The 72,089-nt window shown below is 37.0% G+C and overlaps 2 protein-coding genes and 1 long non-coding RNA gene across 5 annotated transcripts; all 3 read left to right on the top strand.

Annotated features, from left to right (window-relative positions):
- Positions 1-12,422: 12,422 nt before the first annotated feature.
- LOC149790280 (peroxidasin homolog) lies at positions 12,423-17,186 on the top strand. The gene is made up of 4 exons (XM_089972060.1): positions 12,423-12,588; positions 14,278-14,371; positions 16,350-16,567; positions 16,957-17,186. The coding sequence occupies exons 1-4, from the start codon at positions 12,423-12,425 to the stop codon at positions 17,184-17,186; spliced, it is 708 nt and encodes a 235-aa protein (XP_089828186.1).
- Positions 17,187-21,042: 3,856 nt separating this feature from the next.
- Positions 21,043-32,772, top strand: LOC149790281 (peroxidasin homolog pxn-2-like). 3 transcript variants are annotated; one of them, XM_089973437.1, is made up of 9 exons: positions 21,043-21,149; positions 21,842-21,940; positions 22,798-22,902; positions 24,690-25,002; positions 25,660-25,854; positions 27,390-27,608; positions 29,665-29,828; positions 30,176-30,287; positions 32,059-32,772. In XM_089973437.1, the coding sequence occupies exons 1-9, from the start codon at positions 21,098-21,100 to the stop codon at positions 32,222-32,224; spliced, it is 1,425 nt and encodes a 474-aa protein (XP_089829563.1). In that variant the 5' UTR covers positions 21,043-21,097; the 3' UTR covers positions 32,225-32,772. The 3 variants fall into 3 exon arrangements, with proteins under 3 accessions (XP_089829563.1, XP_089829564.1, XP_089829565.1); XM_089973438.1 differs by lacking the exon at positions 30,176-30,287; XM_089973439.1 differs by lacking the exon at positions 24,690-25,002 and having other exon boundaries at positions 25,704-25,854.
- A 12,652-nt stretch (positions 32,773-45,424) lies between these two features.
- LOC149790282 (uncharacterized) lies at positions 45,425-46,464 on the top strand. Its single transcript, XR_016424041.1, has 2 exons — positions 45,425-45,518; positions 46,071-46,464. It is a non-coding gene; the product is annotated as an uncharacterized LOC149790282 (long non-coding RNA).
- The last annotated feature ends 25,625 nt before the right edge of the window (positions 46,465-72,089 follow it).

The raw sequence follows: 72,089 nt of genomic DNA on the forward strand, positions 1-72,089 counted from the left end.
CGTTTACTGGATCCTCGCCAGGATTTGGTTGATTATTATCGTTAAGTCTTATATCTAGCCTTGTACCAGGTCCGCAGTAATTATATCCTGGTAAATGTTTCTCTCCGGGATATTTTGCCCAGGGAGTTCCAGGTAGATTTGTTAAGGAGGTTGCGATATCTCCTCCGGTTCTACTTTTTTTTTTACAAATCTAAACTTAATTGTCTTACAAACTTCACATTCTCCCTTAATTGCATTCCTGTTGTTGCGTGTAACGACTTCGATTGGATTTATCGTAGCAGTTCGAGTGCGACACTTAACACAATATGAATCCATAATATTCTAATAACATGAATGTAATTGATTTTTCAGCCACAAAAAAACGCGAGCAAGTAAAGCACACCGAAGCATTACCAAATTCGATTAGAATGATAATCATTGGACCGTCGGGATCTGGAAAAACGCAATTGTTGCTAAATTTGATAATGAGATGGTTAAAATGGGATAAATTATATTTGGTTGCGCCGTCTGTTGATGATCAGCGATGTTATCAAGTACTAAAGGAATTTAGCGATAATACTGAAGATGGCACAATAGAATTTATAACGGATATCAATGAATCTCCATCAGTGGAAAGTTTAGATGGTGATGCTAATAATCTTGTTGTTTTCGACGATGTGATGCTAGACAAGCAAACTAACCCAGCTAGGATATTCTCGCGTGGCCGACACAAGAACACCGATGTAATTTACGTGACGCAGCGATATACGCAAATTCCGAAGGTAATTAGAGATAATTGTAATATTTTATCAGTTTTCAATGGCGTTGATACTCACACGCTAAGGAATATTCATCAAACTTGGTGCAATGGCGACATGGATATAAATAAGTTCAAAATTTTCTTTAGTCACGCTCAAGCGACACCGCACGGTTTTGTCACGATTAATCTTCATGATCCGCGTAGTAGGTATCGAGTCGGTCTTGATCAAATTTACTCATAAATTTGTAACCCAAATTCAATTACGGCAAATAAATTTTACAATACCCCCCCCAAAAAAGCTGCCATTTTTTTTGTGTCCAAAAATGCAAATTTGGGGGGAATTTTTCGGATTATTTCGCGTAGGAGGCTTTAGTTTTGAATTCTGAGGGTTCTACGGAAATTATTTGTCTAGAAGGGTTAATTTCGTCTGTGCCAGGGGGTCTGTAGAACTTCCCTGCTGCTTACCTGCACATTGTATGCTATTTCAAATAATATCAGTCTGTATTGAAATGTGATGGAGCGACATGAACAGCAATTTCGATACTTACGCTTCAGTAACAAAATCATATTTTTCGAATAAAATGAATTACTTCATTTCAGTTTTGTTTCATTGATAACAACACGCATCGAAAGTACTAGGCATTAAGTGCCATTCCTATTTCAAGAAAGACGTTCCATTTTAAATAAGGGACTTGATGTTTATTTAGTCGACACCGAATTTATCAGCAGAAACTGATATGCATGACCTATCGAAAGCAAAATCTTTCAATACATATAAAGGCCTCCACCGACCCATATATAACATAGACAAACAAGTTGCACCTTCATGTAGTCAAAAAAATGACAACATTAAGCCGCTCTGTGAGGATACATAGAACATCATATATTTTCATCAATTCTTTCGGAATAGGGGTGAATTGTTTAGATTAAAAAGAACAAATAACATGTAAAACAAGTAGGTATGGCGAGTACAAGCCACACAAAGCACGATGAAAATCGTTTTCCAAAAAAGATATCAACAGAGAAAAGAACGAAAACACGAGAAGAAGAAAAAGCATGGTTTCCTTACTTTTGACGTGGACAAAGGTAATAATACTGGCAGACTAGGGCAATAATACTGGTAGACAAAGGTAATAATACTGGCAGACTAGGGCAATACTACTGGTAGACACAGGTAATAATGCTGGCAGCCTAGGGCAATACTACTGGTAAACAAAGGAAATGATATTGGCTGAAAACAGATAGTAAAACAATGCGGGTCATTAATTTGCTTGAAAATTGTGTCGATAACTCAGTCTTCATCGTGTCAATCCCCCACTCATGAACTTGCGTCTGACACGAGACTCATCATATTTTGTTTCAGATGGAAAGGAGGGTCATGATGGAATCCCATGTATATATATATATATATATATATATATATATATATATATATATATATATATATATATATATATATATATATATATATATATATATATGTATGTATCAGTAGTAAATGGGGGCACCCTAGCGACAATGGGAATTAGCATTAGAAGACCCCTTGGGCAACTCTAGCGACAATGGAAAATTAACATGGAGAAAAATCGTGGGACAATCTGGCGACAAGGGAAATTAACATGGAGAAAAATCGTGGGTCACTCTAGCGACAAGGGGAATTTAACATGGAACTATAGTGTGGGTCTGTCTAGCGACAAGGGGAAATTAACATGGGAATATAGTTTGGGTTTGTCTAGGGACAAGGGGAATTGAATATGGGATTTTTTTTTTTAAATTTAAATTTAAATTTAAATTTGAAAAAAGGGGTAGGCAATGGAAAGGCTATCTCTTTTCGAGAAATATGGCTGGCCCTGAAAAGGGCCTTTGGGTTTATGTTAATATTAATATTAACATAGATGGCATCTGTCACATCTTCTTCTTCTTCTTCTTAAACTCCTTCTAACTGCCGGTCTATACACAAGTACCCTCTTGAGACATCCTTGTCTTTCTATGTAAACTCTCCTCATCCATTGACTAGTATCTGTCCTATCAACAACAGTCCACTTGGACCTGACATACATGAGCATGTCCGTCCTAAACATCATGGAAGACACAATGGTGGATGACTCAACTGTGGTCCACATCTTGAAGCGACGAGAATAGGTGAATCAATGCAGTGAACTGCGCTTATTTATAGGTACAGGAAGGATTGAAACGGATTGAATTCATTCACCAATCCGAACACGCGTTACAAAATTCAGTCAGCTCGCATCCAATCCGAAGAGAGCAGTCTGTGACGTCACGTGGTCTATATAGATTCGTTAGCGCTTGTGTGCAGTCAATCTATGCGACAGTGATTCAACATGACGGAAACTCAGAAAACGATCCATTGGGGTGGACCAGCAGGGGAGACTGCCCAAGGGAACCCGGACTTACTTTCAGAAGAGGTACATTGGGATTTTGTGGATTTTCTTACCTCGCAAGAATTTGTTCCGGAACCTTCGTCATTACCGCAAGTGGAGAATTTTAGACAGAGACAGAAAGAAGAATTGCATAAATTTATGTAACGACAAAAGGAAGCGGAACAAGCTTTTCTCCTAAGCAACAGCAACAGCAACAAGAAGAGGTAAGAAAAAAACAACAGCAACAACAGCAAGAAGAAGTAGCAGCAAAGAAACAAGAGGGTGAAAATCAAACGGCTACGGTACTGTTGGACATTTTAGCGGAGTTAAGAAGTCTGAAACAAATGTATCAGACTTCTTTATCACGACCGAAGAGAATACGACCTTCCCGAGCTAAACACGCCAACCCTGTGACTAAGCCTATCGTACCACCCTTAGTGATTTCAACCCAATCATCAGAAGTAGGCCTTGGCCGTGGCAAAGGCTTAAGGCAGTTAAAGTTGATTGGTTAAACTCACCCCTACACCAAAATAAAAAGGCCCTTTTCAGGGCCACCCACATTTCTCGAAAAGAAATACAATTTCAATTTGCCAATAACTCAAAAATAAACCCCACCCATTTTACCCTTATAGTACGTGTCTGTGTATGAGTGCGTGAGTGTAGCTTCTTATTTTAAAATCAAAACTCAAAGACACTTACCTTATATCATTCATGTATTCTTTTATCCATTTTTTACAATCCAATTCACAGCACAACACTTTAATTAAAAGTTCATTGACTTCTTCTTTCTCCTTGTTTAGTCTCTCTGTTTTTTGAATTTCTTCACCGTTTTTTCCTCATTTTCTTCCCTTCTTCTTTTCTTCTCCTGTTTCTTTGCTTCTTTTAAATATAATTGTCTTCTTTCTTCCTCTGAAGAATCCCTCTCTTCTTCTGAAGAATCCTTCTTTTCTTCTGACTCCTCTTGTTTCTTTTTTGGGCAATCTGGAGACCAATGTCCTTTTTCTTTACAATAATAACAGGTATCTTGACTTTTGTCTTTTTTAGCCCCTGTTTTTTTTTCTTTTTTGACGGTCTGGACACTCTGAAGACCAATGCCCTTTCTTCTGACAGATATAGCAAGTATCCTGACTCTTATCTCGAAAGGAAGGAGAGTAGTCTGTCGGCTGGTCTGAAGAGAATTTTCTAATGACCCCTCGCAAAGCTCTGACAAAACGTTCGATTTGGCTAGTCTCTTCCATCGTTGTGCTCGGTTTGAGAGTGAAATGAATAGTGAAAGGACAAGACACACCCTTTTTATATACACTGGTTTGCCATGACTATAAATTAGTCTATGGTGTTTGAACTTGAGTCATTTGACGTTTTGCACTCAAGATGAAACGATCCTATTCATTCGAGAAGAAAGAAGAAGAAGAAAGTAAGAGGCAAAAACGTGATCTATCGCCTCGTACCAGGGCTGAAATCTTGGCACAAATTCATGCCAGTGATTTTGAAGAGGACATGAGTGAACCAGAATCCGAACCCTCTAAACCAAGTTCACCACCCTTAGTCAACCCTGAAAAGTACTATTCCATTCGAGAGACGGAAAAGCGCTCCTCCAGAAAATTTAGAACCACGGCTTACACCTACACGGTGAAGTTTAAAGATTTCAAGGCCGACGTACCCTTGGAGAAAGCAGAAGGGTTTATCACCGAGATGTGGGATTCTTTGCTCACCGCACTCAAGCGACAACGTCAACCCAAAGAAGACGATCGCTTGACACTATCCATAGATCACGACGGTTTGAAATCCCCTGTTTGGATCGAGTTTAGCAGACCCGCAGAACTAACCCCTTCCAAAATCATGGACAAGATTCAACACGTACAACAATCTAATGACCAGTTTGACATCACCGATGGTAAAGCCACACTGAAAATGGCCCACGTCTCTCTTCCTCAAGGGACAGGACGCAAAAAGATGTTATTGGTGGACAACCTTCGCAACACCAAAACAAGTCTCGTCCGAATTCACAACCCTCAAGACCAGATGTGTTTAGCCCGTGCCATCGTGGTGGGACGAACCTATGCCAACAAGAACGACACGGTAGAATGGAAAAGAACCTGGAAAACTATTCAACGATCCGATCGAGCCAAACAACGAAATGAAGCAGAACTCCTGTTACAACAAGCCGGACTGTCCAAAGACACACCCTGTGGCATTCCTGAGATGCAAAAATTGCAAGATGCCCTAGCTCCACGCTACACATTGAAAGTGCACCCTCAAGAAATGCGTGGAACTCTGTTGTTTCGAGGCCAAGATTTTAAGGATGGAAAATACATTCATGTCTATTATCACGATGAACATTTCGATACCATTACCAGTATCACTGGATTCCTGGGATACAGTTATTATTGTGAGAAATGTGATTATGGTTATAACAATCGAGAGCAACACAAGTCTTGTGGATGGAAATGCTCAGGATGTTTGGCCTCTCCACCCTGTCTGAGCGAAGAACCAGTGCCTTGTTCAACTTGTCTGCGCACGTTTGTCAGCCCTACCTGTTACCAGCAACATTTGAAAACACAAGGTTCACAGAAGAAATGTGCTTGTCAACTCCTGAGATTGTGCCCTACGTGTGGACAAGGCATACGTACCAATAGTACCAAGGCACACGTATGTCGAGGAAAGAAAAAATGTCACATTTGTCACCACATCGTGGACTTGGAACACGAATGTTACGTGCAAAAATACCAACCCCCACCAGAGGAAGAGGACGGTCACAAGAAGAAAGGCAATTTCATCTTTTTCGATTTCGAATGCATGCAAGAGACCGGCATTCACATTCCTAATTTCTGCGTGGCTCATCGAGCGTGCGAGAAGTGCATTCAAGAACCTATCTTCAGTCATTGCCCTCACTGCAGCAAGATTCCTGGAGGACGTGAAAAAATCTTTCGAGGACCAAACACGTTAGCCGATTTTGCCCAATGGGTCTTAGACCCCATCGACAAGACATGGAGCAAAGAGGACATCGAACGTTACGGAGATTGTCATCGTCATGCCACGGTGATGGCTCACAATTTCTCCGGATACGATGGACAGTTTCTTCTCAGATACTATACGGAACAAGGCACCGAACGTCCTAAAGTCACTTTGAACGGAGCCAAAATCATTTTCATGCAAGTGGGACAAGTACAGTTTAAAGATTCGATGAGTTACTTGGCCATGCCTTTGAGTCGAATGCCTAAAACGTTTGGAATGACAGAAATGGCTAAAGGGTACTTTCCACACTTTTTCAATACGGAAGCCAATCAACATGCCGTTCTACCCCATTTACCTGAGGCTCACTATTACGACCCCGACAACATGCGTACCGAACAACGAGAAGTTTTCTACGCTTGGTACCAGGCTCATGCCTCTGACCCCTTCGACTTTCAGGAAGAAATGTTAAAGTATTGTCGTTCCGACGTGGACATTTTACGACGTTGCTGTGGAACATTTCATGGAACACGGAGGGGTCGATCCTTTGAAAGAAGCTTGCACCATTGCCAAAGCGTGTTCCTTAGTGTACCGCCAACGATTCATGCCTGAAAACACCGTGGCTGTCATCAGTCCTCAAACGACCCACTATGTCAAGCGTCAATACTCGGTCAAAGCCCTACGTTGGTTACATTACTTGTGCGACAAGGAAGACAAATGGATTCAGCATGCCCGCAACGAAGGAGGCGAAAAGACCATCGGAACATATTCAATAGATGGCTGGGACTTAGAAAACCCCAAGATCGTGTACGAGTTTAACGGTTGCTTATTTCACGGATGTCCCATCTGTTACCCTGACCGTGACACTATAAATCAGTTTTTGCAACGAACCATGGAAGACTTGTACCAGGACACTTGTCAGCGACGCCTAAAGTTAGAACAGCAAGGATACCAAGTGGTGGAAATGTGGGAACACGAGTACGATCACCGTTTGAAAACCGATCCCGAGTTTAAACGCCTCGTGGAAAGTTACCAGTTCATGGACCCGCTGAACCCGAGGGATAGTTTGTACGGAGGAAGGACCAATGCCACCTGTTTGCTGTACCAAGCCGACGAAGAGAAAGGAGAAGAAATGAAATACTTGGACGTGTGTTCGCTGTATCCCTACGTGTGCAAATATTGTCGCTTTCCTGTAGGGCACCCGCAATTGTTGACGGAACACATCGACCTGAAAAACATTCGACAATACGAAGGCTTGATCAAGTGTAAAGTTTTGCCTCCCACGAACCTATACCATCCCGTCTTACCTCACCATTGTCAAGGCAAACTGATGTTTCCATTGTGCCGTACTTGTGCCGAAACGTGCAACCAGGACCAACCTTGCCATCACAGCCAGGAAGAACGGGCCTTGACGGGAACCTGGGTCAGCGTGGAATTGTTCAAAGCTCTGGACATGGGATACCAACTGTTAGAAGTGTACGAAATTTGCCACTTTCCCAAGACACAACAGTACCACAAGGGTGACCCTACTCAGAAAGGCATTTTCGCCGACTACGTGGATGCCTTTTTGAAACTGAAACAAGAAGCCAGCGGCTATCCTTCCTGGTGTCACACTCCCGAAGACCAAATACAATTCAAAGAGAAATACTACGCACAAGAAGGCATCTCTTTAGACCACATCGAAAAAAACGAAGGCAGGCGACCGTTTGCCAAAGTGATGTTAAATTGCTTGTGGGGTAAAATGGCACAACGACCGTGTTTACCCAAGACGGAATATTTGACAGAATCTTCCCGCTACTTCCAGATGATTCACGACAAAACCAAATACATGAAACACGTGGACGTCGTTCGAGAGGATTTGATCTTGGTCAATTACGAAGAAGATCTGGACTTTGTACAAGACGACCCTTTTGGAAATGTCATCATTGCGGCTTACGTGACAGCTCATGCTCGCTTAAAATTGTACGAAGCTTTAGAACTGTTAGAAGAACGCGTCCTGTACTTTGACACGGACAGTTGCATTTACATCCATCACCCGATTCAACAGCACCCTGACATCGAAGGAGACCGTTTAGGAGCCTGGACAGACGAGCATCCCGACAACAAGATTCGTCAGTGGTGGTCCCAAAAATTACGGCTACGAATACCGGGACAAACAAGGAGAAGTGCACACGACGTGCAAAGTGAAAGGACTGACTCTGAATCATCGTACCAGTCGAGTGGTCAACTTTGTGGTATTGAAAGCAGCCTTGCAATCGGGAGAGGATGGAAACTTTAAAGTGACCACTTATCAAACGAACAAGATTGTACGTTTACCCACTCACCACATCGTCAGTCGGCCCCTGGAAAAAATCTATCAAATCGTGTACCAGAAGCGAGTGAGACTTCCCAATCACTTTACGTTGCCGTACGGTCACATCGATATTGGTCAGCATATAAAAAGGGACAACGTCCAAGACCAATAGTTCATTGTTCATTGAAGTAACTTACCATGTCGTTGACGAAGAAGAAACCAGATTGGTGAGGAGTCAAATGTTGGACATCACCGAGACCAGGGTTTTGAGGCTTGGACTCAAGAGGTGGCCCAGTATGCACGAGAGTTATTCAAGGAAAAAAGTTACTTTTCAACCTGTGTTAGTGACGGTGCCAGAAGAACCCGTCACCCAGGACAGGACTGTCGTGGACAGGCCTGAAAGACCCTTTCGGAAGGACACTTGTGTGACCTTACCCCCTACTATAGAACTGGTTAGAACTTTACCCAAAACATGTGGTTGTTGTACAGACACTTGTTTTTATTCCACGTTCATGTGCCTTTTATTCTTGTACTTGAGCCTTTGGCTTTTATGTATTTTTGTCTTTCGTATTCATGTCTGAAAAAAACATTCAATAAACGTGTTCTGAAAAAGTATATAAACTCTTGTCTTGTTTGTATTTTCGTGACACAAGTGACATTCCTCACACCATGGCTACCTCTACTGTCTCTGCTCCCTCTTCCTCTACTGTCAAAGTCATCGACGAACACTTAGATCGTGCCAGTTGGGAGGCTTTGTATCTTCGCCATCCCTTTAAAATGCTCATTGCTAGACCTAGCGGTTCTGGCAAAACTGAATTCGTCAAACGTTTGATCGAACATAAACATCATTTGATCGATCGGCCCCCTCAACGGATCGTGTGGTGTTACAAAGAGTGGCAATCGGCGTACAGCCTCTTGCGAGAAAGTCAAGGCGATTCCATCGTGTTTGTGGAAGGCATTCCTAAAGAAGACGACGGCATCGTCTCTGACTCCCGTCAAACCCATTTGGTCATTTTCGACGACATGTTAGGAGAAGACGAAGAAGAAATTAAACTGTGGTTCACGCGCAAAGGGCATCACCGTAATGCCAGTGTCGTTTACATAACCCAAAATTTGTTTCAACAAAGTAAAGCCCATCGCACCATCAGTCTCAATGCGCATTACGTGGTCTTGTTTAAAAGCCCTCGAGATAAATCGCAAGTGCAAGTCTTAGCCAAACAGTTAGGAACGCCTTGGCTGACTCAGGCGTACGACGATGCCACTCAAACGCCACACGCCTATTTACTCGTCGATTTGAAACCTACGACTCCCGAGGATTTGCGATTTCGTACCCACTTGTTTCACCACTGGTGCCAAGACGGAGGGCCTGTCCTGTACACGTCTCCGTCCTCGACTTCATTTCACTCCCCATCAAAAAATCTATAAAAACGTCAGACCCTTTTTCGTCTGTCTCACACAGTGCGAACATGACGTCCCTTCAGTCGCATCTTCCCGTCAAATTGATTCGTGCCTTGTATGGCATCAGTCGAGAGAAAAATCCACAAACACGAGCTCGTGTCTTAGAAGCTAGTCTCAAAGAAGTCTTACGATGGTTCACGGTGACGGCACGTCAATTACTCCAAGGAATCATTCAGATTCCTCATCAAACCAAACGCTTTTTTGATCGAAACAAAGTCGCTTTGGTCCAACTGGCCGATCCCCGCATCGACACTCAAACCAAAAAACAAATCATTTTGAAACCTGGAGGGAGCGGTACTCTAGGAGGGGTCATCATTCGCTCACTCTTAAGATGGGATCCTAATGCCCCCAAAGTTATACCCAAGACAAAAGTCCAACCAAGCCCCAAGAAGAAAAAGACCAGGTCCCCAAGGAGAACTTCTCCAGTGGCAGGACCCTCCTCTGACCAGACACCACCACCGCCCCGGAAAAAGAAAAGAAGCCCCCAGAAAAAGAAAAGTCCACAGAAAACTAGTCGCAAGAGAGGCACTTCGGCCAGGACGCAACCTTACACTCGCAAACCACGACCTGCCACGGCGGTGACTGCGTCTCCGGCAGCTTCACGTTTGTCCACTTCTCCGTTAATGACACCCAGAACTGAAGAGTACTTGGAGACGTTGATCACAACAAGAACTTCTCCGTTGATGACCCCCAAAAGAACTTCCCCAGTGGCAGGACCTTCCAATTTAGTGGCAGTGGCTGCTGCTCACAAAGTACCTTCTCCCAAAATCAAAGTTCAAGAAAGATCGGGCATGTTACAAAGTTTACTGGATTTGTCCAAGCAAGAACTGGCTCGATTTAGTCCGTTACGTACCCCTGCACTACGTGTCATGCCTGTCCTCAAACTAATACGACGTAAAGACAATCAGTGGCGACGCGTTCCAGTATAAAAAAGGCCTGTGACCAAGTCGGGTATCAGTGTTTTTTGGTGCTCCTGAAGACTCAAAGATGTCACCTTCCAGAAACCCCAAGGAAAGAAAAGGAAAGGACTGCCACCACGTTTAGCCAAACATGGGGACATGTTATCTGTCCTGTCCAAAGCTTCTCCACCCCTACGAAAAAAACTCATTCAACCAGCCTCCAAAGAGGTCATCGATACCGTGTGCGAATGTTGTTTGAACGTTTTGAAAGGCACGATCCCTTTGTCCAAACACCAGAAACAATGCTTAGGCAAACATCGTCACGTTCTTCGCCAAATGGTTCAAAAGAAAATTCCCATTCGTCAAAAAAAGAAGATGTTAGTGCAACGTGGAGGTATTTTACCTCTCTTGTTAGGCCCCATACTGAAAGGAGTCTTGGGAACCATGTTGGGAGGACTGGTGGGAGCAAGATAAAAAGGCCTCGGAAGTTCCAAGATCTCAGAATCGACCCCTGACAACCCCATGGAAGGACGAAAACTAGCTTTAGTGCCTTACAAACGATGGATGGAATACCATCGGTGGCAAGAACAACACACCCCGCATTTACCTCCCAATCCCCATTTGAGCGAGATGTCCCAGTTACAACACGAATTGCAGTCCTTGATGGATCGCCAAGATTTGTCCGAAACAGAAAAATCGCAAAAGTACGGTCAACTCTTGCAACGACTGCAACTCTTTCACCAGAAAGCTTTAGACGAAACAGCTCTACCCACTCTGAAAGATTTTAAGACCTTGATGAAAAGTCCAGCACCATCACCAGTACCAGTACCAGTACCACCAGTACCCGTGACCAAGACAGAAAAAGGAGAAGAAGAGGAAGGGTTTCAAACTCCACCAGAAAAAGTACGCAAGTTAACAACACCACCTACCTCCAGAATTGGATGGATTAAAAAGATGATGGCCACCCCTTCTTCCTCACAAGAGAAAAAGAAAGTGAAGACAGAAGTGAAGACAGAAGTGAATCAAGAACCGATATCCCCCGCTCAGACATCCTTCTCCTCTTCGACACCTATTGCTGGCCGCACACGCAAAGCATTGCAATCCAAGAAAATACCCCAAGAGAAAAAGAGTAGCATCCTCCAAGAGTGGGTGTCTTATTAACACACCAACCAACATAAAAAAATGGAAAAAGTCTTAGCCAGCATTTACTACGATCCCTCCCATCCTGCAGGTTACGCAGGAGTTCAAAAAAATTGTATCGTGCTGCCAAAACGCGACTGAAAAGTCTCCGTTTACCTCAAGTGCAACGATGGTTACAAGAACAAGCTACCTACACTTTACACAAACCCATTCGACGCAAGTTTGCCAGAACTCGCACCCGAGTGGAAGGCATCGATCATCAATGGCAAGCCGATTTAGCCGATGTCTCTCATTTAGCCAGCTACAATCGTGGCTACAAATATTTGTTTTGTGTCATCGACATCTTTTCCAAATTTGCCTGGGTCGTGCCCTTGACTTCCAAATCGAGCAGCGAGTTAGTGCGAGCCCTGCAACGGGTGTTGAAACAAAGCGGTCGTCACCCTCTTCGATGTCAAACGGACAAAGGGATTAGGAAGCAGCTCTACCCACTCTGAAAGATTTTAAGAATTTCTGAACCAAGCTTTCCAAAAAGAATTAAAGAAACGTGACATTCATTTTAGATGACGTCAGCAACCACGTTTCGTTTGGCTGTATCTGTGCTGACATGCACAGTACAGGCAACGTACTATTACGATTCCGTCTTTGCTAACTACGTCATGGCTGCTGTAAGGTTGGCTCTGATTGATATAGCTGAAGAAAATACAAATAACAAAGTCACCAACGCAGGTATAAATATGTTCAAAACTATAATTTGGGTTGAAATGTATATAGCTTTTGAGACTGAATTTGAGGTTTCTTTTCAGCCAATCAGAAAACGATCTCTAAAGTAAAACTTACTGTGATTGGTTTTGTTCAAAGTTCGTGATCCTAACTCAGACTCAACAGTTCAATCATCTTCAGACTTATATTTAGGTAATCCAAACTCAGGGATTAGGGGAGTTTGTAGGTGTGCACAATAATTTATACAGAGTGGAATTGCTTTCAAAAGGCCACATTTAAGAGAGAGAGAGAGAGAGAGAGAGTCAGAGACAGACAGACAGACTAACTCATTATGGTAATTCAAATAAGTATTTGAGTTCAGATTTTGTTACTTGGAAATTACAAAAATGGGCGAAGTATGCACACAATCTATTCAACTTGTACAAAGACTGTGCTGTTACAGAAAGTGGTCCCACTATGGAGTTAATCAATCAACCTCTGGGTGAGTCTGGCTTTGAAAGTCGATATTTTCTTGTTTCGATGGTACCTAATTCAACAGACGTTGCCTACTGAAAGATTATTAAACGCTCAAACAATATAAATGAAATATTTCTTTAATCACATAAAAACCACATATCACGAAACTGTACTAATTCACACTTGCATGCTATTTCTTGTCAGTAAACCTTTCAGAGGTGAAATTTAGTACTTGCAATACAAAACACGACCGAAACTCGCAATGCAATGTGTTATTCCGATCTCCAGTTACTAAACGAGGCGTACGTAAAAATAACCAGTTGATTCTCTACATTACGAAATCTAAGAAGGTCCTTATTACGGAACTAATCGTAACTGTCATCAAGTCGCGTGAGATTGTAAAGTATGACGTCTGCTCCAGTAATTGAATAATTGGATAATTACTAGTTAGACAAATACGCCTGCTACCCATATTCAATAAGCTATCACTAAAATCTAGCTAAGCATAAAATGGAGTCTTACATACAAAATAAATATGCCCTTGACTTCCTACAGTACTAACAAACAAATGGCAATAGGTGTTGGAAATCAGTCCTCGAATTCACGCAAAATTCAGACTAGAACCGAGCAGTTCATGTATAATTTGAGATCTCCAGATGTGCATCTTGACAGTAGATGTTATGAATTAATTTTAATCTAGATATTTTCTGATAGGTTGCTAATAAAACTTTATCATCTTCAATAAATCTAAAACGTACAGTGATACTCGTCTTAAGCAGGCACTCATGAGAAGTGAAAGAAAAGTTTCAGCATCTTTAGACAGGTCAATAAAGGTATAAGTCAACGCCGATTTTGTGCAAGGAACCTTAATAGTCCATGATTAAAGAAGGTTATTGCATAATATCGGTAACAAATTTCGAAATGTTAGACAGTAACAGCGACGACATTTCATCAACAACAAGAACACCATCACCTTCACCACCACCAATAATAATCACAACAATAGCAACAACAAGAACATTAATAATAATAATAATAATAATAATAATAATAATAATAATAATAATAACAATAAGAAGAAGAAGAAGAAGACGACGACGAAGAAGAAGAATTACAAACACATTCATAACGGTGATAATGATTATGGTAGTTGTAATAGTAGAGGAAGTGAAAATGTGTAGGATTCCTCGAATATGAGGAAACATTAATATACTTTTACTTTTTATTTTTTCTTTGCAGACGCTGACCAGCTACTACATTTATTTAACTCAGGACAATACAATGACAGTAATGCTTTCTTGGTTTCAAAGACATTGGAGATACTACAGACAATGTACTCTCTCTCTCTCTCTCTCTCAGATGCACACACATACCTGATTAAATCACAACGTTGCTACTGTTCTTGACGTTATTACCAGATCTATCTCTGAATGACGTTGTTTCCGGATCTATCCCCGATTGACGTTATTACCAGATCTATCCCCGATTGACTTTACGACCAGTTCTATACCGGATTGACGTTCTTACCAGATCTATCCCCGATTTACGTTATTTTCCAGATCTATCCCGGACTCACGTTATCACCAGATCTGTCCCCGATTGGTTTTGTTTATGCACACAATTTCGGGAGGGAGTTTGCCCAGAGGGGACAGGACGGATAGTAACTATTTAATTACTGCGGATAATGGATACTCTGCGATAAATTATTCTTCATCTCTAAGAAATGCCTTAACGGTCTAAAGTGATTTGTCGTTCTTTTCTCCTTTTATAGAGAACCCGGAACTGCCACGTCTGGTCCGTCCGTTCATGTGCTCATACCTGCACATGTTCGTTTGTGCAAACATAATGTACTGTAGAAAATTCTTGTAGACAGAGATATGGATAAATGTTATAAGGCCAGTAGGATCTGTATATTGTTGACCGTGTATGTATGTATGTATGTTTGTATGTGTGTATGTATATATGTATGCATGTATTCTCTATTCTACGTGTTGGTGTTGTTTAATTTATAATTTATGTACGTATGTATGTATGTATGTATGTATGTATGTATGTATACATGTATGTATGTATGTATGTATTCATGTATGTATGCATGAATGTATGTATGCATATATGTATGTACGCATGCATGTATGTATGTTTGTATGTGTGTATGTATGCATGCATGTGTGTGTATGTATGTGTGTATGAATGTATGTATGTATGTATGTATGTATGTATGTATGTATGTAAGTACATACGTACGTACCTATGTACGCATGTATGTATGTATATATGTATGGATATATGTATGTGTATGTACGTATGTGTGTATGCATATATGTATGTATGTATTCTACATTTTACGTGTTGGTGTTGTTTAATTTATAATTTATGTATGTATGTATGTATGTATGTATGTATGTATGTATGTATGTATGTATATATATATGTATGTATGTATGTATGCATGTATGTATGTACATATGTATGCATGCATGCATGTATGTATGTTTGTATGTGTGTATGCATGCATGTGTGTGTATGTATGTATGTATGTATTTATGTATGTATGTATGTATGTATGTATGTGTATGTATGTGTGTATGTATTTGTGTATGCATGTCTGTATGTTTTTATGTAAATATGTATTAATGTATGTATGTATGGATGTATTTTTGTATGTGTTTATGTATGTATGTATGTATGTGTGTATATATGTATGTATGTATGTGTGTATGTAGGCATGTATGTCTGTAGGTATGCAGGTAGGAATATAGGTAGGTAGGTATGTATGTAGATAGGATGGTCGGCAAGCATGCAGGCAGGCAGGCACGGAGTGACGGACTGATGGATGGATAGATGGATGTATGCATCCATGTCTGTCTGTCTCTCTGTCTTTCTGTCTGTATGTATGAAGGCAGATGTGCAGCAATTTTTGATGCATTTTGTATTTAAAAAGGTAAGCATGTCTTCGCAGGTATGTACATGTATGGAGGTAGGTAAGTAGGAGAGTAATATGTTTTATATTTTTATAAATGCACATGAAGTGTAAATAGGTATAATCTGTATATGTCTGTATGTGTGTACTTGTCCATATGCAAGTAGGTAAGTTTGTTGTATATATATATATATGTGTGTATGTGTGTATGTGTATGTGTGATAGTGTGCAGTGTACATATGTATAGTTTGTGCGTGTGCTCGTTTATTAATGCATTAGTTAACATAGAAATATATACGTATGTTCATTTTGTACGCACGTATGCCAAATCTATGATATACTTCTACAAGACTTCTAATGATGTATTCACAATTGATCATTGATTCAGCTATACAGCAACCCAATTGAACAGCATCGTTTATCATGAGACGTTCTATGCCATATTCCGAATCCGTGCAGTTTGCGTTGCCAGAAATTTCTTCAATTGCACCGGACAAGCGACAAGTATGTACCGGACATTGGACGGTTCATGCAATAACCTTGATCATCCAGAGTGGGGCATGGCCTTTAGGCCCCAGAGACGCTTGCTAGACCCAGAATATGATGGTACGTAGATTATCTACTAAAGTATATATTACTGTCTATCTTTCGTGACATGTTGTCTGCTTTACATTTTAAGCTTTAATTAACTGCCATCTCTCGTTCGTTGTATCCTTTCGTTTTATATTGCTAGTCTGTCTGTCTGTCTATATGTCTATACATTTTTCTATTACATACTGTCATACTCGATCGAAATGCATATGTCTCGGTTTTAGGATACCTCATAATACAAAAAACAAAACTTGCCTACCAATTAGGTGTATCTGAAATGTAGAACCAGTTATAACTTCTTCAATGCTTTTAATTTTAAGTGATAGAAAGTTGTTAAGTATTTTTACCAGTAAATTATATGAATCAATCATCGAGGTCTTAAAGTATTAATTTTCAAATACCAGATGGAGTATCCAGTCCGCGAACCCATACTGCAAGCGGAACCGGAACTCTGCCCAACCCAAGAACCATCAGTAATGTAGTTCACGCTAACACGGGCACTAAGACGACTTTAGATCAGAAGATCTCGCTGCATATTTTCCAGTGGGGGCAGTTTTTGGACCATGACATTATCTCTACTCCAGTTTACACAGGTTATACCTGTATTTTTATTTATTTATTTATTTGTTCTTAGTTGTACTCAACCTGTCAAATGGTTTTTAACAACCATACTCGTCTGTGACTTATTCTGCATGCCATTCCGTTTGTCTGTCTGTCCCTCTGTCTGCTTGATCATTCTTCTTTAGCTTTGTATACAACACGAGGCTCCTTTCCGTTAAACTCGTGAATATTATTTTTATCTGTACCGGGATTCTGAACCTCACGATTTAAGAATGTTCACTTGTGGAATTATACATTAAATTGTTTGCAAAGAGGATGGTCAATTCTGCTTAAGGACGCGTTTAGGCAATGCAACATTTTTGACAAAGGATCAGAAAGTCGGTATTCATCTCAATTTAGTGATTGTCTTCAAAACAGGATCAAAAGTCATTTTAAAAGGAAAACACATTGGTACACACTTACCTACATATCAACAAAATCGTATGCATGGGTTCGGGTCTCATGTCAGTGTCTGAGAAAATTTGCCAGGTACCTTCCCTTTTGTCGATGATTCTTATCGGGGTTTTCTTGGGTTTTCCTCTACAACCAATGTTGGCCGTTATGTGTAGACAGACTATCACGTGCTGAAAAATTGCAGTAAACCTATAACAACAACAACAATCTTCACATGTCAAAATTGCAGAGGCATATTTAATTTTCATTGTTACTAATAACTGTGATGCATTACTCTGTCGTAACAAGTAATATCAGAACGTTGGCATAAACTAATATAATAATCATGGTATACGTGATAGTCACAACTAATGCTTTCTCATACGAGCAAATCTGTATCGAAAGTGTTAAAGAATGTTTAACAAATTAGCACTGCTTTATAATCGAAGGGAAACAGGGAAGATTGTAAAATAAAACTGTCGCATGCTTTTACAATTCTGACCAATTATGGCAGGGCGCGAATGATCAGGTCTGTGTTAATAAGACAGAGAGGCCAACATTGCTAGCTAAAGTTATTGACATCTTGTGTGAGAGCAGTAATTAGACCTAGCGAATATTTATACTTCAGTATGATAATGTAAAACTTTGAATTATTGTGTCTGGATGTGTTATCACAAAATTAGGTTGTTTAACACGTTCTATAACCGTGAAGCACACATATCTGTAAATAGGTTTAGATTCAAGCTTTCGGAAGGCTTCGGGCATAGAATGAATGCGTATTGTTCGGGTTCCTGGCTTGTTGCAAATGCGTTTTGAAAATTAAATCATGGTCAGTGTTCACAATTCGTTCAGGGTCTACCTGACGCACTATAAAAAAGGAAAAAGGAAAAAACTGAGCTTACAAACATCTTATCTGATATATTCAGGTTTGACCTTTCCGTACAGTTTTTTATTCGCATTTATTTCTAAATTGATCTTTTATTGAATTATTATTTATCTAATAATTAATTAGTTAATTAATTTGAGAAGCTATAGTAAACTTACGAATTTATATTACTGAAGGATTTTTCAGTGTTACGCTTAATGTAACTTGCTGAGTGATGCAGAGAGTGGGAACTGTTAAAATGAGAGGATATGTTTATGTGTCTTATTGAAAATTTACCATAACATTATTTACATTATTTGATATCCCCCGTTTTACACCATAATACTTTGCTATTCTGTGCCTCATGTTGGCAAATCTTGAAAGCCTTAATTCACTGAAAGCTAAGATGAATGGAATAAAATGATTTGTTTTTCACGATATATATATATATATATATATATATATATATATATATATATGATTCCCTTCATTCCGAAATGTCGCTTGCTTCCAGATTTTCAGGTTTCTTTAAGGCGATCTCTACTAGACGTGGTTGTGTGAAAAGAAAACGTTTAGCTTTGTACAGACTATCTTGTACTCAGAGTTTGTATACGTAGACTTTATTATCGTTTGAACGCAGGTCATTATTCTAATCCTTATATCGCTTTTCTAGGAGGAATTGTTAAGTTTTATCATCTTCCTGGGATCTGAATATCTTCTCCAGGTCCGATAATCTGCTTAATTTTTTAATCTCCTGTTTGATTTGCTGTAAATCCTTTTGGAAGTTAGGCGCTTCACTTGTTCTTTACCTTTTAAATGCCAGAAAAATCTGTCTTAACAAGGCTATTGTTTCTATTTTCCTCTCAGTTTGCAACAATCTGCATTTGTAACAATAAGATTTTATTAGCTCTTTTAGTAGTTTTTTGGTCGATGGCTATTAATTTACGAATTTATCTCTCCTTGTCTTAATTGTCCAAACACTTTTATCCCCCAAATTTAAACGCACTTGAGTATAAAAAGGTCTTTGTTTAAACTATTAACTACATCTGTTAATTTAACAGTATCTCCTAAATTAGTGATACAGTTTTGTTGAGCTTCACGTAACAGTTATTTGTGTAACATATATTGGGTCACCAACTGCAGTCTCCCAATCAATTATTTAGCGTATAACACGTGAACCTTTCAGACACCATTAGGACCTCTCAGTGACATCTGTTGCAGCTTGCTGTGCAATGTAATAAAAAATTTATTTTGCACGGAGAGCATAATGAAAAGGTAACTATTAGGTTGTCAATTGTGAAATGCACTGGTTGTTTTAAGTAAATATATAGAACACAAATGTTTTTAGGTATTAAGGGTGAAATATACATAAAGTCTGAACGAAAATCAGGTGATGCACATGAATTAAAGATCACAAACATAAGAATAAAACAAATGATAGTAATCTCGTTTAGGGTCCAGTTTAGTAAGAGAATCAAACCCGGGATCCCACTTCGTTAGCGACTTAAAATATGTGAATTTCGCAATCTGATATCCGGTAACTTTTTCCACCAATACAAATGATTTTCAGGATTTCTTAAACAGACGTAACGATCGAAGATCTAGATTGCAAGTGCAATGCACGCCAAAAACTAAAATATAAACTTAATTCTTCAGTTAATCAAGAAAACTAATTTAAGTACCTGAGTAAAAAGAGCAGTTGATACTAGTAAAACCATCACCAACAGTTAAAACATCGTTCAGACCATTAGTCTGAAAATAAAAAGTTATCATTTAACAAAAAATTTATTCTCTACGCAAAAGGAACACGTTATATAAAAGCTATAAAATCCGTGAATACCGGAAATAAATTGTATTTAAGGCACTATTACATGGTGTAATTTCTTTTTCTACCCGAATATGTTGTTTTATCTTAATTTTTTGCTATTATTATGTTTGCTATATAAATTTTGAAAGAAGGTGTTATCAGCTGCAACATTTTCTTCTGTTTCTAAATTATATCTCTGTTACTGTAAATTTATGTTTCTATTGATAGGTAACCGAATAGCTTTATTCGTACTTTCTATTTGATTTCTTTCTTGCTTTTTTCCACCATGGTCGTGTTTTTTGTAATGTATTCTGATAAGATCTCTTAAACTGTATTCTAATGTTGATGAATTTCAGGAAGTAATGTTCGGACATTGGACTGTTGTGACACGAATCAAGTAAACGTAAATGCGAAAGTGCGATTTAACGTTTCACTGTTTGTTCTTTTTAAAATCATAGATTGATTCATTAAATATATAACCTAATAGTCCTACGTGCCCCCTCGCTCTCTCTCTCTCTCTCTCTCTCTCTCTCTATATATATATATATATATGCTACCTTCTAGCCTTTCTAAATAGATCCATATACACATGCAAGCATGCACACATAATTAGTTTATTACATAATGTTATTAGTGAGATAGAAAGGTTTATAAATATATATAGACAGAACGGTTTTCGAATTCAACTTGCCTTGAAAATAAGAGACAGAGGGTGCATATTTAAACAAGGCCGAACTTGTGCTTCTGTTTGTGTAATTAATATAAGGAAAGACACTATATCAAAAATTGTTTACATGTATCTTTCATTTCAAACAACAGAGAGAAGTGCATTCCAATTTACGTACCCAACGGCGATAGTTTCTTTAAAAACGGGACCTGCATGAACGTAAAACGCTCCACCCCGGCATTGGACGTGAGCTGCAATACGTTGAGTAAGTACAAAATAAAATACAAATCAGGACATTTTCGCGAGGATATACGTATGAGATAAATTATTGGGAAAATAGTTTCCTAAAAAAATCTATTTTCAGATGCTGTGAATTTAAAATTTTCCTGGTATAATAATTTTCGTCAATTTGGATGTCCCCAAAATATGAAAGTACTGTAACAAAAAAGTCATATATTATTAGCCTTATCGCTAATAGCCACATATGTGTACCAGACATTTCATGAAATTAGCAGTTGTGTTAACAAATGCTGCAAATATACGTTCCACTTTTTTCTAAAACGAAAATACACCAAGAAAACGCTTTGAACTCGAAATTGTTCTCCAGGAGGTAAATTAGAGATAACTTCTGACTTCCTGAATAATTGTATGTAGGAACAAGGCGCCTGATTTTTTTAATCGTGTTATCACACAATAACAAATAAACATTTACTGGAAAAATATATTCGATGCTACTCTGTTGGAAAAAGCGAGTCTAACACACACACACACACACACACACAAGAAAGCGTTTACTTCGCTATCAACAAAAATAATGTTATCGTCATGAGATGACTAGACTGTATTTTGCTGAAAATCGTGTGTGCACAAATTTCTTAAATATACGTTACTCCTTGACCAAGACAATTGTATTGATTTATTTTTTATTTTTATTATTTTTAATTTATTTATTTACAGCCGGACCACGACAGCAAGAGAACAGGATAACCTCGTACATTGATGCCTCCAATGTGTATGGTTCCTCAGCAGCTGAATTAATCAAATTTCGAAACCCAAGTTTGTCCTGCAATCTTTCAATCTTTCCATAGCTATCCCTTCGTGTTATATATATATATATATATATATATATATATATATATATATATATATATATATATATATATATATATATATATATATATATTGAAATTCTCTTATCATTAAGAATTAATTGAATATAATGAAAATATAAGGAGTCCAGATCTCTTGCATTACTGTTCTTTTTATTATTAACCTGACTACCATGAATTAAAAAGTAAGTCGGACGCGATATATCCAAACGTATATGGTTCAAATAAGATGTATTTGGGTGGAACATCCATCATTCAGTTGTATATGGTTCTAATACAATGGCATTGGATGGGATATATATTTTTCTATAGATCTCGGTATCAATACTACTTACCAATTTTATCTAACATCATTCTTAAGGTCTTCAAGACCGATGTTCATATTTCCTTCTCACACATTTCACTGACGTCTGAGCATTTATATTTCTAACAGGATACAAGACTAATTGGCACAAATGCCAAACCTTTTAAAAATATCGGAAAGCGGAAAAGGAGAGGTATGAAATGAATACAACGATAGATTCGTGTATAGTCACACTCGGAGTAAATTACTCGCTCAGTTTGGACGTAGGGATACGTTCTGCCCGTTAGCCTAGACATATATGTACGCCATATTGAGCATGTTCTTTCTGCCTACTTGTAAGATAATATACTATGAGACTAGCTGTCAAGCCTAATCTAAGCAGCATGTATTGGGGCAAACCAAAACTCATTTTGTCATTCATTCCATATTACAAAATCCACGAAAAGGTTGTATAATTTTTTTGTTGAAATAATGAGTTCTTTGCTTTACTCTAACTGAAGATTTTCCCGAGTATATGACTGTCTCCGATGGTGACAACCTCCCAGCAGGTGATGACAATTCGAAGTGCACTCTGACAGTGACAGGGGAGAGTTGTTCCGTCGCTGGTAAGTTCAAGACGGCCGTACCAATGCACTGCGGGCACGTGTGTTGAATGGTAAATACACATGTGGTAATGCATGCTTAGAACGTCAGTATGCTTTAAGCTATGGATAATCTTACTTAGCGCGGTCAGCTTAAGGAATTCTTATTCCTGCTCAATTATAGATAAATTGCCAAGCAATTGTATGTACTCATGGATGCACAGCTTTATCAGTGTTAAAGAGTCATTTGTTGTACGTTTCTGGAAAGATAAGATACGAACTGGCAACGTGCTGGACACAAGTGAGTCGTTTTCTAATGAGCGGCGGTCACCAACTACATACAAATATGTAAAACAATGGAGTTTTGAATACTCCTGAGAAAGTGACCATCAACAACTGTTGTCATAATGGACAAATAGGATAGCCTTAAAAAAGATATGCGTAAGTGGAAATTTTATAAATTTAACCAACGCTGCGCGCCATTTAGCGTATTTTTGAAAAGGTTTCTGCAACATGGATGAGCAATTACAGAAATATAGGAAAGAAGTGACAGTTTGATATCTTATTTACGGAATTCTGCCAACTGTTGTTTTCTTTTCTCTTAATGGGATAATTTGTTTTGAGTAAGTAATACGTTTAAAATATTGACAGTTATAAAGGTTTCTTAATCTAGAAAATAATCAATTATTTTAGACTGACAAACCCATGGCTACAAGTATGACCAACGTTCAGATAAAGGTTCCGATTAAAAATTAAATATTCATCTCGTACTAAACGAACATGCATTGTTAACTGTATCAAAATTGTATGGTTGCTATAAAGATAAAATTGTGTCGCATCCGATTAATTTTAAAGCTAAAAGAAAGCTGTCTGTTTGTATTAACTGATATTGCTCGATACGGCCACCCCCCAACCCCCACCGTGCAAACAGATATCCAACCACATATACGAATGCTAATATATATATATATATATATATATATATATATATATATATATATATATATATATATATATATACTCATTATTCCCACTATGAAAACAAAGTCATATATGGACATCGTTCTTTTGCATACCAGGGCCCAGCAACGTGGAATGAATTGCCCACTGAACTTAGACACAAAGACACAGTGATCCTATTCAAGAGTGCTCTCAGAACTCACTTATTTCGACTGCAAGAACAAACTTAAAGACCTAATAATGTTTCCTACCTTAAGTATTCTCAGCATGTTTTTTTATGTTTTCTAATTTCATGGTGTTTGTTTTTGTAATCATATCATTATATGTTTTTTATCTTATAGGTGTTGTCTAATGTTGTAAAGCGCTTAGAGCTTATAAAGATTAGGCGCTATACAAAGTCCTTATTATTATCATTATTATTATTATTATGTATATATATATATATATATATATATATATATATATATATATATTATTTTCTTATTATTTATTATTTTCTTAATGTGGAATCTATATTATGACAAGGCTTAAAATCCATTTTCAATAATCATATCGTCATTCATCACAAATATGCATTTGACTGCCCGTTAAATATCGACTTCAAATCAAAATGTGATGGTTGTCATAAAGGTAAAAATATTTTCAATCAAGACGAACAAAAAAGAAACTATCCGCCTGTAATAATTGATATTTTTCGATTTTGTCACTCGCATGAGTGTACAAAGACACACACACAAATAAACGAATGCTGGTTATGTATTTAATTTGTAATGTGGAATCAATATTAAGATAAAGTTGAACAAAAAAAAAACAAAAAAAACCAAAAAAACATATCATACCGTCATTCCCAGGTGACTCTAGAGTGAATGTTGTACCCAGTCTTGGCTCCTACCACACACTATTTGTACAGGAACACAATCGTATCGTGGATCTTCTCAAAGGACTAGGGTGGACAGATCCAGAGGAATTATTCCAGGAGGCCAGGAAAATAAATATCGCCCAAATTCAGCACATTACATACAATGAGTTTCTTTCCTGGCTCCTAACACGTAAAGTCATGACTAGTAATGGCCTCCTCAATACTGGTACTAGAGTGACTTACTTCAAAGGCTACGACCCGACCATAAACACTGACATTGCCAATGATTTTGGAATAGCATACAGGTAAAAAATAGTTCCGGTCTATCACATTCATACAATTTCAACATTACCTTGTGTAAACTGTTTTGATAGCATTATTCACTCAAGTAATATATATATATATATATATATATATATATATATATATATATATATATATATATATATATATATATATATATATATCTATTGGCGTCGTAAATAGGCATATTCATAACATAACAGAAAGAACTTTAGATCAATATCTAAATATCTAAATATCTAGCTTGCCAGATGGATAGATAGAGAATTAATGATAAAAATGAGACAAAAGAGACAAAACAAATTGAAAGATTTGGTTAAAGATATATTATTTGAAATAAATAAACAATTGGGATCAAGCTGCAAGTTGTCTATTAGTTGTATGATGGATGGTTAAAGAGTCATCTGGATCAATGGATTTAAGGATGAATAAGAGCGTAGATGAATGGACGGGGAGATGTTAGTATCGATGAACATCTCTCTCTCTCCTATATATATATATATATATATATATATATATATATATATATATATATATATATATATTATATATATATACATATATATATATATATATATATATATATATATATATATATATATATATATATATATATATATATATATATATATATATATATATATAACCATGCCGTTTAGAATAGGACATTCCTGGATAACGAATGAAATGAAACTTCACACAGAGAGTACAGAGACGACAGATATCAATGACCCGGATCTGAAAAATATTGAGAACACGTATCTTAATCCTCATATGCTTTACATGAGGGGAAGAACCGGAGCACATCGAATGCTGAAATGGATGACAGAAACAAAATGCCCTAAAACCGACAGGTACCTATATATGCATCGAGTTGTTTACTTGTACATATCCATATATATCTATCGGTATGTCTATGTACCTAACTATATATAAGTCTGTCTATCAATACATGTATCTTACACGTTTTGGAGACACTGAGATAGGGCGAAATCAAATACTAAATATTACATCTGCATGATCGCAGAACAAAAATGTTCTAACGGGTTAGGGACAGAGTTCATAGATATTAAAGGTAGACGATGTCTAGATACTCACACAGTACAAAAGAAATGGAACCACAAAATGCGTGGATTTGATTTGAAATTAAATTACAATAGGACAGTGTACGATCTTTTCGACTAATTTTTCATCTCCTTCTTAGAAATGTAAATGTATCAAGTGCATTAGTTTGATACATGATACTAGTTGCATGTGCTGTAAAGACTCTAACAGATTAAACAATATTTGGTCCCTCTCATTTTTTCACGTTTGATTACACGCATGCATAATAAGACTGCAAACTGTAGAGTTTCGAGGTGACATTGAAAAACTGAGATGACAATGGAATACGCCAACACACGAGTACTACTGATAACACACGAGTACTACTGATAACACACGAGTACTACTGATAACACATGAGTACTAGTGATAACACACGAGTACTGCTACTGATAACACACGAGTATTACTGATAACACACGAGTACTACACACGAGTACTACTGATAACACATGAGTACTAGTGATAACACACGAGTACTACTGATAACACACGAGTACTACTGATAACACATGAGTACTAGTGATAACACACGAGTACTACTGATAACACACGAGTACTACTGATAACACATGAGTACTAGTGATAACACACGAGTACTACTGATAACACACGAGTACTACTGATAACACATGAGTACTAGTGATAACACACGAGTACTACTGATAACACACGAGTACTGCTGACAACACACGAGTACTACTGATAACACATGAGTACTAGTGATAACACACGAGTACTACTGATAACACATGAGTACTAGTGATAACACACGAGTACTACTGATAACACACGAGTACTACTGACAACACATGAGTACTACTGATAACACACGAGTACTACTGATAACACATGAGTACTACTGATAACACACGAGTACTACTGATAACACATGAGTACTAGTGATAACACACGAGTACCACTGATAACACACGAGTACTACTGATAACACATGCGTACTATTGATTGCCTTTTTTAGAATTGTTGTTAATAAACAAAACCCTTTCCGGAACAGAGATCTAGCCAATCAATCGCATGGTAGACTCCAGTCATTTAACGTTAGAAACGAATAAAGAGCGAGCTTCATTCATCGTGCGGCGGACGATTAGATTATAGAATGCCTCATAACATGTTTTCGTTCTATCTTATACAAACAGTATTAACTTGTCCTACAAGGTCATATCTTCTAATCATAGCATCTACTAATTAGTTCTCGCTACATTGTTTCTCCTCAAATGCTTTATCCTCTACATTATTACCATCCAAACTTCACACATGTTTAAAGATTCGTGGAAGATGGAGCGAGAAACAAGCTGTATTTGTCGAACGGTGTAAGTTATGACCTGGCGGCCTTAAACATAAACAGAGGAAGAGACCACGGAATTCCTCCTTACTGGAAATACCGGACAGAATTATGCGGTGAATCACTGGCTGATCCAAGTTCTTGGGCATCTCTGACATGGCACGATAGCACCACCATAGCACTACTGAAGAGTGTCTATCAGTAAGACAAACTTTTTTCAGTTCTACAATCACTCACACATTCACACAAACACAAAGAAGGCCAAAACATGTTTAGGCTTTGTATTCACTAAACTCCTCATTTGGTGAGCACAAATATACTCACATCTCTAATGATTTAACTCCAGAAACCAAAATAACAGGTGTTTGGTTTCACGCGTACTTGCAATAAATGAATAATTATTTTAATAATAAATGAAGAAAATCATTTGAAGAGAAGCAAGCTCCGTTTACTTTGCAAGTTGGCATTGCGAATAAATTTCATTACTTAGAGTAAATTGAGTGTTCCATCGTGGCCATGGTTCCCTGTGTACAGACAGTTCGAACACCCCGTTGCAAAATCTGCTGGCGTTAAGCGTATAAATTCTCCTTTTTTACTTCAGAAGTTATAGTCAAAAGCAAATGCTTTGAAATACAAGGATACGCAACACAAATTTCATGATCTTTTCAGATTCACTATAAACACCGGAAACTTTGTAAAACCTTAAGTCTGACAGCCAATTCAGATCCTAAATCTTAGTCCCAACGTATTTTGTTCAAATAATATGGGAAAACGTATTCCAAAACGTTGGCATCCTAGTTAAATATATATCACAAGTAATGAAAGGGCATACACAGTTAGACACAGATGCTCCGCAGTCATGATGTTATGAAATATCTTGACATCTTCCATTATGCGAGTCGGCAAACAAGATTCGAGAAATTTAAATTCATCCTTGGATAGTGACATCCCTGAACAAATCGCAGAGTGGTTGTGTCGTTGTCATGATCGTGTATAGGACACAAATACCTCACTGATACATAACACACGAAGGGTTGACCTCCATCAGTGCAGATGCAAAGTAATGGTCATAGGCAATAGAACACATTCTAGTTGGGCGGATCAATACCCATCATATAAGACATTCTTTTCGTGATTTAAATGCTTTTACGGGCATCCAAGATGATGCACCACACGATTAAATCTTGGACGTTTCGATGGCATATGGTTTATATAAGGAAATATGATCGCAAATTTTAAGAATTGTATGCACATTTTACCGTCATAAATTATTTAATATACATTGATATAACTCGAACATTTCTGCCTTTAGCTCTGTGTTCAAGAACTATATCGTTATGTTTTATTTCTGGAAGGATTTATCTTCTTAAAATATTAATCTTATGCAATTCCTTCTCTGAATATGTTTACGATCTGCTGACGTCCTTCTAACCTGTTATATACATTTAGATTTTGTTGTATGTGTTCAATGCCACTTATCATCACATGATATACCATAATAGGCGCTCAAAATATCTGGTGCAGGAAGAACCGTGAAAACCCTTGGATGAACCACCCACCATCAGGATTTCTACTGGCAATCTTACGCACATGCCTACGTTGGCCGAGCCTAGATCAGTACCCATGCGTACAGAGAGGAGGTGGGAGTGATCTGTAATGTCAAGCGTCTTATACCGCTCAGTCACCGCTCCAGCCCAACATATCTTGAGATTTAATATAATGATGCAGAAACAAAACATGTTTCTGTATCTACTGTTGAGATTTGTGGAGAGTAAAGGCTCAGTGGATTATTTTTCATATTAGCCTTAAGTGTCCCTGTTTATATCAATATTTAGATTGATTAATCCACAACACCACCAACGCACGTCACCTAACACTCCTTGTACAAAACTATTCTTAATATCAACACTTGATATCGAACTAATTGCAATGATTAAAAAGCTATCCGCAAGAGCAAGAGGGCATATGTGACATACGGTTTACAAGATCTAAGAGAAAATAATGGAGTGCACCACTTATACGTTTAAGTCAGTACACTTCCACTAAGCCGAGGCGAAGAAAACTATGAATTGAATTGTATTTTCAAAATGTTACAAAGGACATGTTGCAGACCATGGCACATATGCAAAAAATGCTAACGAATCTCATTTTTTGAAACAGTTCTACTAACCAAATAGACATGACATGATACACTTAATCCTAGGTTGATCCCTTTAAATTTACGTGAATTTATCAATTTACATCTTAATTCATACAGATCACCGATGGACATAGACTTGTGGACTGGTCTTGTCACCGAAAAGATTTCCACACTCATCGTCGGTCCAACACTAAACTGCATCCTTTTAGCGCAGTTCAAGGCCCTCAAAAATGGAGACAGGTTTTGGTTTGAGAGGCCGGAACCGGAAGGGTTTTCAATCGGTGAGTCAAGAATGTTCCAAAGGTAATGACTATCCGGCTAAATAAAACAATAAGCTAGATGTTAAAGATGAGGAGGTACAATTTATAAAAGGTGAGCGCTGTTTTCCGGTTTAGTAATCTGTTGTCCTTCACTATAGATGATTTCAACTCTCTAAAAAATAATGTCTTTAAAATAATGTATCACTCCTTTCTTCTTTTCTTGAAATCAGTGAGATGCACTTCTAGTGTCTCTTTACCGAAATATATGTTCAGACATGCATGCTATTTTTTATATTAATTCCTTTCTTAAGGACTTTAATACACCTTTGTCATCTTTAACAAATACAGTTTTAATTATTGTGTTCCAGCAAAACTGACCGCCATAAAACAAACATCCCTCTCGGCCGTGCTGTGTGCAAACGTTTATGACGACAACTTCGTTATCCCTAAAGATGCGTTCCTCGCGGCAGACACCATAAAGTAAGATTATAGTATTTTGGTAATTTTCGTGACCGTTTTCTCACTGTTTTTGTGGATATCGCATTATTACAAAGTGAGACATTAGCAACGTGTTGGCAAGGTTTGAAAATAGAAAGGTAGAAATTTATAAAAGGCTATGAAGGACGACTTATGTTAAAGTATGAAGCATTATATACAGCAACAAATGGTGGAATCAAGTTAAAATGAATGTATGTTTGTAAATGTAACGAATTTATCTTTAGTGCATATTGGAATGTTGGATATCAGTCCATAACGATAAAATATCATTATTTTGTGTATTTTATTCTTCGATGTGGGATGATTCTACACTTTCAAACGGGGGCAATGTAGAGACTTATGGTGTAGATAATCTTTGAGATATATACGTCCCTCTGTACGACCTTTTTATTGTTCCCAATGTTAATAACAGTCAAAATGGATTGCCATGAGACCCTGATAACATTTGTAAAATGAAATATACTTGCCAAATGAAAGATGAGTTTCTTTTGCATACCATCATGAAGGTGCTGACATTGGTACGAAGCGAAAATAAACGTATATTCCCTATATGGAAGTTAACATGGCTTCCTAAACTGACGTAAACGTAACACTTAAGTGTAATATATTTAGCAGCGACCTAGTTTCAGTAGCAGAGATGCATTGTCTTAAATGAGTACATTCACCAGTAAACGAGACCAGAAAGTATTCGAAGAGTTAAACTTACTCCGAATTTAAGTAATATGTGATATGTAGTGTCAACTTACCAAATAGACCGCAACATTTCAGCTATTCTTTTGGATTTGGGGTGAACTCTTGACAACAGAGAACGCAAAATCCTTAGGAAAGTGGTACGCGTACAAAAGAGTTTAACAATGAAGAATCTGTTGCTTATTATAAAGGGATCAAAAGAAAAAAAAAGAGAAAAGAGGCAATTTAGAAACGATAGTTGTTTGAGTTACCTTAAACAAATATGAAGTACTTCATTGGTACCGTACGTGAACAATCCTCAGGCAGGGGTAGGGGTACGGTTTGTTTTCTTAGCAGCAAGAAAACTACATATACAGCAGTGTGCATTTCCATCTGAAAATAAAGGGGATATCTGTGTATGTGTCTCTGTGTGTGCGTGATTTGGATTTATAACGTAGCTTTAAAAAAAAATTCAGTCATATCGCTATAGTGATATCTAGCACTGGGGCATCGTGCCGCAGATATGTAGCATGATGTCCCATTCAGTCACATTATTCATGACACTAGGCCAACGAGTCCTAACAATAACCGCTTAATGCTGAACGCCATGTGAGGCAGCTGTTAGTACCATTTTTATGTCTTTGGTATGACTCGGCCGTGGTTCGAACCCGCGACCTGACGCATCCAGGGAAAACACTAATAAAGGGTATGCAAAAAGATATTGTGTATGCATGTAATTTATAATGGTAAGATAACTGAATGAATACAAGTATCATTAGGCGAGGTTTGCTTGAATTGACATCATTTTATGTCGTTTATTCTAAACTTTAATACACATTTTGAAATATTACATATGGTATAAGGGAAATAACTCAAAATACCTTCTTACAGGTACAGCTGGTGCTTTTCTTTGCTGTATTTTCATACAAGAAATATTATTTCATCGAGATGTGAATTCATATTTCATTACTTAAACTGCAGGATCAGAAAAACATCAAACCCTTAAACTTCGTCCGAATTTAATTAAAGCGTGAAATACAGCTTGAACTGGCCTACCTTTAATTATAAGCCTATACATTTACAGGAATCTGGCCGTTCCCTGCTCACAGATACCAAAACTGGATCTCAGCCCTTGGAGTAAGTCCGCCAAGCGGAATTTGGACACAGGAAAAGATGACCTCACGAACAAAGTGGCGCACCTACTCCTGAAAATTCTAATAGAGGGAGAGGCTGGTGATGAAAAGAAGTAAAATTCGTGACGACTATGACCAAATTTTTTTCTAATGTTTTAGTGAGCTCCTAATACATTTTTATGCAAAATGCATATCAACATTACAATTGAACTGAATTAGAAGAATAAGGAATCAAATACATTTCTGAGTACTGACTTTATAATCTTTTAATGCTATATCTTTAATGATATCTTTATATCTGTGTTCCTGTCCATCTTTTGATCTGTGTCTGTTTTCTTGATTTTTTTTCATATATCAATCATAAATAAATTTCCCTTTAGATCATTTCAAAGACAATTGCATACTGATGCAGTGTACAACTGATATTGCTCGTTATATCAATACTTTATGTGATGACTTTATTTTCTTTTTCGTTTGCTTTATCTATTTTGTCGTTTGCTTTATCTACTTTTTCGTTTGCTTTATCTACTTTGTCCGACCGTAAGATCCTGCTATTTCAAACAGTATCAATCTCTTTTGAAATGATGTACCAGTGTGACCTCGGGTTTTTATACATGTGATTTGGTAGTGAAATCATATCTTTTGAATACAATGAATTACTTCAATTGTGCCCTGTTTAATTCATAACAACACCCATAGAACATTGATCGGATAGGGCCAGTCCGATTTCAGACATACGTTTAATCTAAAATTTAGGAGTTGAAGTTATTTCAGTAAACACAGAACCTAGCAGCAGAAACTGATGTATATGACACAATGTATAATTTTTCAAAACTTTGCACTAGCCGCAGATACATGAAGTAAAAATATAGTTCTCGCATGCATGTCAGCCTTCCTTATCCCCTTTATACTATAGGTGAAAAGTTTCCTCTTTTGTGTAGTGACCACAAGTAAGGTATTAAGCCGCTCTGTGACCATACATAGTACATTACAGCTTTTTAGCACTTGTTTGGAATTTTGGATGAATTTTCGAGATTTAAAAGTACAAAATGCCAAGGAAAACAGAAAGGTGTGGCCATCCCAAACAAGTCAAAAGAGGAGGAAAGTTTGTTTCCCAAATGGAGGTGTTAGCTTAAAATAAACGTATCAATAGATAAAAAATATTAAGAAGGGAAATATGTTGAGGCATGATTCCATCTATCACAGAAGAATTTGCAGGCAAAACTACTACTTCATCTTTGTAGCCCCATAACTAAACGTAGAGTAGTCTGCATTTATATCTGAAATGCATGAGTGCAAAATTCAAATCATATAGATACATGTATTTTATATTGAATGTATACCAAAAATTAAAAATGTAATGCTAAGGTAGTGTGTGTGTGTGTGTGTGTGTGCGCGCGTGTGTGTGTGTGTGTGTGTGATTTGGATTTTTATCGTAGCTTTAAAATGTATTCAGTCATATCGCTACGATGTTTGCAGTGTGGCAATTAATAGCGATCCAGAACTGGGGTATCATGCCGCAGACATGTAGCATGATGTCCCACCCAGTCACATTATCCTGACACCAGGCCGACTAGTCCTAGCACTAGCCTCTTAATGCTGAGCGCCTAGCGAGACAGCTGTTAGTACCATTTTAATAAGTCCTTGGTATGTCTCGGCAGGGGTTCGAACCCGCGACATCCTGGATCTGGACGCTCTAACCACTAGGCCACCCGAACGGTTAATATTCAGGTAGGGAGGGGAAAGGAGAAGCAACCTATTTACCGTTTTCAAAGGAATACACTTTTCAGAGAAATCATTAGCCAATTTTGGCACAATAATTTAATGTTTAAAATAATATGTCACGTATATTTCATATAATTAATATCATAAAAACACCGTTCACAACGAGCATTTTTAGTTCTAGAAATATTATGAAATGAAATACCCACTTGTACGGGACTGTCTTTCCTTTACACCTTTGTACACGCAATAAAAATTACTTTATGGAAAAGTAGTTTCAAGTATTTAAATTCAAAAATTAAAAAATGACCAAAGTGAGAAGATGCCAAACCATTCGGATCTCCTAAGGCGACACCAAAAATCTAAAGAATGGGGGGGGGGGGGAGTATCGACGTAACGAACAATATGTGTTCGATGTGTTTACTTCCCAAAATGGCCAGCCATTTTGAGGAAAATACAAACGTACATGTTGGACAGAACCTTGTAAAAGGCACTAGCTGATTATAAATGAAGCTTAACAATATATCTGGGAAATGTTGACTTATTGCATTTTCTTTAGCCTATCATGGGACATACTGGCTTAAAGATATTGCCTTTGTCTACCAATATTATTGTTCCTAGAAATCAATAGTATTTCCATTGTGTACCATTAGTATTGCCCGTGTCTACAAGTAGTATTGATTAGTCTACGAATATGATGTAAATAATACATATTTATAAACTGTACAACTAATTTAAAGAGAGGAATATCTAGAAAAAGTTCATTATTGCATAATATTGAAAAGGAAAGGGAGACTGAAGATCATGTCTACAACAACGTACTAGAATTACTTTACTTAGCATATCTTTGAGATACACCGTGTCTATGGCAACCGGATCACCTTACTTCTATCCTACAATTCAAATCGAGAATACCAGATTTTACAGTTATTATATTGTTTTTGTCCAATATACTATATAGGAGGGTGAACAGACCACTTGTTTTAAAGTATATTTATGAAGAAACAAATTTCATACAAAAAAATGGGAAATACAAGCGTAATAACGTCAAACCGAAGCCACTAACTAAAATCGAGAGTTTCTCTAACTGGGTTAGCTCATTTTGTTATTTCATCTTTGTCATTCGTGTTTTTATTAATTTTAATACCTGTTTTTGTTTACCTTTCGGACACTCATTTGTTGTTGAACCCACCCGGCTGCTATCTTTTTATTCAAAGATTTTATCAAGACCTTTACGATATCGTGACACTGGATCATGTAAATTTATTGTTATAAATCCGTATGGGGTAGCTTGTGCTTTTGAAAAGACGTTTTTGAACTTAATCATGTCCATGTTCCCTGAACACCAAGTCTGATGGATGTTTCGCAGAGTATATTAATCGACTCCATTAAAGACAACCAAACTATTACAGTTATCTCTAATTACTTTTATTACGTTTATCATCAAGATTATTTAATCCAGTTTTGGTAACTTCATCTGTTACAACGAGATGTTTATAAGGCCTAAAACCACTTGTTATCGAATCAATTTTTCTATGTAATGCTTCTTTGTAATGATCAGATCGTAGCTTGTTTGTAATGATCATCCAAAATCGTACCTTGTTTCTAACATGATCATTATTCAACCCTTTTGCCTTTTCCATTTTGTCATTTACATCATTGGTCAATATTGCATACATTTTACTAGGATGTCAAAATAATTCTTGGATAATTTTGAAGCTAAATTAAGCTTTAAACTTTCCAATCACTTTTTGTGTTTGATGGATCATGAAATCCTGTTTTTGATGAAACATCAGATAAATCAAATAACTATATATTATCGTAGATATCTTGTAAAACATAATTATTAGCACAATATGTTCCATAAATTTCATAAACAAGCGAGTCAGTATCTGTGAACATCAAATTTACATTAGGCCATTTCTGTTTAATTTAAAACTAATTTAGTCTCTTTCTTTTTCACAAGAACAAGATTTTCAGATATATTTATTAACCCATCAAACGTGTTTGAATTAATCATTTTCTTACATCGACGTTTGTTATTAATTATTTCAATATTTACACGTTTCCTTATATTCTAACTGTCTTTCCGTACACTGAATTGTTCATCAGTTTAAAGAAATCTTTCTCAAAGTCTGTTGTCGCTTTTGCTCATCGCTCAGTGTTAGAATCAATATATAATTTCATCCAACGAGAATGATTAAACAATAACACGAAGTGAATCTTTACAATTTTTAATCCGGCATCAACAGCAAGTTTCAGTATTTTATAATGACAAACATAGTTTCGCTTATTGAATAGATTAGATATTAGTTTTGAAACAGTACAAGGTCCACTTGTGCGAGGAGATAAATGTTCTTCTTTTAACATAGCATTATTTATCACCATTTGTTCTGCGAGACAAGGATAATCGTTATGATAATGATGTAACTTTTCAGGATAACCAACTTCTACTTCGACAAAATAACTGCACACGTCACTCATTGGCTTGGTTACATTGGTTGTATCTTTGAGAAATTGTTCAGATGAAATCGAGGATCGGATGTCTGATCCTTTACTAATATATTAAAACATATGGTGTGTTATGTATATTTGATTTAATAATATCTGATATAATATATATTTATTTCAATTTAATTGTTTGTTTGTCAGTTATACATATATTTTATTTTTATTACGTGCCATTATAATGTAAATTTTCTAGAAAATAGTTTGACCTTGACTGCTCGTTTTGTAAACACCAGGCGTTGATCTAGATCCTGACCATGATTCAAAATTAGTAGCAACCACGTAAATAAGTTCTATATTTATTTTAAAATGATTGGTTGTTGTCGAGGTCTTGATGGGACTACTGATTTAAGATGAAAACAATTCTTTAATTTTTTTATTTCTTAGTGTAAATTGATTGGTTTTCGTCAGGGCCACATTGGGTGTACGTGATCTTTAACAAGTACATAATTTCGACGAGGTTCTGGAACATGATCACGTGACCTCCTTTTGCGTTTAAGAATACGATATAACGTTTGTTTTGGAGAGATATTCTCAGTGTTAGTTGGGTTCTTACACTGGACGTTGCATGTTGTGCTGTTTGGAGTTATTTTAAATTATTTGCATTCAAAAGGATTAAGTCCTTTCCTGGAAAATACGTGTGCTCATGTGAGATTCTTAATCAAAGACAGTGATTCTAAAAACTTTATTCAGATTTCCAAAACCAGAGTAATATTTCTTGTTTCTACAAGGAACTATAGACTTCAACACTACAGATTACAGCATACGTCATCGTCTTCCATCTTGGATTTTTCGTCGAGACTCGCACATGAAATCATTAGACCATTATATTATTAGGACTCCTAAAATTTTATTCGGGGATATTCTTGGATTATTTTTTATTTGATTCTTAAAACCGTAAGTTCATATTTTTTCATTATTACATAATTTTTCCCAGGGAAAGAAATTATTGTATTTTTCAAAGCTTGTTGTTTTCACCCTTTCTTGTGTTACTGTTTGTTCGAGTCTAAACACGTACCATAAGAAATGGGGAGCTCGTCCTCAGGATAATGTTCAATTTTTGATAGAATATTTCAGAAAATTTTGTTTTTTGAGGTTTGAATTCCCCTAGTTTTTGAAATTGTTAGTCAATTCGGCAAGCATTTTCTAAAATGTCATCAAAAGTAGAAAATCTTTCTTCCAAATCCTACCAAGGAACAATTAGATCTTTTCAAAAAAGATCAATTGATTCAACGTGCCAGAAAATACGATCTTTCTGAGGTAAAAGCTTCCTTAACGAAACAAGAAATAAAAAATATTTTGGTTAAGTATATGGTTGAAAATGATGTTTTGGATAAAAGTGCTTTGGTTTCGATGAGTAAGTCTGTAACAGACTCTGACATACGAAATGGAATCGGAGTTAAGGAGCTGAAACTTCAGAAAGAAGAAAAAGAGAGAGAGAGAGAGAGAGAGAGAGAGAGAGAGGTGCAAATGCAGTTACAAGAAAAACAAATGCAGTTACAATATGAGAAAGAGGAGAGAGAGAGAGAATCAGGAAAGAGTGAAGGAAAAACAAATGCATCTACAAAAAGAACAAATGCATTTACAAAAGGAAGAAAGAGAAAAAGAAAAACAAATGCAATTTCAAAAATAACAAATGCAAATGCATCTAGATAAGGAAGAACGAGCGAAAGAGGGAATATCAATTTAGAATAAAAGAAATGAAACTGGCAAGTGAAAGCACATTCATACTACAAATCCAAATATACGTTTTGATCTTGCAAAGAATATTAAAATAGTGCCCCTTTCAGATAAAAAGAAATAGACAAATACTTTACTCGTTTTGAAAAATTTGCTATAAATATGAAATGGCCAAGGGAGCATCAATTATTACAATGTGTGCTCACTGGTAAGGCTAGTGATATTTACAATTCACTGTCAGTTCACCAAAGTGGTAACCATGATGTGGTTAAAGAATGCATCTTAAGGGGTTATGAGTTAGTCCCCGAAGCTTATCGGCAAAACTTCAGAAACTATAGAAAAGAAGCTGGACAAACTCATGTCGAATTCGCCAGAGAAAAAGAGCAGTTATTTCATAGATGGTGCTTATCCAAAAATGTTGAAAGAGATTATGAAAGTCTCAAAGAACTTGTATTACTTGAAGATTTCAAAAGCTGTGTCCATAGTGACATTAAGTCTTATCTCGACGAGCATCAGTTTGAAACCATGGAAAATGTTGCTCGTGCTGCTGATGAGTATTCTTTAACTCATAAAGTTCCTTTGTTTCTACTCAAAGTTTGTACTCAACAGTCTTCTGGCAGAAAAGTATTTCAGCCTAATACAAGCCCTTCTAAAACTCAAACTGCCACAACTTCTAAAAATCAAACTTCAGAGACGCTTAATTCAAGATTATTGTCTCTTCCTACGTGTACCTATTGCTAGAAACAAGGACACGTTATTTCTGATTGCTACAAATTGAAAAAGGCATCAGAATCAAGACAGACCTATTCCACATGCTCTTATTTCTAATATATCAAGGTCACGGTCATGTATTGAAAACAATACATTTGTTTGGTCTAATAAACCCCAGTCTGATTTTATTACGGAGAATAATGAACCATTCATATCGAATGGTTCTATATCACTCTTTGGTGATTCGGCCAATCCAATCCCTTTTAAACGTTTAAGGGACACAGGAGCGTCTCAGAGTCTTTTTTTGTCAGGTACTTTGCCTTTTTCTGAGAAGTCTTCTTCTAATGCGAGTGTTCTTCTTTTCAGAGAGTAGAGTGCGGCTTTGTTAATGTTCCTCTTCGTTGTGTACATCTGTCAGCAGACTTAGTCTCAGGACCCGTGACAGTCAGAACAGTCTCTGTTTTACTCGTTGAGGGCATTCATTTATTACTAGGCAACGACCTATCTGGAGACAAGGTTATGGTTAATCCACTTGTAACTGACAAGCCTTGCTTGAATAAGGAAGTCGATTACATTTTTTGAAAAAGAATTCCCTGATTGATTTCAAGCTTTTGCAGTTACCATAGCTATGGCAAAGAAATTTTTCGAGAATGATGTTGATAAGAAATTGTTCCTTTAGCTGACACGTGTATTGGTCAGGATTTTAATGAGGTCACTCTCACTCCTTGTTTGGTTCAATGAGAAAGTATTGATCCCAGCGATCCTCTTTTAACTACTCATTCTCTTTATTCTTATCAGGGTGATAAACGACAATCACTTGTGGTCGAAGAGGAAAAAGATCCTCCTGTTTTTTTCAGAAGGCTATTAGTATATATACCAGGATTTAAAGCTGAGGAACTGAAGAAATCAGTCACTGATCTTATCAATGACTATTTTTCACAAATTGTTGAGTTTTGGAGAAAAACAGATCCACCAGCAAGTATTCTCAAACATAACAATGATCCATACGGTGAAGGTTGTCATATTTCACCAGGAATTGTAAATATAACAACAACAATAGTATTTAATCTTGTATGTGATGCAATTGATGTCAATTATCAAATAGATCTTCAAAAACAAATCAGGCTCAACCAGGATATATTGTATTTACATTTACACCTTTAGTACCACCTGACAGTTTGCTGAACCTATTCATCCTGTCTATCTGCGCTGTCACATTAATTTGCTGTCACGAACAAGTTTCAGACTTACTGACCAATCCGGACACTTGCTTGATTTGAGACAGAACATTCTGAATATAAATTTGTATGTAAGATCATAGATTTTCACGTTAGTGATGGATTTTCGATCCTGGTTCATAATCAATGAAATAAAATATATTATAACAAAATTTATCTTTTACTGATTCTCGCCCAGATTTCAGGTATTTGATATTCAAAATAATAAAAATTATAGGTATATTACTCGTAAGTTTTCAGATTATCAAACAAGTTCATTAAATTGATGAGGATATTACCTTAATTCAGATTGTCACGGAATAGTATAAATCCTTTTATTTATTAAATACATGCACTCAGGTTTCTTTTTTTGTGTACAACGATACCCGAGGGTGATTTATGTATATTGTACAAATATTTCGAAATAGTGAGTTCGGTTCACCCTACGCCACACGTGCGATTTGCTTTCGATGGGAAGAACCGAATACTTCCAGCGCACAGACGATATATTGCGGCATCGTACTTATATCAATACCTCACCGTAGGTCAAAATCTTTATATTACAGAACTTCTTTTCAGTGAGTGGTCTACTTTAAAGACTTAACACATCTTCAGCTGTAGATGTATGTGAGTTAGTAATTTCTTGTGTAGATATTATAACTATTGTGCTACCACATTTATTTTTGTATATTTTCTATGCAGTTTGTGACTTAATTAGAAATTTATATTAGCAATATATAAAGTTGCATTTTTAAGAAACGTTTAGTACCGTAGGATTCTTGTCGGGTACGGTTAGGTTCATTTCTGAACTTGTGTATTGTTTTGTTATTATTGTGCTGATAATGTAATCAGTGTAACTAACTGCATAAAACGTCATAACGTTTGATCGTATATGCCCGTGTCATGCATAGTACACGGTGTTAGATGTATTTTCAGCTGACCAGAATGATCGGAGTAGCTGCTATAGAACTGACCAGAGTGACCAGAGTGATCGGAGTCGCGGTTAGTTAGTTCGTGCGGATTATGTTAACTGATCCAATATTTTGATATTATACGCTCGTATTAATCATAATTCTTTTCGCATTCAAGTCATTCGTCATTAAACATTGTATTTGTATCACCATCAAAAGAGTTCTGTCGTAAATCCGAAATCCCACCCGGTTATCTTGTTACACAGATTATCAAACAATTTCATCAAGTTGATGTGGTAAATAATACTCAAAATAATAATACAAATCTCATCGAAAAAAAGAAAAGAAAAAATAATAATAATTTCACCCTTGAACTTGTCAAGGAACAAATAAATATATTATAACAAAATTTATATTTTACAGATTTTATAATGTGATGGGCATATGGTTTTCAAAATAATAAAAATCAGTCAGATGTTATAATTTGATGGGGTATATGATACTTAAAGTAATAAAAATCTCATCTAAAAAGAAAACTACAAAATAAATATTATTATCATAATAAAAATAAATATTATTATCATAATAATGATAAATATTATTATCATGATAAAATAAATATTATTATCAGAATAAAAATAATAGTATTATTGAATAAAAATAAACATTACTATCAAAATAAATATTATAATTTTGTTTTTTACTGATTCGCTAATTTGATGGGGTATTTGATGAAAGTAATCATGAAAATCAGTCAGATTTTATAATTTGATAGGGGTTATGATACTCATAGTTGTGAAAATTCTACTAAAAACAGAACTTACATAATAAATATTATTATCAGAATAAATATTATTATCATAATTATGAAATAACATTATTATTATTTTTATTATTATTATTATTATTATCGAATGATCTTTGCAAATCTGTCAAATTGCTGATTCTCAAAGGGTCAAACTCATGCGCTTTTCTATTAATTTTGATGATTTGTTGATGCTTTGTCATGAAACACAGTTGGAAGAATGTTTTTAAATGTCCGATTCTGATTAAATTTCAACTAAAAAATGAACAAAATTTAAAAAAAATTATCAATAACACTTAAAATCACTTAGATAACTACGTGAGGTTTGACCCTTCCAAAATAAGTAATTAAGCAGATTTTTTTTTACCCAAAAACCTACTAAAATCAATGAAAAAACGATGAATTTCGACTAACTTTCATCAGAATATCAAATTTTTATACGAAAATCAGCATCATTAATAACTATTATTATCAGAAAAAAAAAGTTATTTTCAGAATCGGAATAAATATTATAATCCGAATACATATTAGTATCAGAATTATGAACCAGGATTGAAAATCAAAGACTAACGTGAAGATCTATGAGCTTACATACAAATTTATATTCTGAATTCCCTGTCCCAGATAGGAGTTTTTATTTTGTTTACATAATTTAAAAATTCTTTTCGTGGAGCCAATCCGTTCGGATCAAAATAAACGATTACACGTGGATCAATTACGTATGCCAAACAACGAGTACCAGGACCGGAACTTTTATCAAGATTAATGATACCGGTTACAACACGGTTTGGTTGTTTTGGTAATTAATCACGCATAAAAACTCCTTTGAAATTTTTTTATATTTAATTTTGTAGCAGCATCGAGTAAATCAAAATTGGCCATAGGAAGAATCAGCGAAGTGTTCCTGGAAGTCTCAGACCTTTTTCGGACCAAGAAGGGGTTCTTGGCAATCTTAGACCCTTTCCCTTTGTTTTAGAAGTCTTTATTCCTTTTGATGTTGCTTTCTTTAATACCATTCCAGCAGCAGTTCTATCAACACCAGGTGCAGCTACTTTTGCAACAGCTGGAGCCGCAGCGGCTATTAACGCTGGTATAGCTGCAAGAAGTGGAAATATACCGTCAGTCTTGACCGAATCTTTAATGGCGCTCGCAGACAGATTAAGTTTAACGCCTGTCTTTCATTGTTTGGCGTCATTGAAATGCCTGAGTTAACGTTCTGACCATGATAGTTTATTTTGACCACATGTGATCTGATCATTTTTAGCGATATTTTTATTTCACCGTTTTTTTCATAGTGAGTGAAGCTTTTAAACCTGACCAGGAGTCAGACTGACACTAACATGATGATATGACATTATAAATATCAAGAGCGATTTAATTACAAGTTTTCTACTAGAGCATCACTGGCTTTCATCCATCCACCAGCACCTTCAAGTAACATTGTTTTGTCTGAGAGAATAACTGCAATTGCTCTATAACCACCAGCGGACAGTCGAGCATCACGAGCTCGGAAGTGTATATCAACGACTGATTGTCTGAACAATTCTAAGTGTTCCAATGGAAAATATTAGATTGGATACAGCGTTGTGAAATCCCGCTGGAAAATCTGAAAACCAGAATCCATATTCTGTTCGCGCCCCATGAATATCATCATCCGATGATAAGCACGTGCAACGTGATTGTGTTCAAAATTCAGCAAAACCTCTTCAGAAGGTTCTTGATGTCCATTTATCCTCAAAGTAACTTCAGAAACTCCAAGTGTGTCAAATACCAACGGATTTCGTTCCAGCGAATCTAATCGGGCATTCTCCTGAAATGCGATGAATATGTGTCGTGGTGCTGACACTCCTTACTGTGATGCTATATGCCATGTGAATAACCCATCAGCATTGCTTTGAACGCTATCTGTTTTCATTGTCAACCATGCCTATGCTGATTTACCGCCTTGACCCATGAAAGATAACAATCGTTGTTCTTCGTCGATCGATGGAGTCATTACTGGCATCCACAGCGAAAGTTTTGTTAGTATTACTTTACCAGCATCAACTGCGTTGGTTCGCCAGATTGCATCATTGTCGATGGATTTTACATATTTATTTCTATCACGATATCCATACGCGGCAATATTAAGTATTTTGTCTAGATCTTTGATATCGGCATTACCTTCAGACGTGAATTTATCTGAAATGATAGTTCTAGCTCTTGGCAGAGGATAAGGCTAATCTTCACGTTGTGGTTGAGGAGGTTGCTGGGGTGGTTGAGGAGATTGCTGGATGGTGGTTGAACTGCTTGAAGACGGCCAGCAATATCAACAGGTAATGTTTGAAGAGTTTTTTTGAGTTGCCTCAGTTGCTATAACAATTGTCCTTGTTGTTTCGAGAAGTGGTTAAAATATTTGCTCTGCACCTTATGCAAATTCCACCTGAGACTCTTGATGAGCTTATAATTTTTGTCTGACAGATTCACGAACAGGGATATATTTTTTTAATTCGTTCTAGTCGCTGTCGAGCTAATCTAGCAGTACGAGATTCCATTATTGATGCAATAATGATTTAATTACTCTCACATTACAGCAGCAGGTAGGGTGCGACCACAAATGAGTGTCCGAAAGGTAAACAAAAACACGCATTACAAATTTCGATAAACACGAACGACAAAGATGAAGTAACAAAATGAGCTAAAGCAATTAGAGAAACTCTCTGTTTTGGTTAGATGCTTCGGTTTGACGTTATTACGTTTGTATTTTTCATTTTTTCGTATGAAATTATATTTTTCATAATTAGACTTTAAAGCAAGTGGTCTATTCACCCTCCTTTATCATACCTGTTTGAAGTTTCGGTTTAATGTTATTGACATTTTTTTCATTTTTTTTAGTATGAAATTTTATTTTCATAAATGGATTTTATAGCAAGTGGTCTGTTCACCCTCCCTACTGCTTCTGTACTAAGCTTACAACGAATGAAGCGCATAATAATTTTTAAATCGTGTAGACTGTAGAGAATTGTATACCATTGGGAGCAAGAAATCTTTGAATAAATAGAATGAACTATCAGTGAAAGCTTAGACTGTACAAAGACTGTGAATGTACGTACGACATGGACAACCGATACCCGTAACACTAACAAGAAGACAAAGTATACGAGGCTGTGCATGAACAATGTCGACTCAGGCGGTTGGTGAACTCAAATGTTAGCGTATCGCCGTATGTCATTCTACCTCTAAAACCTGCCAATTCATATTAAAATGATAAAACTAAGGACATTATTCGAGTTCTACCTTCTGTAACTATTATCTGCCTTCCTGCTAGAGATGATATGTCATCTGTTCATTCTGATTATTTTGAGTTATTATGAAAAGGGGTGTCATGTTTACCCCGACCCAGAGTAGCCCAGTTTTGAAACATGTATAATCAAGGTAATTCTGACGGGTCATTGTTTGATGTCGAACATTGCCGAAGGCTAGCACTAATCCGTTACGTAAGATTGTTGTGGCTAGAATCGAAGAACCGGACATTGGAGTTGCACACAGCCAATTATCACCTAGGTGTCGAAATGTTTCCAAGATCAAAAGAAATTGCCTGAAGAAGTGGGAGTGTCCTAACTTCTTTCCCCTGCAAACAGACAGACAGGTTGAACTGGCCGCTAAGACGATTGGACAGGGGCACAGCGCCACCCAATCAGAATCGAGATAGGGGGGAGACCTTGATTTGGGTAGAATGATATCCCTGCGTTTTCCGGCAAAAGTTAGTTCGCTGAGAGAATTACCCAGAGAAGAGGTTAGCGTAACTCCGAATAGCCATTCGTTATTGGCGGGAAAATCTTAGAGCGGGAAGGTCTAAGTACAGAAAGCTTCAAAAGGTCAGTAGATATTTGTTCGGTCTTTGTGGAATGCGACTGCATTTTAATTGCAGGTCGTATGTATACTTTATTAGTACTAGAATCGTAGTACGAAGAATTACTTTGTTTTGTTAATATGTTTGCATATTTTGAAGAAATGAGTTGATATTTGTAAAGAATTATATAGCTTGCTAGCCGTCGTAAGAGTTAATATTGTAATTTACTATGTGGGTATTTTATAGTAGACTAACACATATGTTCATATGATTATAGATTTTGCCATTGTTGAATATTTGTAATGTACAGACATGCGTCTGATTTTGTCAGATTGTAGTACGATGAGATTAAATATATATGTGTATATACTGACGTGACGCAATGTATTGATGTCTGTATAACAATTTGCTGATACTGTGTTATTACGCCATTGTTTACCCAACAAGAAGTGTGTGGGAATTTCGATGTGTATTCATGCGTGGCCGAAACAGTGACAGCTATCTGATGGTTAATTGTCGATATAGTGTGAGGTGAGGTTCGATTAAACATTTGTTAACGCCTTGTGGTTTTTCACAGGAAGCTTTGAGGGACAGACCAGTTAAAGTTTGGTCCCGTTGTCTCGGATAGAGAGACGGAGGAAAGGAGGGAAGGAGAAGAAAGGAGGAGTTGAAGTCTGGGAGCGGAATTGGAGGAGGAGATAATAAAAGGAGGAGAAAGGAGAAGCTGAAGTCTGGAGCGAAGCTGGAGGAGATAGTAGAGAGGAAACAGAGACAAAGAAGGAGTTAGAGGAACGGAAAGAAGGAAGGAATCAGCGGGAAGAAATAGATGAGTAGATGCAAGGACAGGGGAAAATCGAACTCACACTGTAAATCACGGGATGAATTAGGCTGTCACTTGGTCGAGGGAAAGACGAGTGATTGGAAGTTATCGTTTTTAAATTATCACATTTATTAAATTGTTATTGATTGAATTTCATCTTCGTGTTCTCTATAATTTAACCGTCGGCATCGCTAACTGGGGGCTCAGAGCTGTAAATCTACATCATCACTAATTTAACTTTCTAACCTAACGAGCCAGGGTGGAACTTTCAATTTAATTTAATTAAATTATATTGGGAGAACCCCACCCCAATACGACAGAACGCCACAAGGGGGTTAAAATAGTCATTTTACAGGTAAGATTGTTTTCTAGTTTGCGATGGAAAAGGTTGAGGATGATCAAATTACACTGTTGCTTGCAAAGATGTGAGCAGCACGTGAGCCATAAAACAAATTAGCAAGTTACACAATGTGAAGCAGTAGAAAATGGGACATCACGGACCTTGGGGGTATATCTACAGTCAAAAGTATCAAATAAACAAAACACTAACGTAACGTGATTATTTAAAACAGACCCGGCATTGATACAGTTTTACATCAATGACAACAAAAACTCGCTGTATCGTGTCAGATGGAAATGAAGATAAACACTATTAAGGCCTTGATCGAGCGGTTTAGATGCAGGAAGTTAATGCACCCAGTATATTTGTCGTTCATTTTTGTATATTTAGACAGATCATTAACCCTTCGCTGAATCAAAAGTTGATTGCATAATACTGTCCCTCGCTTAAGAAATACATTTATTGTTAACTGTCGCGTCAGGCAACAAGCTGACATTTTGGTGGTTCCATAAATGTACTCAGAAGTACATAATGGTGTGTATAAATAATTCAATGTATTAAAATAACTGTTGTAATATTTCAGATGGAAGTTACTTCTACCTTCAGGAAAGTTTCAACTTGACACCAACCTGTTTCATATATAAAACCACGAGATGAGTTTGCTTTTTATTATTACAGAGTTTGTCGGATAGTCGATGTTTGTTTTAAACAGATTCAGCATTAGAAAATGCGATGGTTGGTTGCGTGTGTGTTTGTTTGTGTGTATGTGAGTGCAAAGTTCAAATATTTTCGTTGATTACCTGATTCTCTTTATAATATTTTTTAATGTAACGAGCTTTAGATTGTGATGCAAGCAAAGTCGAACTGGACTAGACAATTTTAGGCACACTAAATTAGTCTCTATCTCTTGTTAAATTTACAAATGGCGATATAAAAAAATAATGATTTCTTTAAAAAAAGTCATAAAATGTTGGTGAGTCTTATATTTGAGAAACGTTATTGGTATAGACAAAACTGTTATAACGATACCAGGGAAAAGTCCTGTAATGAATAGTAGTGTTAACTGCATTAAAGTCACACAAGTAATCGTCAAAAACGGTCCAATGCTACGGTATATTGTCTTACTCTACGAGGCCATTTATGCCGAGAAATAAATAAAACAACAAAAATACTTCACGTCATGGCGTGTCTTTAAACCCGTGATACGTTTCGTCATTTAACTTGCAACACTAAAGAGAAGAAAAGAATTACCAGGCTGTGCATGAACAATGTCGACTCAGAAGGAGGGTTATTTTACGCAAATGTTAGCGGATCGCCGTATGTCACTCTACCTATAAAACCTGCCCATTCATATTGATCCACGACCATTACTGTCGGTTCTCATCTTCAGTTATTAAGTACATCTGAACGAGGGACAGATATAAGGTGAACTTGTGTGCTATTGCAACAAGAAATGTGGTGAGAATATAAATTTACCTTGATGCTATTTTTACGTGCTTCGGCTGATCTTTCTTTGCATGTCGTATTATGGAAAAAAGCGCTCCAAAAAACATACTTAAAATTGGAAATAGCTGTTCCCATGTGCTAGAGATATGAACTTGAATTTGTCCTTGTAAACAAACTTTAGAAGATATTAAAATAGGGAAACTAAATTCGGCAAGAATGTACAATAGTAACACGTCAGAGTGCAATTAATGAATTAAAAATGATGCGAAAAATACTATAAGAGATATGAACGTAGTTATCGGCAATGTTTTTTAAATTTAATTTTAAAAATATCTATGATATATCTGGTCTCTTTTAAAATCCATGAAATATCAATCAGGAAGAACGGGGATGTTTTTCCTTTAAACATCAATCGATGTATAGCTTTCTCCTCTTTTTCCAACGTGAGTGCAATAGCGTCTACTCTCGTAAAGAGACTCAGAGGTAATCGAAGTGATAGGTCCCAAAATGGCAAGTTTTTGGACAGGTCACGTGTGTGATACACACACATATGGTCTACACTGATACACAGTGTAGACCATATGTGTGATAAACAAAGTTGACCATATGTGTGATAACCAGGTTCTTGTAACATGATAGGTCTTGAGATTAACACTCGACGACGTTGCAACTATTAACAAAACAGCAGCATACTCATTTTATAATGCAACTTTAAAGATACAAAACTGAGGAAATTATTCGAGTTCTGTTGCTTGCCTTTCCTGTTAGAGATGACATGTCATCTCCTCTTTGTTCCATTTTGAGTTATTGCTAAAAATTAGCCACCACGGGCTTGACGAAGGCTAAAATAGCCATCATTTACAAGTAAGATTGTTTGCAATTTGCGACGCAATAGTCCAAGGATGATCCGATTAAACATTTGCTTGCAAAGATGTGAGCAGCACGTGAGCCACAAACAAATTATCAACCTACACAAAGTGAAACATTAGAAAGTGGACATCACGGACATTGGGGGGGGGGGGACATATTTCCAGTCAAAACGTATCAAATGAACGAAACACCAATGTGACGTAATTATTTCAAACAAAACCGGCATTGATACAGTTTTACATCCCAGACAACAAAGACTCGCTGTATCGTGTCAGATGGAAATGAAGATAAACACTATTAAGGCCTTACACTAGCGGTTTAGATGCAGGAAGTTAATGCACCCAGTATATTTGTTGTTCATTTTTGTATATTTAGACAGATCATTAACCCTTCGCTGAATCAAAAGATGATTGCATAATACTGTCCCTCCCTTAAAAAATATATTTATTGTTAACTGTTGCAGACAACGAGCTGAGAGTTTGGTGGTTCCATTAATTTACTCAGAAGTGCTTAATAGCGCGAATACATAATTCCACGTATCAAAATAGCTGTTGTAATATTTCAGATTTAAGTTAGTTTTACCTTCAGGAAAGTTTCCACTTGACACCAACCTGTTTCCATATAATCTCAAAACCATTATATTATATATAAAATCACAAGATGAGTTTTGATTTCTATTGTTACCGAGTTTGTCGGATAGCTGATGTGTTTTTTTTAACAGATCCAGAATTAGAAAATGTGATGGCAGGTGGTGCATGTGTGTGTGTGTGTGTGTGTGCGTGTGCAAAGTTCAAATATTTTCATTGATTACCTGACTGCCTTTATTATATTTTTAAATGTAACGAAATTTAGATTGTGATGCATGCGAAGTCGAACTGTACGGGTCAATTTTAGGCACACTAAATTAGTTTCTATCTCTTGTTCTATGTACAAATGGCGATATAAAAATTAATGCTTTCTGTAAAATAGAAAGTTATAAAATGTCTTATTTTTGAGAAACGTTATTGTTATACACACAATTGTTATAATATCAGGGAAAATCATGTAATGAATAGTAGTGTTAACTGCATTAAATTCACACAAGTAATCGTCAAAAACTGTAAAATGCAATAGTATATTGTCTTCCCCTATGATGGCAATTATGCCGAATGTGGTTAGAAATCAGTACTTTCATATCCAACTTTCTCTCCGACAGAGAATTCAAAGTACGAGTGGGCTCTACACACTCAGATCTGCACGAGCAAGAGATGGGTGTGCCCCAGGGCAGCATTTTATCTGTGACGCTCTTTAACATCAAAATTAATAGCATCACCAAGTGTTTGACTCCTGGTGTGGATTCCTCGTTATACGTTGATGATTTAATATGTTATCGGTCAAAGCACATGCATACAATTGAAAGACAACTGCAGCAAAATATAAACAAAATTCAAAATTGGGCTAATGCAAACGGTTTCAAATTCTCGAAATCAAAAATGGTATGCATGCATTTCTGTCAGTTACGAAAACATCACGATGAACCGAACCTCACGCTGGATGGAACACCTATTCCAGTTGTTGAGGAAACAAAATTTTTAGGTATAATCTTTGACAGAAAACTGACCTTTATTCCACACCTAAAGAACTTAAAAGCTAAATGCTTAAAAGCACTTAACCTACTTAAAGTAGTAGCGCACACTGACTGGGGTGCTGATAGAAAAGTCATCCTGAATTTATACAGAAAGTTTATTCGCTCCAAACTGGACTATGGTTGCGTTGTGTATGGTTCAGCCAGAAAATCGTATCTTAAAATGCTTGATCCAATTCATCATCAGGGAATAAGACTGGCTCTGGGAGCATTTAAAACATCCCCGTGTGAAAGCCTTCTAGCTGAAGCGAATGAACCACCGTTATCGCATCGTAGAGAAATGCTTTCCGCACAGTATGCTCTCAAATTAAAATCAAACCCTCTGAGTCCTGCTTTTTCGGCTGTTTTTCAACCCAAATACAAAACTTTATACGAAAATAAACCAAACGCCATACCTTCCTTTGGCATTAGAATATCATCCAGCCTTGACGCTACAAATATAGATCTTTCTAAAATTCAGAAAACGTCCATCTCCGAAACACCACCCTGGCTAATTAAACAACCAAAAGTACGTTTTACGCTACACGATGGAAAAAAATCCGAAACAAACCCTTCTATCTTCCACAACTCTTACCATGAACTCCTCACCGAATTTAAAAACTACACCAGAATTTACACTGATGGATCAAAGGATGAGGAAAAGGCTGCTGCAGCCTTTGTTTGTGGAAATCACACAACGCAAGTTCGCTTACCAAATGAAGCATCAATTTTTACAGCCGAAATCAGAGCAATAGACCTTGCTCTGCAACATATAGAAAAGAACCGTATTTTAAACAGTGTCATCTTCTCCGACTCGCTATCAGTACTCCAGTCACTACACAATAGAAAACTGGAGAACCCATTATTGAAAAACATACTCGTAAAAAATACCGAGCTGAGTGTCTCCCACAATATAATATACCGTTGGTTACCTAGCCACATTGGTATTAAAGGTAACGAAAAAGCAGATCGCGCAGCTAAAATGGCCCTTACTCAAGAACCATCTGATTTTAAAATACCATATTCTGATTTTAAACCTTGTATCAGAAAGTTCTTACGTCAGAAGTGGCAGGCATCATGGAATGATGCTGTAAATAACAAACTTCACGCAATCAAACCAACTCTAGGAGAATGGACTCCTTCCTACAGAACCATTCGTAGGGAGGAGTTAGTCATTGCAAGAATCCGAATTGGTCATGCTTATATCACCCACACTCACATGCTAAAAGGTGAAGACCCACCAGAGTGCGTTTCTTGCAATGAACCATTCATTGTCAAGCACTTTATGATAGAGTGCTTCGACCAACAACCTACGCGCGATCGTTATTACATTGTGCATGGCATGAAAGAACTTTTTTGATACTATAAACATCACTTGTATTATAGAGTTCCTGAAAGCGTAAATATTTACTCTAAACTCTGACTTTTATGCTATCACCTTGTGCAGTTTTATGCAATATATATACCGTCCCATTTTAATACCTATTCATCTTTTTTTTACATCTCCCGTTGATCGGGAAGCTTTATTTTGCACCGTTACCATCTTACCGTTTTTAATTTCAACCATTTGTTCTTTTATATCGCTGGTCGATATAGGACCTTTTATAAGTTTTAAAAGATTATACAAATAACACTTTCTTTGGCGCTAAAAAGCCTAACAGTGCTGATGCGCCGTTAAAAAAACAAACAATCAATCAATCAATCAAGAAATCGGTAAAACAACAATAGTGCTTCACGTCATGACATGACTTTAATACTGTAATATGTTTCGTCATTTGACGACATGTCTCGGCGTTTGAAAGAAAGCGTTTGGCATCGAAAGGAATAGTTTCGATGTCTGTATAAATACTTTCATTGCTTCATTTCTGTGCATAATGTGTTTTAAATGTATGAATGTATCAAATGGCTACTGTGTTATTGAGATGAAACATTCGTTTGGTTCGTTTGATGTTTTACCACACAGGAACGCATATGGGTTATACATTTCCTTAGCAACTGGAGTAACTTGCCCTGCCCGAGAAAATAGCACGGTGACATACACAGGCAGATCATGAGAAAGGACTGTAACCCGCATAATTTTGGTGTAGAGCCTGAGATTATAACCTGCGTTACGGTGGTTCATATATATATATATATATATATATATATATATATATATATATATATATATATATATATAATATTCTCCAATGTTACGCACGTTTTATAACACCTACTGACATAACTAACGACAGCACGACATAATGACTAAGGTATCCCAATGTAATTTTAAGTCAGTTTTTATACTATTTGACTGTCCTTAGTGAGTTACATTGTCACTTTTGTCATGTGATACATATTACATAATCTTACATTTCAGTTTATCTTTCTTTTTGAACTTTATGAAAGACGTTAAATATTTCCAACCTTGTACGAGTCTTTAGTGATTCAGATTGTTGTTCACAGATTTCAATTGAAATAAGCATTCGTGCATAATCTCCCGTTGTTGTTACTTTAGTTGTTCATGTCATTTATAATCGTTTATTGAAATATACATTGGTTACAAGAAAGAGAATTTCATTTTTCCGTAAAAGTTGTATGCCAATTTATTGCTCACTTATCCAACTACACTGTCCTATGACACAGATAGATAAGTCGACTCAAACTGAGCAGGCTGCATCAGGTTCTGTCATCATCAACTTGCTAAATAAATTGCTTGTTTCAGTTGAGGGGATTCCTTTTCTCTATCTGCACTGTAGCTACATGCCTTTACACAGGGGGATATAAAGTATATGCTTGCTAACACATGCACATGCAAATACGTTTCTGAATACATCGCGTGTAATATTACAAGCTATGTCCTCGAAAGATCTGATTATCTTAAATTACAATAACTGATCCAGTCGTATGAGCTATCCATTCCGTTTGAACTATTGTCACACGGACAAACAAATGCATTTCTGAATAAACCACGGCCTAATCAGAGATCTTGGCAAAGTATTGATTGTTATCTTTGAAGGACTCCTTTTAAATGAATTTATCTTGCAAACCAATTAAAATTAAACAAATTATGTTTTCTTGACACATACTAATACAGTCCCTCTGAATGGTAAAAAGACTATTATACTTTATTACTGCATCGATTCTCTTGGCAAATTTCGATAGCCATTTATGATACACGAATATCTAGGCCGTTTCTAGTACTCTTAAACTTGTCTTCATTCTTTTACGTTCAAATCAAATCGTATGCCTGGTTTAATGTGAACATGAATAGATATTAAAGTTTAAAAATTGTAATGTTTTCTCGCGAATAACGAGAAAAATGCATTGTTTTAACAAAATGCTCTTACAGCTCACTCAACTGTACCTTTTAGAAACGTAAAGTACCTCGCAAAGATGTTTTGTGCTTTTGTACAGGGGCGAGAAGAAATTTTATTAAACATTCTTCAGATTCCCAGATTGCATTTTGTGCAAAACTTTATTTGTCTTTCTATTTAATAAATATTCAAATAACTTCCAAATTAGGTTTGTCGTAATACGAGGTCACTATAGCAGGGTCTGTGTTGAGTTCTATTAATTTTGTCTCCTGTTTTAACTAATACGTTTAATATGAAAAGGTCGGATATAGTTCATTGAATAATGGTATATTTAAATGGCTCCTACTGAATAGATTTACCTGTGAGAAACCTCATTTCAAACAGAGTGTTTTGACCTTAAATTCGGATAGGATATTTATGCAATGTTGGTGCAACTCTTCAAGGAATTTGTACATATTTTCAATGGCAGTTTCATATATTTTTTTCCTATGACGACGATTGGAATTATTTGCTTGTTTTGAACATGTGCATCATGATCTTGAGTTTGTTATCACTATTGACATACGTGTCTGAAATACTAATGAAAGTACGAGGGACAATTACATGCAAACACGTGTCTTCTTCTAATTCAGCTGTTTCTTTTAATGTTTGGCTCTAAAGAAACAGTATTTTTTTCAAACCTGTATTTTGATATAAAAAATCTCTTTATGCGCTTTCTACAGGGCAATCGAGGCCTCGGAGGAGACAGACACGTTACATAATCGCAAAATAAGCATCAAGTGTGAAAGTGGGGACCTTTCTACAAATCATGCTTTTGCATTTTTCTGGGCAAATTTGTACGTAGAACAAGATTTGACCCTTTTTCTAACCGACAACGTACTTGGTTGGAAGTGTGTCTTCAGTAGGTTAGTTTATAATTTCAAGAATATCTTCTCTTTACACCAAATACAAATTAGCATACACAAAACAGATGCTTAATACAGTCGCAACTTAAAAGACATTGTAATTATTTGTTTTTATAGCAAACGGATTCTTTTTGCATGCAATTGCAATTGTGACACGATAGAATACTTTACATCAGCTATTGGGAAGGAATTTTAGGCGGGAATGTTGAACAAAGCGAAGAGAGAGTGACACTTCTTTAATAAGCAGCATTTTGATTTTTAAAGTGACTCAATGTTGCAACTTTATGCCAAAAAGGATGCAGTATATAACAGAAAGATAAAACAACTATTATTGTTGCACATAATACAAATAGTAGTGTCAGACAGTGGCTTTTTCCTCCTTTCGGTCCTGACCCAGAGCCACAGCCTTTACCCGACAATGATATGACAAGAAAGCGAAGTACAATGTGCGATCCGTGGATGCTTAGCATTAATAATCGAAACGAAGACACGATCTTTAGCATTAATAATCCATGAAAATTTTCAAAACGCAGACACATTCTTTAGACTGTTTCCGGTTACATTGAAGACAGTGGTAGATCAATGTTTCGCAGGCCATAAAAGATAGCTGTTTGATTACATCATCCACAACTGATGAAGATATTATCAAAACGATCGATCTTACGTACGTTAAAATTCAGAGAGGAGTGATCAATTTTGATTTAATCAGCACCAAATTAGAACAAATTTTGCTAATATGGAAAAATAGCTAAAATATTTCTGGCGAAGGGGCTAGAAATATCCGGTCGGCCTACAACTATTATCTATGCTTACCGATACGTGATGCATGAATAGTGGTGGCGTATGTATCGATATTAGCTCATAAACGGAGGGGCTCACCACATATTTTCAAGCGATTTTTTCACTTCAGTGGCAAGATATCTGATTCGAATTCAAGTTTATGGGTAAGAAGACTAACGAGTCTGTCTGGAAAAGTGTGACAAGCGAAAGCAAATTAGATGATTTTAAGTCATTTTCTGTAGTGGATATGTGGCACAAATAATCTTTGAATCGTCTCTGAAAGTGATATTGACAGCACACATTAGTTGACTGAAAATCTTCACGTGCTTACAACTAGTCTCGTGCCAAAAGTTCAAACAACTAGTTCAAAAAGCACAGCTTAGAGAGGTTTGCTTTCATATTAAATAAGTAACGTGGCTTATAATTACATAATCGGATTGACGCTAATATTATTTTGAAGATGTTTGTAGAGGTCATCAGAAATTGTATTAAACTACCAAACGAGAAGCGACAATCGCTTTTTTCGTTTGAATGTATCATATCGATTTATCAAAGAGGCATAATATATGTTATATGCGTTTTTAGAGACAAAAGCTTAACACATTGATAAATTGATTAACTTGTGAGGGACCTTAGAATTGTGAAGGAATAAACTAGGCCATGATTGTGAAGAAACAAGAAGAAAACAATTTACATCATATAGGACAGGTAAAAATAGGATATGTGACTAAATAGTTCACGGTATCTGAAGAGTCCGAAATGTTGTATTATTTTAGAGAATACCCTAGCTGTAATGGTGAAGATATCCAAGCACAGATCACTTAAACTATATAGGAATAGAATATGAAAATAATTGTTTTACCAAATAATACAATACTGATGAGAACAATCGCGAGCTCAAAAGGAAATTATTAATGACTGTTGTCGAACATGAACAACCCGATTGCATTGATGAAATTTACAATACCATTGACATTATTGGATTCGTATGACATTCTGACACAGTCTTGTCGGCACCGTACTCACTCACGGATCATTTCAGGTTATTTACCGGGAATTTATTTCTGAAGGATATTTTAGCTATCACCGCAAAGGAATTTCGCTATGTGGACCCTGAAATAGACATTTTTAATTATTTGATTGAGGCTGTTTACAGTTTTTTGTTACTGTTGGCGGTTACTATGGGTTTTTGTACAGAAATAAAAAGACACTGGAGATGAGAAAAAGTATGTATCCATAGGAGTACATGAGCTACTGGGACAAGGTTGCCGAAACTCATTTGACACTCACTGAAGCGTTTAACTCATCACAGTCAAGGGAAGCATCTCAAATAATGGTTATGACATTGCAAACAAGGTTTTGTCTTCATTCGAATGCAAAAACATGGGTGACTATCACGACCGGTATCTGCGCACCGATGTGTTGTTGCTTGTGAAATTTGAGAATGGTCGTGATACTGCTATGCACTTGTACAAGATAGGAACTGTACATTACTTGTCGTCACCCTGAATGGGTTTGAATGCATTTTTTTAAAAAAAACCAAATCAAGCTGAAACTGCTCAGCCACATTGACCAAAATATGTTCATTGAGCGCTCTCATCGTGGTGGGATACAATGGAGAGTCACAGATATGCGCGCGCCAACATCCCAAACGTGGACCATTATGACCACGTTGCCCCGAACAGTTACATTAAAATCAAGGAAGCTTTGCTTCTCACACGCATAAACGATTTCAACATCAACATTAACAATGGATACTTCTTTGAAGTTGATCTAGAATACCCTGACCATTAGTCTGATGCACACAACAATTATACTATGCCTGGTACGTGATGAATCCAGCCTAAAATACACTGAATGCACCAAATTAGTACCAATTCTTAGAACCAGACACAGGTACTGCATGTGCGAAAGCTCAAGTTGTATCTGCTATTGTGTATGTGTGTAACCATGATCCATCGCGAACTGAATTTTGCCAGGAAGCTTGGTTGGCGCATTATATCCAGATGAAAGCGGATCTGACAACAAAGGTCACGGATAAGTTTGAGAAGGACTTTTACAAGCTCATGAACTTTGTGTTCCGAGAAACATGAGAGTGAACAAGACAAATTTTGAAGGTTCATCGCTGACTTAGCATTTGAATCCAGAAATATATTTAATGGTCAAAATAACATGAAGCTAACAAAACCAATCTATGTCGGTTCTTCATTAGTTGGACTTGTTAAGGCTTCTAGTGTATGAGTTTTACAATGACAAGTCAAGCCGTTTTACCAGGATCGGGTCAAGATGCTGTGCTCTGACAATGACTCGATGCTGATGCATATCACAATCATCAATATGTACAAGGACATGGCAGAACCATGCTTGGCATTTGAATTTGATACCAGCAGATATTTGAAAGAACATTCGTTTTTTAATAGCACCAATAGAGAGGTTGTTCGTATGTTTAAAGACGAATGATCGGGTAAAAAAGTCAGTCTAAGACAATGTGGGACTGCGACCTAAAATGTATTCGAATGTTGTTTGTCCACACGCCTCCGAAAAAAAAGAGAGGAAAAGGTCTTCTAAGGGTTATGTGCAAAAGGACCTCAAACACGAACTGTACCCGGTATGTTCTCGAGATCGACGTGACTTTGAACGCACTGCAAATATGATACTGTGTCAGAAACATTTCATAGGTGTTTACCAATTCACTACAGTGAATTTATCTCTGCTGAATACCACGCGATGGATATTCTCCGATGAAATTTCAACCTAATAAAGTGGTGCATCAAAACAAACGTTGGTGGTAGTTCCGTAGTCGCTGAAACGATTTACAATTAGTCAGCTGGGACGCTTTACCTCTCGTGGAAGACGTCTACTGGTTGATGGCCCGAAACGGTAATGTTTGTTGTCGTGGAGTATAAATCTTTCCGAAATCGTAAATACATTGACATACAGTACCAGGTCAGTAGCACAATATTGTCCGCATTCTACTCTCCTGGTGCATACGGACATCAAACAAACTTGTCTCCGCGTGGTTGCAACGGTGCATAGTGTGAGATAATTTGCTGAGTTAATGTGCAAACCTTTTGTCGAATCGCATTAGCTGGTTTTAATCCAATCTTGCACATCATTTCATTTTTATTGCTGCTATGACTAATGTAAGAAGTGCTCCTCATTCGTGAGATCGCACTGCGGTTCGAGATTGTTCTACACTCCGAGACCGACCTCAAAATCAATTTCCGCGCGTACTGATATCCAAATAACCGTTTCGCAGGTGTGCGATTAAAATGTTCCACATTAGCATGAGTGTTGGCATGTATCACCCGAATTCACACGGTGTTTGGTCAACAATTCAGAAAGAGATATGAGAATTCTGTACCAAGGTCCACTTTTAATAATCTTGGCCATGTAAGTAGTCAATGTTTACAGATACGTTCGAGTTTGTCTGAGACACTTACAGAATCTGTTGGCGTCAACGACTCCACGTCCTTGTATCTGCTGACAACATGACAATGGTTAGTGCGTTCTTGTAGGTGAGGTAAAGACCCTGTCGATCAATGACCCAAGTATCTGGAAGAAACGATAAATCAGCCATACGAACCTCACTTCGTGTTCGGACATCAAATCAACCACGTGAAATCTTTCTAGGTTCTGCCAGGTAAATTTACCACAACGATTGTTTCGCCAACCATGTTCGAGCAACAACATGAATGAACTTTGCCACACTTGCTAATTTTTCCACGTCGATTTCAAATATGAAATATTCAATAAGGCATTATTATATTTGTATAATGCCCGGCTCTTTGTGTGTCTTGCTTGTTCATCAGTAATATTTGCCTTTAGTGAGAGCATCCAAGTGCAATCTTGGCCTTCATACTTCATACAACTCATCTTGAGATGTTTTCTCAAGCACCTGGTCCTGCAATCGCATTCAGGTAATGGAAGAAGTCCACTTTGGCGCGTTGACGTCCACATATATCGTTGGATGCTTTATAGACGAGGTCATGTCGGTAACACACAGCCTGCACACGACTCACAGGTGTATCACCAGGCTTTGGTTGGTTGCTAGAATGAAATTATAAATGACGTCAGGTACCATAATGATAGTGATCGTATATAGGAAAGAACTTTCACCGGGAGCATAACTCCATGGTGTTCCAGGTAGTTGTACTAATGCAGCAGTGATATCACCGACGACATTTTCTAAACCAAACCGTGCACGTTTGCGTCCACGAGCGGGCTTGCTGTCCACAAACGTGAACATCTTTACTTCACATCGAACACGAGTTCCAGTAATCGCTGCTCGTCCTTTACATGTTTGAACTTCAGATGGATTTGCGGTATTTGTTTCAGTGCGACAATGTACACAATATGTAAACATTATTGTATTATATTAATATTCTATATTATTCAATGCCATCCGAAAAGAGGAAATAGATACCTGCTTTCAGCAGAAACAAAGATTCCAGAGTAATTGACTTTTCCGCGTAGGCAACACCCAAACCATCCAAGCACGCTGACATGTTTCCAAACTGAGTTCGTACACTAATCATTGGCCCCGCTGAATCAGGTAAAATTCAACTGTTTTTGAATTTGATTTTACGATGGTTAAAGTGGGATCGGCTGTACGTGCTTGTGCCACCTGACATCAGTCGCATTATGATGTTTTAAAAGACTTTCAAAATGCGTTGAGTTTTAAAATATCGTTGAGAAACGGTGGTAACATAACCATTGATCTTCTTTCCACCATCAATGAAGCACCTACATTTGACGATTTGGATGCAAACGAAAACAATTTTATCGTCTACGGTAATTAAATGCTTGAGAATCAAGTCATTCCCGATCAGATATTTGCACTAGGTTGGCATAAAAACTCCGATGCAATCTTTTTGACTCATCGATACGCACATGTGCATAAAGGGATCCGAGACAATAGTAAAATTTGGATATTCCGCTGCATTGGCGCGCATGGTCTTGGACATATTCTTGGGATTTGGTGCACCTCCGACCACACGTGCGTTGAGTTTTGTGACATGTTTGCACGAATCACTAATAATCAGTAGAGTTCTTTCACCAATGATTTGACTGGAACTTGCACGAGTAAATATCTTGCGGGTCTTTACACGAATGTGTCTCACGTGTCCGCGTTTCATAGCATCAATTTAACAATCATATGCAATGTTTGCCAGTGCTGTCATAGAAGTGTATGAGAAGCGATGTCATCATGGCGCTCATGGACAGTCCGACTGATTCCAAATGTTTTAGAGGGCCGCAAACTGAACGAAAAGACCGCTGTAGACAACAGCGTAAAAAGTATCAGCGCTAAAAGGAACAGATGAGGAGACTATAAAAAAAAATTACGAGCGAGCTCAGTAGGTCCATAGATCCAAGAAGAGTAGGTCGAGGCAACGACACCATGTCAATACAAATGAAAGTTACCACGTCTTGTAATATTTAACGAGCTTGGTCTGTCAACAAGTTGGTAAAATTATGCTGTTTGTTTCAACAAGACATCAGCTTACAAGTGGGTATATCGAAAAGGCTTAATTAGGTTAGGGCAGCAGATAATGAGTGTGAGGAATTTGAGCTTGAAGTGAAAACAAAATATCAAGAACATCAAACTTGGAGTAATGAAGCTCAGGAAGAATCACTGAGATGGACGGAGCAAGAATCTGCACATGAATCGAGCACAATCGAAAAACAATCAAAACGAATAAACGAAGTATAAAGATTGCTAAACAGTAGCAAAACATATACCTATAAATCACGGAGATGGCATTGGTGGACCGTATGACCTATCGACCATACTGATTGATTAGAAACCCTTTCCTAACTTGGCCTGCATCGCGGCTGTTATTAACCACTGTGCAAGATTTTCTCGCGTGTTTGGTGGACTGATCTTGCTTCACACGTCAATGAGTACGCGGTCGGTTATGGATAGCACGACTAAAAGATAACTACAGTATGCAAGATCGTGTCGGTAACCTGGGCAATCTATCTCGTTGACTGGATTCTCACCGAGTCTCCTAACATCACTGGGATCTAATTATATTCAGTCGAGTCCCAGTGCCAAAGTAATTATACCCATGTAATTTTTTCTCTGCAAGGTATTTCGCCCACGGCGGTGATGGACTCGTCCCCAACGATATGATATCACGTCCGTGGATAGCTGGCTATCCCGGAACCGACCTCGGGTGAACTACGTGTGTAATGGACACATATTTATATTTTTTCGTACACACATCGAACGCACACTCCGGTGATTGAAAGACGTTTATTTTCTGTCAATAATTTGCCCTCATGTACTGCACCAGCGCAGACAATATAAACATATGGACATTGTAAAAGCATAGTAGTAGATAAATTGAACGACCACATCACCCCAAAGAGTTTAACATATAAACAAAACAACTCGCGCTGGTCAAACAAAACGAGGCCTTGCCAAACAGTGTCCGATCGATAATCATAGTCCTGACTGGGTGTGGTAAGACTCAGTTGCTGTTAAATATCGTTTGGAGAATACTCAAACGCGGTAATTAAACGCCCACGTGACCTATTCGCTGGTTATCACAAAGTCCAGCGTATCATTGATGAGTAAGGCAGAAATACAAGCAATTTTCCAAAACATTATCAATAGCGCTGTAGCACAACGACTACAAAAACTAGTAGCGCATGCACTCATCTTGCCCGGGCAACCGGACCCGAGTTTTTAAATGATGTTTCCAATCTCATTGTGGGCAGTTGGATCAGATTGTCACCCAGCTAGTTAACTCACCTCCAGCGATATATTGGAGCAACCGAAGGTTTTAAACTATGTTCAAACGTAAAAGCGGTATATCATTCAACATAAACAAAGGTAAGGTTTAGTCTGGGCTAATATATGTCACTTGCTGCTGGTTGTTTCGCGTGATTACATGGGCTTTACATAGAGAAGATATAGAATAATAGATTTTTTTACCATCTAGTGTGGTGCTTGATTACTATCTGTTAAATTGGGTGAAGAATTTGTATTGCCTGTGAGGGGTCATTAGTATTTTGAGTTAATTTTATACATCCTCTTCGAGAGGGTGATGTTTATTACTATGATATAAAAATGGTTTCACCCCCGCCATTTTTTGTTGTCCATTTGAAAAAGGGACAATTAAAAAAAAATATCTTGAGGTGCCCCCGTTGGTAAAGAAAAGTGGAAAAAGAGCGCTCGGATGCACCCCAACACGTTGGTAAAGAAAATAGGAGAAAAAACTAGGTGGCGCCACACCACCACCCCGCCCCCTTACTACTTCATTTCTACTTGGCAAGCCTTGTTGTTTAACGAAAACTTTCTCTGAATAGGAGTATCTTGCTTAGAAGCCTGGTGCTTCAAATGTGCGTTATAATTGGCATTATTAAGTCAACTATATACAGCCACTGAAAACTGAACATTGAAGTTAAATATGCAAGTTAGGCTTCCAATGCATTTTCTACCTGTCCAAAGGTAGAACATGCTATTAGACCTATTCTAGCCAACTGATGACGTCAATAGTACTTTAACAAAAGTCACGGGTGTCGATCGATTCTTCTAGCATAGTATAGGTTGCTTCCATTTTCTGAATGAGTCAACTTCCCACGGTAAACATTTGATAATATTTCATAGCAGGAACATATAAACTCTTAATTAATTCTAGTTTATAACAATTAGGATAAATAAATAAATAAATAAATCATAAATACGTCAAGCTTCTATTTTATATTTTTAATACAATTTTATATTTTTTCATTGAAAATTATTCCTTTAAAACAGTTGAACTCGTAAAAGTGCATATTGAGCTATATACTGTATAATAAAACAACGATGGTTGGGCGTCAATCCCTTATGATCCATACAAACTGTTGTGTGATGAGAATATCCGCCTTCCGGATGGCCTCCAGACCAACAAAAAGTCGGTACGGCAAAATAAGTTACAGCAGGCTCTGCCCCAACCAAACCGCGTATTAACTGTATGTTGAAAAAGACATTCAGAAATAATCGTTGCGATCAGAGAGAAAGTTTTGGCAATGACAAGTACGGCGCAAGCCTACGAATCGATGTGAATAGAAATCATACTGAATTACAATCTGACTACTACCAAACTCGCCATCTTTACGGGATGGGAATTTAAACATGTGAACATTTGACTATATCAAATACTTTGAAAATATTGATTGGGATAATAATTTATCTACATTTAATCAATGAAAACAAGCAAAAAAGAATTTAAAATTTCAGTTTTGCAACATTTATTTTACACAAAATATTATTAGACCGAATCCGATAAGGAAAAGATTCTAGTGTCCGGCTGGCGCGCGGCAACACAGGCGATTGACTTCTTGACCGTGGAGCCAGTCCATCAAAAAACTTTCGGTGAAATACTGCCCTTCCTATATGTAAAATGAATTGATAGGGATAAAATGCAAGCTATAAGACTCGCAATAGAGAAAATAAATACACACGCTGCACGAAGAGAAACAGTAAATATGGAAAACTAAGAGCAAGGAATTAGTAACGGAGGAGACGAGATACAAAGAGAACAAGTGCAAATGGAAAAGAACTGAGAAGGAAACGAGCAACTGGAAAACAAGAGCCCCACAGGTCCTAAATAGCACTTTCCAACAGCAACATAAAAGACTTGCCATTAAGGAATTCGAAATCCTGAAAGAAATACATTTATGTATATGGAAAAACTGGTAAGAGAGAGAGAGAGAGAGAGAGAGAGAAGCACTCATGCACTGACTGTAAATAAATAAAATATAAAAAATAAATACAAGTCACGAAATTTGACCATAACAGCTCACTCAAAGTAAAAACAGAACACAACTATTAAACTTTAAACAAATAGCAAGACCTACAGAGAGAATGTCACTTAGGATTTGCAAAGTTGTATGGAAAGGAAATAACAGGAAATTCGTCAAATAGTAAATACCTGAATTAATGGAGAACTAATACCAGAGCTGGATGGGGGAAAGTATTTCTAGGGTTTCCGGATCCCAGGCTAAAGTAATGTATACACACAAATGTACAGTCACTTGTCACTTGAAATTTGATAATCGTTTTAATTTTGGGTACGTTTATCGGCTAGTATAAATATTTCGAGTAGATAGACACGTGGTCGTTAGTTGCAGTTTCTTATGTTACATTACACTGCATGACGTTTGTCTCTTGTTTGTCTTGCATATCATTAGTCCATGGTGTGCATTGTATGTCTACTGTCTATATTCCCTCATTGTTGTTACTTTGGAGCTTTATATGTTTAGGATCTGTTAGGAAGTTTCCTGTTTCTTCTTGTAGGCGTTCATTTTCGTCTGCACTTAGGTTTATTACGTTAGCAGCAGAGAGGGTGAACAGACCATAAAATTCCGACAAAACAAATAAAACAAACAAAATAAAATCATCTCGTAGAAAGGTCCAGATTTTTACAAATTAACGTTTCCTTGAGATGTTTTATTTCTGTAATGGTCGATTATACTAATAAAACCTCAGTTCGAAATAGTAGCTGAAAAATAAAGTACTCTACGTGTTTATTTATTTTTTTGTTTATTTTTTTGACGACCAACGTTGGTAGGTACCCTCTCTGCTGCTATTAATTTATGTAAATTTACCACCATACCAAGTTTGATGAATATTTCTTAACGCGTTCTCCTCATCTTTTTCATCTTTATTTGTTCTATGTTTCAAGTAATATTCAAGTTCTGATGGTGGTTTTTCTATTTTTGGATTTATGTTCTTTCTGTGTTTATAATATATCAACAAACTTCTGTATCGATCTCCACCGCAATTTTTGCAAATCTGATATAATCCTCTAACGCCGTTGTTACATCCAACACAACTTCGTGGACCAGCATGAGGATTTTTCTTTATAAGATAATTATGTTTTTTGCAATATTCTCCACGACATTTTTTTTCACATTTGTTAGTGGTTCCTTGACGCAGCCACGCACAATTGTTCATTATATGAATGATATCTTTTTAATTAAATTTACACCCATTCTGCTGATATTAATTAAATCATTATGTTATAATAAAATGGTACATTCGGAATCTCATACTGCAAGAATAGCTCGAGAACGATTAGAAGCAATTAAAAAATTTCTTCCTGTCAGAGACTCATTCAGAAAAAATCTGCAAGCGCAGCAAGAAGCACAAGTTGAGTATGAAGAGGACACTAAACAACTGTTTAAGCCCGTCACTGCAGCTACTAAGAAAGTTACAACTGTCATCAAAGAGCTGCAGCACAGACTGAAGAGATAGCAAGAAGAACTAGACAGACAGGGGAGATTTTACGAGATCTTCCAACTAATATAGCTGCGGCTCAGCCTCCACCTGTTGGTGAGGAAATACTTGAAGAAATTGGAAACCTTCGTACTGAAGTCGCCGACGTGCAAAAAAAACATGTATCTAAACCCAAACCAGAAGAAAAAAACGTAGAATTAATTGCAAAATTTAAGGAAGGGTTTGCCTAAGATATTAGAAACACTGAAAGAGAAAAATTACCTGAAAAAATATTATATTCTTTATTTAATAAATCTGATATTTTAAACCACCCTCATAAGAGTACAAATGATGATAATCTTATTAAATGGATATATCGCATATATGCAAACAAAAGACGGGTTGAAAGTAATGATTTGAAATACAGAACTCTTCATAAAGAAGTAGAAATACTTTATAGAGAGAGACTGGAACAACTAGAACAAGAACAACCCTTCCAGCGGAAACTTCCTCCACCTCTGCAACGAGCAGAACAAAAACAATCTTTTTCACCGCTGTCGAAATTTAAGGAGATGTTTAGAATAACATCACCTAAGAAATCAGAAGAAGAAGAAGGAGCTACTGGCAGTGGTCTGGGAGATGATTTTGTTTGTCCTGATAATGTCATCAATGACGTGTCACTGTTAGAAGTTCTCATAGGAGGAAAACGAGCCGGAAATAATTCACCAGAATTAATTAATGAAGCATCTGATATTTGTCGGCGATTATTTCAAGGTGGTATCATGGATATCGGCGTTTACCGAGAACTTATCGATAAACTTGTTGATGACTAGTTGTTAGATAAATGGTAAATAAAAATAAGATGATAATACATAATAATCATCGCAAACCTGTACAGGTCAGAGCGGTAAACTCACGATTACCAGTCTATAGAGCTACTTACGGAGATGGACTTGGTGATGTTATTCAGGGATTATTTACAAGGATAGCTCCAAAAGTAGCACCCGTTGCAAAACAATTATCGATTTATCGATGAAAGCTATTGATATTGTTCGTGATAAAGTTCCTGGTGTAATTGTCAATGTTGCTGGTAAGGCGTTCTCGGCGATCAAAGAAAGACTAGCACGATTATTGCGACGAAAACGACAACCACCAGTAAAATTACCAAGTACTGAGGTGATGCCTGCAGATGTCAGTAAAATAATAAATCAAGCTGCAAATCAAAAACTAGCGGCGATATCTGAAGAAGCAGAAAAAAATATAACAACGAATTTAATGGCAGGAAGCGGTCTTCGTCGACGATGATCACCATTTGAAAAATGGTAATTATAATAAAAATGTTCAAGCGCGAATCAGACCCAGCGTTTGATATGGAGGCACCTGTCCTTAAGTATGAATCTGTACGTGATTATCAATTTTATTCCTATGACGCAATACAACCAAATCAGCGGGGGAGAATCGAATTACAGGTTCACGATACAAGTAGATATTTTTTACCCGCTGATGCGTTTATTGAAGTAGAAGGTAGACTTGTAACGAATGTTGTAGCTAATACGCCATATGCTGCCAATTTGCGTGTTGGTTTTGTCAACAACGGAATTATGACACTGTTTGATAGCGCCACATACATGATTGATTGAAAAAATATTGAATCAATTCAGAAAGATGTTGATGTTGCTACAACAATAATTGGTCTAGCGAGATATTCTGACGACTTTACAAGATCAGCCGGTCCAACAATAATGTTTGCCAAGGATATTACTGACAACGCTGATCATGTTCAGTATATTAAGTTACGGACCCCACAGGGTACTGCAGTTGATCCACAACCGGTTGATTTTGAACACGAAGACAGACCGGATGCTGCTTTTGATATTATAAAAAGTGTTAGTGCGACTTACAACCTAGGATTTGCAACACGCCGATCAGCGTTGTCGGGAGATAATAGAAATTTCTCATGTGCAATTCCATTATCTCACATCTTTGGATTTTGTAGAAATGTTAGAAAGGTCATCTTTGGAGTTAAGCACACAGTTGTACTCGTAAGAAAAGGTAATGATAATGATGCAATCTGGCGAGGTGCTGGTGTTGCTGTAGGTAAAGTAAATATATCAAAACTCTCATTGTGGATGCCAGTAATGACACCATCTATTACTGAAGAACAAAAATTACTATCTTTTATGGATCAAGGCGGTAAATCATTGATATCATGGTTAACAGTAACCACAGATGCTGCTCAAAGTTCTGTTAATGGTTTATTTACATGGAATATAGCATCACAGCAAGGTGTTTCTGCGCAACGACATATTTTTATTGCGCTGCAAGATAATGCTCAGACGAATAATCAAGAACGTTCACATATGATATTTGATAACCTTGGAGTTAATGAAGTTTCCTTACGGATAAATGGACATCAAGAACCGGCTGAGGATATATTGTTAAATTTTGATCAAAATCATGTAGCGCGTGCATATCATCGTTTGATGTCATTTATGGGACGTGATCAAAATATAGATACTGGTTTGCAAATATCACAATTAGATTTCAGAACTTTATATCCGATTTATTATTTTTCGCTGGAGCATCTTGATTTATCCAAGCAATCTGTCGTTGATATACACTTTCGAGCTCGTGTTACTAACCCTCCTCCTGATATAGCTGGTCCACCTCTTATTCGAGGCACCTACAGAGCAATCGCGGTCATACTTAGCGATAAAGCCATGTTACTTGAAGGTGGTAGTGGTCGAATGAGAGTCGTTGATGCACCAGTGGAAAATCTTTAATTATTCAGAAAAATATTATTTATATAAAAATGTCGTATAGTCATGTCAATGTTACTCTGACTCCTGGTCAGGTAAAAAAGCTTCAATCAAAAACCACCAGCAAATGCGGAACTAAAATATCACTAAAACGAGATCAGATGGGTGGTGGTCCAAACAAATTATCGTTGACAAATAATCAGATTAAACATTTCAATAAAGCTCTAGAATCAAAAACTGGAGTTCAATTACGTCTTTCCCCGAGCGCCATCAAAGACATGGTTAAAACGGGTGGTATATTTCCACTTCTCGCGGCTATTCCAGCGTTAATAGCTGCTGCTGCTCCAGCCGTAGCAAAAGCAGCCGCATTAGGTGCTGTTGGAACAGCTGCTGGAATGGCTCTAAAGAAAGCAACAGGAAATGGATACAAAAAAAGGGACGCGGCTTAAGATTGCCAGGATCTCGTTGGGGGAGAGGCCTAAGGCTTCCACGTTAGACGTTCCAGCATCAAGTTTTGATTTACTTGATGCTGCTAAAAAATTAAAAATAAAAGCCTTTAGAGGTGTTTTTATGCGAGATCAATTACCGAAACAACCAAACAAACTCGAAACAGGTATTATTAATCTAGACTCGAATTCAGGACCCGGTACTCTTTGGGTATCATACGCGGTTGATCCACGTGGAATCGTTTATTTTGATTCGTACGGGTTAGCTCCACCCGTTGAATTTATCAAGTATGTCGCACCACTTCACGCAAGAACCTCTGGTTATAAAGTTTGGTATTCAACGCTACTCACACAAACAATGACAGATCCGCCAATATGTGGCCGTGAAGTAATTAATGTACTCGACGCTATATCAAAATCATCCAAACCACCACATAAAGTTGTGCATGATTATACAAGTAACCGATTCGTTGCGCGTAAAGCGTTTTAAACAATAAGTCTTATTATGATGGTTGATATTTACGGAAGAAGATCCTCACGCGTTAAGAAAAAGTTCGATGACGTTGATCTGTCGAAGTATGTGACTAAAGATGACCTCGCTGATATCATGAACCTGGCTGGAGTTGACCCAGATGAGGTTGTTATTTTTCAAGATCGATATGGTAAACTAAAAACGAGCAATATCAGATGGAATGATATAGTTCGACGAGTACTTGGTGCAGTTACGGATAATATTCCCGTGTTTACTGACGGTGGTAGAATCAGAGATTCAAGTATATCGTTTGCAACAATTAGAAATGAAATTGCAAGAAGCGTTGCTAATCGCGTGAAAAACACCGGCGACACAATGACGGGTGAACTCAGCATGAACGGAAATAAAATAGTAGTTTTAAGAGATCCAACATCTGACGAAGACGCAGCAACAAAAAAATACGTCGACAACGTGGATGGAAAACTATCCACGCTGCGGGCCGAGTATGATGTTCACGTGGACGTTTTTGGAAGATTTCGAAGAAATTTTCAAAAAACCGACGAATCCATAAATAAATTCTTTGGCAGTCCGCACGCCATTGACATAAAACTCGTTGATATCAAAACTAACCTAGACACGATCAAACGAACAAAGCAAAACATCGTAGCGGGAATTCCTGAGATCGTCAACAAAACCAATTTGATTAAAATTTCAGCTGGAATAACTCCCGGACATATCACAAACATCGTATACACGGTATCATCGGGATTTGCATCATGGTCGCAGCAAAATAAAACTATCAAATATACCGCAACAGTCACTGGCGTGTACAGGTTGTCCGTGTTCAGTGCTGCAAAATTTGAAATATTTACAACGTTTCCATGGCGTCATTCAACCGATTGGTTTTCGGGGGTTGTATCTGTTATATTAAATAGCGGAGCCGAAGAAATATTTATTCTGGAAGCAGCTGATGAGAAATTAACCGCAACATCTTACTGGTAGTGTTTGGAATTTGTAGCTGAAACACCTCAATTGGTTACTGCATAAAAAAATATATGGACGGTGCACAATACAGGTACAATCAAGCGCGTGAATGGCAGGCGGTGCTAAAAGATCAAGTCGATCAATATACAGTAAAAGTAAAAAAATATCGACGACGATTAGTTATCGTTGATGTGATTGTTTATTCAGTATCCGCTGTTGTTGCTTGAACCGGTGTCATATTATCAGCGGTGACAATGATGGCACCAGCAGCTGTAACTATTTGTACTTCAGCAGCAACAACTATTGCAGGTGTGCTTAATATCATCGCAAAAAAATATGTACTTGCACGAACGAAAAATTATCCGATTACATAATAAAATTACACACAGGACGGTAGCATACTCGAAATTATCCTCGTTGTTATCAGCGAGTCTTAGTGATGGAATTATATCTGATTTCGAGTTTTCAATGATGACAAAAATATACGACGAAGGTATCGGTATTAAAGATACAAGTATTAATAATGACAGAATTACTTCAGCAGATCGTGACCAACACAACTCCGCCAAAGATAACGATGATCTCGGTAAGTTCGTCTAATCCTGAATTTAGTGTTAATTTTCCTACTGCAATTCCAGTAAAAGAAATAGCACTAGCGCAATTACGGGTATATTACAGCTGGCCAAATATCAGATCAAAATCATTTCATGGTACACCAGCAAATAATTCGCTTGTATTTGCTAGTAAAAATAAACCCGATGGAACACCTGACTGGGTTGTTGCTGGAATACCAACTGGCAGTTATGAGATCGAACAAATCAATGAGGAATTTCAGCGTAGAATAAAATCAATAACCGGAAAAGAAGCAAAAATATCAATTAATGTTCATGAACCGACCCTGTCCTCGACGGTTGAGATACATTCTCCCGATTACGTCGTTGACATTTATCAATCTTCAATCAGATCCGTACTAGGTTGGCCTGAAATCCCCCCGGTGTATGAAGGACCACCAGAACCAACGAGGGGTGATTTTACGTCAAAGAATAGTTTTCGTCATGATATCAAAATGAATTCAGATTGGTTAGATTACATAGAAGTAAAACCAGAATGGGGGGGAGGGGATATCCTATATATGATCCTAAAGCTCCTTTTTATAATCTTAATGAACGTGTTATTGCTTTGAATATTGATTCTATATTTGCTTCAATAAACTCAGACCATGAAATACAGGTAAATAATTTACGTGATAGTTTTCAAGAGTATTTATCTGATTTGACATCTGCGCGCGATAATATTAATAGGTACATAGAAGTTTTAAATTATATAGTTAATTCTTCTGAAGTTATCTATAATTGAATTAGAGATATGGTTCTTAAGTCATCAAGCAATTACAAAAAATCCTTCGCAGCCAAATACAAAATACCCGAAGCTGACATTGTAACGTTTAAGTTTCCTGATTATAATCCAGATAAATTAAGAAAATCTGTCAATGATGTCATCGATGAATATTTTCCTAAAATACACGATGCGTGGAAAAAACTGGCACCACTAGCAACTGTTCTTAGATATGATAATGATCCACATGGCGGCGGGAGACACGTATCTCCGGGAATCGTTAATGTAACATCGACAATCGTGGTCACTCTGGTTTGTGACGTAGTCGAT

Source organism: Sinohyriopsis cumingii, chromosome 10 (assembly GCF_028554795.1).
Source record: "Sinohyriopsis cumingii isolate HCF-2022 chromosome 10, ASM2855479v2, whole genome shotgun sequence".
Classification (NCBI taxonomy): Eukaryota; Metazoa; Mollusca; class Bivalvia; order Unionida; family Unionidae; genus Sinohyriopsis; species Sinohyriopsis cumingii.

Excerpts from the sequence above, each read along its gene's own strand:
- LOC149790280 (XM_089972060.1), top strand. The coding sequence starts at position 12,423 with ATGACGTCAGCAACCACGTTTCGTTTGGCTGTATCTGTGCTGACATGC. Across the intron at positions 14,372-16,349 it reads TTGGAGATACTACAGACAAT|CTATACAGCAACCCAATTGA; the intron begins GTACTCTCTCTC and ends TCATTGATTCAG. Across the intron at positions 16,568-16,956 it reads GCTAGACCCAGAATATGATG|ATGGAGTATCCAGTCCGCGA; the intron begins GTACGTAGATTA and ends TTCAAATACCAG.
- LOC149790281 (XM_089973437.1), top strand. The coding sequence starts at position 21,098 with ATGAACGTAAAACGCTCCACCCCGGCATTGGACGTGAGCTGCAATACG. Across the intron at positions 22,903-24,689 it reads GGAGAGTTGTTCCGTCGCTG|GTGACTCTAGAGTGAATGTT; the intron begins GTAAGTTCAAGA and ends CGTCATTCCCAG. Across the intron at positions 27,609-29,664 it reads CTACTGAAGAGTGTCTATCA|ATCACCGATGGACATAGACT; the intron begins GTAAGACAAACT and ends TAATTCATACAG.